Source organism: Alnus glutinosa, chromosome 7, assembly GCF_958979055.1.
Source record: "Alnus glutinosa chromosome 7, dhAlnGlut1.1, whole genome shotgun sequence".
NCBI classification, from domain to species: Eukaryota; Viridiplantae; Streptophyta; class Magnoliopsida; order Fagales; family Betulaceae; genus Alnus; species Alnus glutinosa.
The window spans coordinates 9,621,957-9,682,582 of record NC_084892.1 but is presented as its reverse complement, the minus strand read 5'-3'; the positions used below and the strand labels follow the sequence as shown (position 1 = coordinate 9,682,582).

General features: G+C 37.7%; 5 protein-coding genes and 1 long non-coding RNA gene across 6 annotated transcripts; all 6 read left to right on the top strand.

The window, feature by feature from the left end:
• The first annotated feature begins 6,145 nt into the window (after nt 1–6,145).
• On the top strand, nt 6,146–30,692 carry LOC133872719 (uncharacterized). The gene is made up of 28 exons (XM_062310296.1): nt 6,146–6,505; nt 6,662–6,756; nt 7,309–7,402; nt 7,734–7,838; nt 8,035–8,197; nt 9,062–9,182; nt 9,314–9,376; nt 9,498–9,578; nt 9,697–9,791; nt 9,887–10,037; nt 11,318–11,404; nt 19,265–19,384; nt 19,472–19,600; nt 19,690–19,787; nt 19,870–19,993; nt 20,709–20,816; nt 22,313–22,454; nt 23,294–23,404; nt 23,581–23,644; nt 23,732–23,807; nt 26,044–26,229; nt 26,342–26,452; nt 26,738–26,902; nt 27,015–27,173; nt 27,998–28,228; nt 28,707–28,880; nt 29,662–29,774; nt 29,903–30,692. The coding sequence occupies exons 1-28, from the start codon at nt 6,346–6,348 to the stop codon at nt 30,453–30,455; spliced, it is 3,879 nt and encodes a 1,292-aa protein (XP_062166280.1). The 5' UTR covers nt 6,146–6,345; the 3' UTR covers nt 30,456–30,692.
• An 821-nt stretch (nt 30,693–31,513) lies between these two features.
• On the top strand, nt 31,514–33,564 carry LOC133872917 (syntaxin-121-like). The gene is made up of 2 exons (XM_062310571.1): nt 31,514–32,323; nt 32,711–33,564. Exons 1-2 carry the CDS (start codon nt 31,768–31,770, stop codon nt 33,148–33,150), a joined length of 996 nt encoding a protein of 331 aa, XP_062166555.1. The 5' UTR covers nt 31,514–31,767; the 3' UTR covers nt 33,151–33,564.
• A 3,549-nt stretch (nt 33,565–37,113) lies between these two features.
• LOC133873892 (syntaxin-121-like) lies at nt 37,114–38,509 on the top strand. The gene is made up of 2 exons (XM_062311685.1): nt 37,114–37,902; nt 38,022–38,509. Exons 1-2 carry the CDS (start codon nt 37,359–37,361, stop codon nt 38,384–38,386), a joined length of 909 nt encoding a protein of 302 aa, XP_062167669.1. The 5' UTR covers nt 37,114–37,358; the 3' UTR covers nt 38,387–38,509.
• A 1,376-nt stretch (nt 38,510–39,885) lies between these two features.
• LOC133874257 (uncharacterized) lies at nt 39,886–40,837 on the top strand. Its single transcript, XR_009901230.1, has 2 exons — nt 39,886–40,194; nt 40,345–40,837. It is a non-coding gene; the product is annotated as an uncharacterized LOC133874257 (long non-coding RNA).
• A 7,657-nt stretch (nt 40,838–48,494) lies between these two features.
• Nucleotides 48,495–49,935, top strand: LOC133872429 (syntaxin-121-like). Its single transcript, XM_062309933.1, has 2 exons — nt 48,495–49,245; nt 49,378–49,935. Exons 1-2 carry the CDS (start codon nt 48,693–48,695, stop codon nt 49,728–49,730), a joined length of 906 nt encoding a protein of 301 aa, XP_062165917.1. The 5' UTR covers nt 48,495–48,692; the 3' UTR covers nt 49,731–49,935.
• A 7,665-nt stretch (nt 49,936–57,600) lies between these two features.
• LOC133872430 (uncharacterized) lies at nt 57,601–60,237 on the top strand. The gene is made up of 7 exons (XM_062309934.1): nt 57,601–57,641; nt 57,738–57,826; nt 58,006–58,098; nt 58,185–58,286; nt 58,406–58,781; nt 58,916–58,984; nt 60,142–60,237. The coding sequence occupies exons 3-6, from the start codon at nt 58,096–58,098 to the stop codon at nt 58,942–58,944; spliced, it is 510 nt and encodes a 169-aa protein (XP_062165918.1). The 5' UTR covers nt 57,601–57,641; nt 57,738–57,826; nt 58,006–58,095; the 3' UTR covers nt 58,945–58,984; nt 60,142–60,237.
• Nucleotides 60,238–60,626: the final 389 nt, after the last annotated feature.

Below are 60,626 nucleotides of genomic sequence, written 5' to 3'. Positions count from 1 at the left end.
AATTAGTTATTGATCTAGACCTACTTATAGGGCTTTTCTTTCCAAATGCTTGTATGCTGGTTGTATATAATCTATCATTGGGACCATTAAGGATTACTTTTTTGGAACTAATTAAGTTATATCTTTTTGTATTTGGTGTTTGCCCTCACTTATAGACTTTGATGTGTAATATTTTGGAGGCCTATATTTGATATCTGATCTATAACTAAGACTTTTGTGTTGAATTACACTAAAGTTATGTTATGATGCTTTAAGTTATCTTATTGTTGGCAGAGCTCTTGTTATTTAAAATGTGACTTAGTTTTGTGGTTATCTTGTTGATTGAAGAAGAAAAAAAATAGTTGTACCTTCAGCTATATAAATTTCTCATTAAGGGATCAATGTAATTCTTCGATTTATTTACTTATTAAATAAGTTCAGATGTGTTATAGTGACACTATGCGGGTTCATTATCCTTAACAAACCATGCGAGCATTACATTAACTACTAGACTTTCTTCATAGAAGCCAATCAAGTGGTATGCATTAAATCTTTAATTATGCACATTCATCACTTATACACTATTAAAATAACATTGGAGTTTGGACAAATGGGTGGAAGATATTGAATGTGATCGGATTACTATTCTACTTATGATCCACTGATGGGATTGTTTTATATATCATGCTTATAAAAAATCTACGAGGCCTTTTTTTTTTGTTGCAATTTTTTGTTTGACCCCTAACGCGTTGACTTCGAGTCATAATATAAATGACATGCATGTCATTGGACATTTCATTGATCCTACTTAGAAATATCATAAAAGAATACTGGCATTTCGTCAAGTGTCGAATCATAGGAGGCAAACGATTGCTAGAGAATTAGAGCAATGTTTGGTGGAATAGGGGATTGCAAGGGTGCTGACAATATCAGTTGACATTGCAACTGTTAATGATAGTGCAGTTGAGTGGTTTAAAAAATTAATTGTTACCAATAACAAAGTTGTTTGTTGCCATAAGTTTATTCATGTAAGGTAATGTGTTGTACGCATGTTCTCAATCCAATTTGTGCATGAGGATTTGAAGGATATATATAGATAATTCAATCACGAGGATCCGAAATATGGTGAAATATGCGAAGTGATCAAATTGGCCATCATTAAGTCTTGTGCGGTAATGAATAAAATTGGGTCTAATGATTCATTTACTCTTGATGTTACTACTAGATGAAACTCTACTTATGCCATTTGGAGGTAGCATAGAGGTATCAAAGGGCCTTTGAAATAATGTTAGATGAATATATGAATTTTGAAAACTATTTGTGTGAGGATGGTGCGTGGAGAAAGGGGTTGAGGCTTCCGATTGAAGATGATTGGTATAATGTTCGACACTTTACTAAATTTATGCAAATGTTTTATGATGTGACAATTCATATATCAGGTTCCTTGTATTCAATTTCCAACTTGTATTTTAATGTACTCCCAAAGGTTTATAATTGTTTGACAGAGCATTGTGAAAATGATGATATTTTGTTGAGTATCATGGCAATCGAAATAAAAATGAAATATGATAAGTATTGGCCAGGGAGATTTTGAGAAAATTAGCCGTTTGTTGTTTGTCGCTTCTTTGCTTGATCCACATTACAAAATGGATGTATTAAAAATTTGGTTAATGAGTAATGTAAAGGTAGAGAAAGCAAAAAAGATTGTTTCCAAATTAAATAATGTTTTGGATCAATTATATAATCACTATGCTAAGAATGTGTGAGGAAGTGGGGCCAGGCTTAGGGCTTCCGATTGAATATGATTAGTATAATGTTCAACACTTTACTAAATTTCTGCAAATGTTTTATGATGTGACAATTCATATATCAGGTTCATTGTATTCTATTTCCAACTTGTATTTTAATGTACTCTAAAAAGTTTATAATTGTTTAACAAAGCATTGTGAAAATGATAATATTTTGTTGAATATCATAGCAATCAAAATAAAAATGAAATATGATAAGTATTGGCCAGGGAGATTTTGAGAAAATTAGCCGTTTGTTGTTTGTCGTTTCTTTGCTTGATCCACGTTACAAAATGGATGTATTAAAATTTTGGTTAATGAGTAATGTAAAGGTAGAGAAAGCAAAAAATATTGTTTCCAAATTAAATAATGTTTTGGATCGATTATATAATCACTATGCTAAGAATGTGTGAGGAAGTGGGGCCAGGCTGTCAAATGAATAGCAGAATTGCACAAGTTCAACCTTAATGGGTGTGGGTACTGCTAATCAAAATATGAAATATGCTTTAAGGGACTTCCATTCATTTAAGGGGCCCACAAATTTGATGCAATGTCAGACAGAGATATAACAGTATTTTGTGAAGGATGTTGAGACACAAAGTAAAACCTTTTTATATTTTAATGCGGTGAAAGGTAAATTCGGCAAAGTTTTCGGTTATTTATGAGGTAGCGCTAGATGTCTTGGCGATTCCAATTACCATCGTTGCTTTATGAGTAAGCATTTAGCACTGAATGTCGCATCTAGCACTGAATGTCGCATCATAGATCATTTTTGAAGTTTGTTGGCTTCGAAAACAATTAAGGCTCTTTTATGTACTCAAAAGTGGTTGAGATCTTCTCCTATTAGGGAGCATAAAGAGAGCTACGTGCTTGACTCATGTAATATCTATTAATTTCATATTTCTTCATTGTTCCAATTATTTTGTTGAATTGATTTTTACTAATTCTGTAAAAATGTTGTTGTGGTAGAAATTATGTATAATTTCATCATATTTGACACGGGTTAAGGCTTGAGGGATGAACTTTGTTGAGTGGTGTCTCATTGAAAGTATCTGGTAAGTTTTTTGCATCTTATTGCTTTCTTACTTGGTATTTACTTGTTTGTGGTATTTTATTTTTTATTTTTTATTAATATCTATGTTTATGTTTTGATTTGTTTTATTATTGAATAAAGCAAATCGAAGGAATTGAAGGTGATCCCATGTTGGAGGTGACTCGTGAAAATTTGAAATAGTTGTTGCCTACTTGTTGTGTTTTGATTTTGTTTCAGATAGAGGTGTTGTAATGAATAAGTGATGTGTTAGGTGAAATATACTGAAAGTGCATTTTATCTTGCCCTAAGATGAATTGGTTGTAACTATTAAACACTTGAAATGATATTTCTTTCTCTGAAGAAGGTGATCCACCTACTCTATGTGTTATTCGCGGGGTTAGCTTCCTGAAACGTTATTGCTACATTTATTGTCCAAGATTTTATCTTTATATATGTTTTGTCTTATTGGTTAATAAAGTTGAGCCCATTTCCTCTATTTTCATGTGTACTGGTGCATTAATGTTTGCTTGTAGTGCACCATGGGAGTCCATGGAGAGGTTGCTTGTACACGCGCAGATATCTCCATCTTGCTTTTTATTGCATGTTCTCCCTCCATATTCTTATGTATTTCATGCATTATGAAATTTTATAATTTACTGCATTTTATATAAAGCTTAAATGTTGCACCATTTAATTTATTGGAATTTGTTATATGTGGAGGGCAACTGAGTAGAACTTTAAGTAATTTACTATCAAATTCAAATTGGGGCCACTAAAACAACTCATTTGGGCTAATTTACTGTCAAATTAAATTTTCATGAATAATAATAAAAAAAGTCATTTGGCCCCCAAAACAACCAATTTTAGCTAATTTATTGTCTAATTCAAACTTTAGCCCCAAAAAAACAATTTGGCCCATTACATTTAATTGTCTAAGCAGTTAACCAATTTAACCGACCGACTAAAAATTAATTGACTAATTTCACGGTTAACTGACCAACAATTAACTACCTTAGCATTTGATCGCAAAATTCAAAAATTATAACGGGTTGTATAAAGCCAGTTAATTAACTGGCTGTAATTAACCTTGTAATTAACTGACTTTATCGGTTTGATGGACACAAATATTTATACTATCACCGATTTAACCAATATCAAGCCCTAAATTGGACTATAAACCGTCATTCTATTTCGAGTTTAGACTACCAAATAAAATATTAAGGGAGAACTTTGTTGGTTCAGTTTCCAGTAAGTCCGTGACAGCTCACTTCTCGTTGATTGTTTTATCGTCATGGCACTTCAATACCTCAAAAGTTTAAGATAATACATCGGGGGTTGACCAGAATTCCTCCCTCCAATACTTAAGTCAGATAGTGGGATTGAGAGTAATTTTCGGTGATCCAGAGAGAGTATATATCGTACCTGGAGTGAGTGGTATTTATAGTCCTTTATTTGAGTCTGTAGTGGGGAGCAAGAAATCCTTTCGGATCTTCGCTCGGGACTGGCTTTGTGTTTCCTGTCTTTCTTCCTCATTAAGAAAGGTACATTTGCCTGCCATCATTCTTCTGCTCCTGTAGGGATATTTTGGCGTTGTCTATTTTCACTCCCTTGCACCAACATGGGTATCCCGGTGGTAGGGATATTTCGGCGCCCCTATACTATAGGGAGCATCTAGGTGCTAGTGTTCGGTGCTAGTATTCCTTTTGCACTGCCACTGTCACTTTGTGCTTTTAGTGCCGCAACTCACACCCAGGCCCAGGATGGGTCGCCTGTTGTTGTGTGTTCTTGGGCTTGGGCCTATTTGGAAGTTTCCAGCTTGTGGCCTATGATTCTTCTACTGGCCGGTTCGAGCCTTGGGGCCAAAAACCTTTAGGAATGGGTCTTTAAGGGATGATTCACATTTAGATGACCCATGGACTAAGGTGGGTTTGTAGCCCCCGGTGTGGGTCGGGCCGACCTAAGTCGGATTATTCCCAACAAACTTAACTTACAACCCAAGATTTTTTTATCACTTTTACAATTAGGAAAAAATTACAATTTAGTTCCTCAACTGCCAGTCGTTTTGGAAATAGCCTCACGAACTACCAACGCTTGGACTTTGGCCCCCCAAACTACCAAAACGTTTCAAAAAGGCCAATTTTGTCGAAATATGCCTATAATACCACTGACACGTGTCATTTTTCAATTACAAAATAAAAATTAAATTTAAAAATAAAAACAAAAAAAAATCAAAAATACTAAAAAAAACCCCACATTATTATTATTATTATTATTTTGAAAAAAAAGTAAAAAAAAAAAAACTCAAATTATATAAAAAAAAAATATGAAAAACTACCAAAAAAGCCGGGGGTGGCTGCAACCACCCTTGGAGTGGTTGACTACCCTAGCCATTTGGTGGGTGGCCGCACCCCCGAGGAACTTTGGGGGTGGCACAGGCCACCTCCAAATGCTCCGGGGGTGGTCACACCACCATCGGCTTCATACAGTATTGGGTGGTCGACCAGCCACGGTAAATGTGGATTTTTTTTTTGTTTTTTCCTTTTTCCTTTTTTTTTTGTTTTTATTCTTTTTTCCTTTTTAAAAAGAAATTGAGAGAAAATATAAAATAATGAGTGATTTTATTTTTTTTTTTCCTGAAAAATGTAATATGTTATTTTAGGAAGAGCTATTCCTCTAATTTTGTAGAGCAACATGTATTCATCTTTGCATGGAAATAGTTATTCCAATGGAAATAACTATTAAAAGGAATAGACTCATATCAAACAAAGCAATGACTATTCCTATTTCATTTCAGGGGTCTATTCCGCAAACCAAACAAGGCCTTAGAGTATCCATATTTAAAAAATGTTAATCTAGGATATCTATCTTTCAATTGTTTTCAATTTCAACTATTTGTAAGAATTTTTCATTAAATTCTATCAAAATTCTAAAATATCCCTGTGTTTTTTTTTTTTTGAAAGAATTATAAAATTTTCAAATATTTAGGCATGTGTATTTTTGTAAATTCTATTAAATTTTGACCCATAACTAAATCCTTGAAATTTTTTTTCCCTAAAAAATGAGGGGTATTTTAAAAATTTTGACAGAATTTAACGAAAAATTGTAACATAGTGTTGAAACTGAAAAATAGATACTTTAAATTGACATTTTTTAAAGATGAATACCCTAATTATAAACATGATGAAAGCTCAAGAATTATAAATGAAGATTTTTTAAAGATTAATAAATAGTTGTGGGTTTGAAAAGAGAATCCAACTGGGCCTGTGGATAGTCCGATTCTTCAACAGCCCAACATAACGGGTCCCGTTCACCGCTGGTCTGCCATACAAAACTTCCAAAGAGAAAAAGAAAAAAAAAGAGGGAATTTTTTACATTTACGACGAGCTTTGGCTCTTGAATCTAATCCTCCATTGTCTCAAGAGATCTGAGCAAGCCAGAATCCTCAGCGAATCGTTCCAACGAGCCGAGTCATAAATCCAGCAAGCGACTTAGTGCGGCCTTTGGAGTCTAGCGCAGAAGCTCACTGGGCAACCGGAGAAGAAGACAATGGATCCCGCGAAGACGCCGCTTGGCAAAATGCTAGTGGAGGAGATCACTCCGGTTGTCATGGTGCTCTGCACCCCTCTCGTCGAAGAATCTTGCCTCAAGAACAGCCTCTCCTTCGTCGAGATGCTCAGCCCCTTCTGCTCCTTCAACAACATCGACGGTAACCCCTACCCCTCTCACTCTCTCATTTTCTCTCTCTCTATGCATATTTATGTGCGTATGTATGTCTGTGTGTATGTTAGGGTTTTTTGAGGGTGAGATTTGAGAAGAATTTTGATGGTTGCCTGTGTGTTTGGATCGTTTCCATTTGTTGCAGTACCTGTACGGACAGCGAGTGATCAACCCTACAGGCTTCAGAAGTTCAAGTTGCGGTTGTTTTATGAATCGGATATTCGGCAACCGAACTTGGAGGTAATTGTTAAAAGTACCGTTTGGTTTCTGAAAATATGTAGGAAATGTAAGAGAATTGTAAATCCGAAAATCCTTAAACCTCCGCAGAACTGAGCTTCACAGAGCTGTTTAGCTTAGTCAGAGACTAGCATAATGTACAATGAGAGACTCATCATTATGGTTTAGTTGCTTTAAATTTTCTTGGCAACCAAACATTTTGGAATTTAGTAGTTGATAGCTCGTAAAGCGTTGATTTTGGAGTTATGAGCATATTATTGTGAAATAGGAGGTGCCGGGAGGAGAAACATGAAGAATTTGGATATCCGCTTGAAAAAAAAATCCTGGATTGAGACGTGTAATATGCTAGTTGTTGGTTACTGTGTCGCAAAATTTCTATGTGCAACCATGAAACAAATGCAGGAAGATAATGGAAGTATCATGTTTTAGTTCAGGCGGACATTGGTCTTCCAGATGTAGCAACATTTTGCATATTTAATTGCAAAAACATGATAATATTCTCTTTATCAGTATATTGAGTTGTCCCTGTCTGAAATTGTGTATTTGTACAACTAGGTAGCAAAAGAGCGATTGAAAGAGGTTATTACTCAGGCTGGGGAGAAAGATGACTTGTGTTCGGATCCCCCTCACATTAGTAATCTACTCGCCAGTAAGTATACTCATATTAGAGAATCCCAGTAGCAGCTTCCGATTAGAAGAATCATGTGAATGGACATAGTCAATTTGTAAGCTCCTGCATGGCAATTTTACTGTGGCTGATTTCTTTTGGGCCTTTTGCTTTTAGCAGCTGTCTTGTGGCTCGTTTCTTTCTATTGTTGTTGAAAATTATTCAGTACAGGTTATGGTGTCTTTAGTCAATACTTAGATTATAGTACTTCTAATTAGTATATGGATGAACTGAAGTAGTTTTTCAGGATAGCAGTTTTGGTGAACATCCGTTGTTGTGTTAGATTTTTATAAATGATGGCTTCCCTTTGCAGGCTCTGAATCTGAGATTCAACCCTCATGGTTTGAATATTTCAATAAAGAGCTCGGAAGGACCATGTCTTTTTCGGACCATGAAGCTTTTGACCATCCTGTGGCATGTAAGTGCTTTAAATGTGTTATAACATTTTGTTCCTTTTCTCCTATCTACTTCTAAGGCTTAACAGTCTTATTCCTTTCTATGAATCGGATGACAGTACTTATAGAAAAAAAAAAATGGAACAGTTTTTCAAAACTTTCTATATTCCTTATGTTTTATTATTTGGTACATATAAAACTTCATTGTCCAAATTGCAGGCCTTTTAGTTGTTTCTTCGAAGGATGAACAGCCTATTAACAGATTTGTTGACCTCTTTAACACCAACAAATTGCCTTCTCTTCTTAATGATGGTGCAATGGACCCTAAGATCTTGAAGCATTATTTATTGGTGCACGATAATCAAGATAGCACTCAAGAGAAGTATAGTGGTTCTCTCCTTTATTTTATGTTAGAAAGTATTAGGCAATGATTTTGTGAGATTATACTAGTGATTTGTACTAGCTAAAATATGGAAATCACATAACTTATGTATGCCTATGCAGAACTTAGTAATTCAGGTGAAAAAAAATACCTAATTGACTAGTATTGTGTTCTGTATAACACGATTTCGAAATGTTTATCAAATAAAAAAAAAGGATTCGAAATGAGGTGAACTTCCAACCAAAGCCTGAATTTAGTTAAGCTAGTAATTTATGTTTTGCCCCTCTGCACTTTTTATAAGATTGAATTACTTATATATATATATATATATATTTGTTTTTTTGGGCATACAAGTATTACAATGTTGAAATAGAGCTCATTTAGGAAATTGGATCATTTGAAATAGTTTTTTCTAAGGTGTCTTTGAGTTTATCTATTGTATCACTGTATGAAGACGTTTGACTCTTGACTTGAGACACACAGTCACCTATTTTGTTATGCATCTTGATAGGAAGTTAAATTTCTCACTTTCACACTCAGACTTGACTCAATGTCTTAATAAGACCAGTTTATTACTTATAAAAAAAAATGTCTTAATGAGAAGACCTAATTTAGGTGGTTTTAGTATAGATTTTTCTACTATTGCAAGTTGTGGCTGCTTTTCAAACTGTTGATAATGCTGTTGTGTCTACTACATCCCATATACCCATTGGTTTAGCTATTAATTACAGTATATAATATTGGAAGTATAACTCCCTTTTTGAGATAAACCTATGCTGCTTATCTGTATTACGCCACTTATTTGAGCTTTATTATTCCTCTCCCCCCCCCCCCCCCCCCCCCCCCCCCCCCCCACACCAACAGAGCAGCTAAGATTTTAACAGAAATGAGGAGTACATTTGGTCCAAATGACTGTCAATTACTTTGCATTAATTCTTCTCCCCATGGGCTGGTTGAACGTCCAGAGAACCCTTGGGCTCCTTATGTAAGTTAATTTACTGAAGTAATTTGTTTTGTCTTCACCTCCTCTTATTTAGGAGATGATATTCTGTGGTTTTTCATTCTTGTATGAAGTCAGTAATGTTAAGGCCATAGTCTCATGTACTTCTGTGACAGAAATCTGATCCTTCACCTAGTCAGTGTCTTGGTTGCTTCCTTAACATTGATGACTTTAATGAGGTAAACCACTTCTCATCATCATAGCAGATTTTTCAAAAAAGTTATTTAAGTTGATTATTCAAATATTTGCTTACGTCAGAAAGATTGACTGTGGAACCTATTTGAACAAACTTGGGAACAGATAAAAGATCTTATGCAAGATTTATCATCTAAACACATCATTCCTTATATGGAGCAAAAAATACGTGTGCTGAATCAACAGGTATTGTATATTGAGTTCTTGAGTTCATACGTGATGGAAATCTTGTACTTTCCCATGCATGATTGCTCTAAAGTTTGTTATTGTTCTTCTTCTTTGCTTCATATTCTATTGTGATTAGGTTTCTGCTACGAGAAAAGGTCTTAGAAACCAAATAAAAAACTTATGGTGGAGAAAAGGGAAAGACGATGTAGCAGATTCCCCTGATGGCCCTATGTATGCTGTACAAATATTCTAATCACCTGCCTTTGCTTGCTTCTCATTTCTCCTGCTGTGTTTTTCTAATTTTGTTTTTACATTTACTGTTTAAGGTATACGTTTAGCTCCATTGAGTCTCAAATTAGGGTTTTGGGTGACTATGCCTTCATGTTACGGGATTATGAGCTTGCGTTGTCGAATTATCGTCTAATTTCCACAGATTACAAGCTTGACAAAGCCTGGAAGCGCTATGCTGGTGTGCAGGTAGTTTTAAATCTTTGATTTATCATTGCTGTGTATTTTAGTCATTTCAATGATCGTTTTGTAGGGTTCCATAAGTGACTTTCTGGGTGTTGTCATTCTTGGGGGCTAGCCTGGGGGCAGGTTTGGTGTGTTCTTTCAAAAGCCTTGATTTTATAAACAGAAATGGTTCTGTTTGCGTAAGGTGATTGTTTGCATACCACTTACGTGGCCTTTTGTGTAAAAAGATGCAAGGGTTATCACATTGGATTGTATTTATCTTGAAATGGTTTTCCGTATTGAGCTTTACAAAGAAGATTTGAGTAATGGTTTACTTTTATATCAATCAGCAATTTTTGCATTTCTTCCGTGTTATGTTGGGTTCCTTTCCTCACACTTTAAACCCTTGCAATCATCTCCTTGGCTTGTAAACTTAGGTCCGGATCTTGTGGGCACCAATGATCATTCATTTTTTTTTATAATCCTTCACTTCCACGTGGAAGATGGGTCCATCAAATTGGGCTGAGGAAGAGGGAAAAAAAAATTTGAAGCAAAACTAGTTTCTCTATTTTGCTTAACAAAGTTGACTACATACTAATCCTAAGAGAACCTTGCCAACTAAAACCCATAAAAAAATTGAAAAATCTATTACTCTATAATTTTTGAAATTTGGATAGACTCATCAAATCCTTTCTTGTAGCATTTGACGCTCCACATGTAGGAGAAATAAAATCCTTTCTTATTTTTGTTGTTTTTTTTTTTACAAATCCAAGTATTGTGGATTAGAGCACACAATATCTCTTTATTTGTTTCTCCCTTTTCTAATTTGATTAAGTTAACCTAACCATAATGATTGTCTTCATGGCTGCACCAATGAGTGTGCAACTACATTTACAAGATTTTTGGCTAGCTTCATGTGGTGTTGGTTTGGATATGGGCATTGGCAACTTGAGGATATGTTAGTTGTGTTACTCTAGATTGATTTATATTTCACGAAGATTTCTCTTATTTTGTTCTTCTCCCAAAAAAAACTCTGTATGAGAAGCCTAATGATCAAATATACTTAAAATATATCAGATTAGCCATATTTTTGAACCTCTTTTGGTGTTTTGATTGGAAAAGATGGGTTTTCATATCCTCGGGGCATGCTTTTGCAGCCTGTGCGGTTATTTTACTTATTTTCTGGTTTTGCCTATCTGCCAGAAGTTCTGTTTGATTGTTTCTTTGATTCTGTCACTGATTGTATAATCTCGTTTTAAAGATATCCCCATTTAACATTCTTGATTTCTATAATGTTCTTGCAGGAAATGATGGGTCTTACATTCTTCATGTTGGATCAGTCAAGAAAGGAAGCAGAGTATTGCATGGAAAATGCATTTAGTTCCTATTTAGTATGTTTAGTTTGTTATTGCTTTATCCTACTTGGAATTGGAGTGCATCAATAATTGTATGTTTGTTTGTTTGTTTTGTTTTTGTTTTTTTGCTTATCCCTCCTCCATCACAACAATTCTTTTTGTCGCAAGCATGCTCTAAAGAATATCGATTAGAGGATGCTTTTTACCTTCACCGTGAATTTAAAAATTGAAGGTCATTAGGTCAAAAGTCTTTTGTTTCCTACCACTAAGTCCAGAATTCGTTCTACCCATATGTCCTTCAGATCAAAAGTTTTTGTTTGTTTCCTTTTACCGTAGGATTGGTTGGGATTATGAGCTGGTGGGAAATGCCATGGTGTATTAGGGGTGATTTTAATGTTATCCAATATCCGTGTGAGAGATCAGGCGATGTTCAACAGTCACCGGCTATGTTGGAATTTTTAGAATTCATTTTTGATCAAGGTCTCATGGACATCCCTCGTTGGCGGGAATTTCACGTGGTCCAATAATCGAGATTCTTAGTCTTGGTCCAGAATTGATATGTTTCTCTCTCCTGATTGGGGAGAGCAGTTTCACGATGTCTCTTTGAGGGGACTGCCTAGACTCTTGTCAGATCATTTTCCTTTGTTGCTTGATTGCAATGTTGCTGTTAAGAGTAGTCTGTATTTTAAGTTTGAGAATATATGTCTGAAGATAGAGAGCTTTGTGGAATAAGTGAAAACGTGGTGGATGTCCTATAATTTTTTAGGGCTCTCCTAATTTTATTATGGTGCGCAAGTTGAGAGCATTTGAAATGGATCTGAAAAAAATAGAATGACGAGGTTTTTGGCAATGTTGGGAATTAGAAATAAGGATCGATTGGATGGAATATGTGAGCTTGATACCATTCCAGAGGGAAGGCCTTTACCTTTACCTGATGATGAAAGGTTGAGAAATGAAGAAATCTAAGGAATTAGAGAGGTTTATTCTTCTAGAAGAAGTGAGCTGGAGGAAGAAGTCAAGGGCTCTTTGGTTGAGAGAGGGAGATAAGAACATTAACTTTTTTCACAGAATGGCAAATTCGTATAGTAGAACAATACTGTGGATTATTTAGTTGTAAATGGTTCAATGTCTTCAGATTCTCCGGGGAAATCAGTGTGCATATTGTGCAATTTTATAATCAACTTTATTTAGAACAATTTAGTTTGCGTCCAAAATTGGATGGCCTTTCTTTCAATTCCATTGGGGTTGACATGGCTTCTTGGTTGGAAAGAGCGTTTAAGGAAAGTGAGGTGTTTGAGGTGGTGAGAACTCTGAATAGTGATAAGGCTCCGGGCCCTGATGGTTTCTCCATGGCATTTTTCTAGTTGGGATGTCATTAAAGAGGGTTTTTTTTTTTTTTGGGATGTATAATAACAATTTTATTAAAAAAGTAAATTCCTTGTACACGAAGAGTATACAAGAGAATCAATAGTACCAAAGAACTAGCTGCTATTACAATCTAGAAAACAAATCAGATCTACCAAATTCCCTGAAGGAAAGTTGGGAACATGAGCAATGGCCCAATCCAGAAGAGATCTCAGGAAAGAGGATTTAAGAAAAAGCACATTGGTCTCACTATCCTTAAAGAGCTGACGATTCCTCTCTCCAAATGCTCCACATTAAGAGGGCGGGAATAACTTTCCAGATAGCTTCTCTAGGATGTCTGTGCCTAAGAAATTTCCAACAATGGAGAAGCTGAAGAGCATTACCAGGCGTGACCCAAGAGACCCCAAAGTTGTTAAGAACTAAGTGCCAGATGTCAATGGTAAACTCACAATGAAGGAGAAGATTATTAATAGTTTCCTCATCCTTCTTACAAATGCAACATTGGTTAATTAGTTGAAACCCCCACCTTCTAAAATTGTCCACTGGCCGTAGCCTATAAGAAGAAAGCAATGCCTGGAGGGGCCTTCACCTTCCAAATGCTTTTCCAGGGGAATGGATCAAGCTCTTCACTACCAGTGGAAGTTAACATGGTATAGTAGCTCTTCATTGCAAAACCATGGCGACTCGAAGGAGTCCACACCATGCTATCCATAACTCCTGGAAGTGGGTTCATAGAGTATAAAAGAGTGAGAAAAGAATCTAGAGATGCAATTTCCCAATCATGAACATCTCGAAATGTCATTAAAGAGGATATCATGGATGTGTTCAAGAGTTTCATCTTTGAGGGAAGTGAGAGGAGTATCAATGCAACCTTTATTTTTCTTATCCCCAAAAAAAGCTGATGCTGTGGAAGTTAAGGACTTTTGTCATAGTAGTCTTGTTTGTGGTGTTTATAAAATCATCTCTAAGGTCTTAAGCGAATCGGCTGAAAATGGTGTTGGAGAAGGTTATTTCTAGTTCTTAGAATGCATTCATCAGGGGGAGACAGATTTTGGATTAAGTTCTAATAGCTAATGAATGTCTTGATAGTCGAATTAGATATGGGAAACCTGGTGTGATGTGTAAACTGGACTTTGAGAAGGTCATACACCATGTAAATTATGATTTTTTTGCTATATTTGTTGAAGAGATGTGGCCTTTCTTATTAATGGTTCTCCTTTTGGATTTTTTAGTAGTTCTTGTGACTTGAGACAAAGGGATCCATTATTACCTCTATTATTTGTGGTTGTTATGGAGGCTTTGAATAGGATGGTGTTTGTGACATTGGCTAGGGGCTCTTATCTGGTTTCTTTGAAATCCCGTTCTTCCAACCAACGGTCTGATGTAGTGAGATGGAGAAGAGTTTTACTGTGGAGGCGAAGTCTTTTGCTTTCGCGGTTTTGGATGGGGCGTCGGTGCTGAGGGTGGTGGAGAAAAGAAAAAGCTTTTTGGGCGAAGTTGTCTTGAGTAATCAGTGCTCAAAATGGCTAGCGGCGACGTTGGAGATGCTGTTGGGTATACCGGAAGAACAAGATTTTATCAAGTCATTCCGAGAAGGCTCGAAAGTTCTGATTGCTCGGACGGGTGGGAACAGAGCTGGGTGCTTCTTAGAGGCAACAACCTTTGGGCTGGGCGGTCGGAAAGGGTTCATCTTCATCCCTGAGGGTCGTGGAAGGAGGGGATGGCAGAAATTCTCCGGAGAGTTGAGTAAGGCTGTCGATTTCCTCTCTGCTACGGTGGGTACAGGGCTAGGTTCCTCGTCTTCGTTGACCAAGAAAGATGCGAAGGTTTTAGGGTCGAGTTTGGGTTTGGTTTCAAAGTGGACGGGACCATCCTTTGCGGAGGTGTTGTGCTCGGTTCCGTCCACTGCTGTGAAAAAGTTGCCCTCCGTGGGGGATCATCGTTCCGAGTTGAGGGCTTCGTCGGAGGAGCCAGATGCTCTTGTTCCCCTCCCGGCGACGAGTCATGCTGAGCAAGTCCTGAGCTCGGCGGTGGGTTGTTTCGCCTTGGAGTCTCGTCCTTCTGACCCGTTGGTTAAAGACCGCTCGTTTGAATCGCTGGGTAAAAAGCCGTCTCCAAGTTCAAATTCGAATTTTCGATGTTGCGCACGTGGAGCAAGCTGGTCAACGATTTGAAAGTGGTCTTGGGTCGGGCTATTAAGAATTTTTTGGGCCGGTTTGTCGGGTTTGGCCTAGGTCGAAAACGTTCTGGTTTTCGTTTGGCCCGATTCTTGCCGAAACCTAAATCTCGTTCGTCGAGAATCTTGCCGGAGTTGACGCCAGAGTCTTTTTCTGGGTTGTCTCTCATTCGGCCTCCTCCTGGGGGTTTGGTGGTTCCTTCGTCGGGGGAGGGTCTAGTAGCTCCAGGGGCGTCTCCTTTTCCGGCGCCGTCTCTTGCTCTTCTTCGGCCGAAGCCTTCGTCGCTGGCTGTTCCAGGGGCTTCTCCGGTTCGGACGTCTTCTCCTGGGTTCTCTTTGGATCGTCATCCTCCTGGGGGTTTGGAGATTCCTTCTTCGGGGGAGGATTTTGCAGCTCTAGGGGTGTCTCCTGCTCTTCCGGTGCCGGCTGTTCCAGGGGTTTTTCCGGTGCCGTTTTCCTTATTGGGGGGAGGGTCTAGCTGTTTGAAGGTAGTTCCTAGCCGGGTTACTGCCCCTAAGCTTTTCGGGTTTCCCCCCTCGCCGGCTCAGGTGTCCCTTCCTCCGGTGGTCCAAGTTGTTTCTCTGCCGGCTCAGGTGTCCCCTCCTCTGCGGTGCAATCTTGATGGTGCTTCTCGGACGGTCTCTCAACTCACGACCCCTCCTTCCATTGGAGCCACTGAGTTGGGAGAGAAGTTGCGCTCTTCTTTCCCCGTGGTCTCGAAGCCATTTCAAAGTTATATCAAGAAGGCGAGGATACTTAGGGAAGGGGTTTCGTTGAAGTGGAACGATGTGCTTCTATCAGATTCCCTGAAAGCCTCGAAGTTGGTTGCCGACTTAGCTGTTAATAAGGTTGTGGTTGTGGTTGCAGAGCCTCCAACGAAGAAGGTTGCAGACTCTCCAGTGAAGACGGGCATTCTTAGAAAGGGGTTTCTTAACCCTCGCCCAAAGATGCCAGCTACTCCCGCTTCGCCTCGGAAGGTCTTCGATGTTGGGATGGTTGGGCCTTCCTCCCCTCCTAGAGGTTGTTCCATTTCTTCACCTGTTGAGGGTAATAGTTTCTCCCAATCTCGGAATTGGCCGATTGGTTGTGATTATAACGGGGAGATTGTGGTTTGGAAGGAGGACATTGATCTTTGGGATGTATCGCCTTTGGATTGGGCGTTAGAGGGTGCTTTTGGGGACGAGGCGTTGGCCATTCGAGATGCCATGGAAGAAGAATTTCAGCGTGACAAGATGATATCGCGCCAAAAGTCCAAAAGCAAGAGGGAGCTTCTAAACCTGCATAGCTCTATCAACTATGGCGACGCTAAATCTTTCGCTAGGCGTAGGAAAGGAAAGGGCCTTATGTTGTAGAGTTGTGTGCCTTTTTGTGCTTGGGTGGGTTTGTGGCCCATTCATCGGGTTCGGTTTTTGCTTAGATTATTTGGAGGGGTGTTTCTCTTGGGTTTTTCTCAGGTTCTAGGGTTTTTTTTCTTTTGGGTTTAGGGGGTTTTGTTGGGGGGTTTTTGGGGTTGGTTTGGGTGCTTTTAGGGTTTTTTTTTTTTGTATTTGGGTGTTACTATTGGGGGTTCTTTTGTTTTGTGAAGGTTTCTATTATGCTTGTTAGGGGTTTTCTTGTGCGTTCCTTGTGGTTTTATTGGGTTTTTTATGTGGGCTAGCTGAGTTGCTTCTGTGTATACATCCTGTGTACTTAGGGGCGCCTTATGCTTTTTTAATGAAATTCTTACTTATCAAAAAAAAAAAAAAAATGAAGATCTTCTTGTGCCTCATCTTTTGTTTGCAAATGATATCTTAATTTTTTGTGAGGTAAATTGTGAATAGTTACGTCATTTGCGTTGTCTATTTCTATGTTTTGGAGTGGTTTCGGGGTTGAAGATTAACTTATCTAAATCAGAGATAGTTCCTGTTGGAGATGTGGGTGATGTAGAAGGTTTGGCTTGTATTTTTGGATGTAAGGTAGTCTCTTTGCTGATGAAGTATTTGGGTCTTCCTTTGGGAGCTTCGTATAAGACTAAGTCTATATGGAACAGTATTTTTGAAAAAATGGAACATCGTTTGGCTGGTTGAAAGAGGCTTTATTTGTCTAAGGGAGGGAGGTTGACTCTGATTAAAAGCACTCTTTCCAATTTGCCCATTTATTATTTGTCCATTTTCCCCATTCTAGTAGGTGTGGCTAAAAGGATTAAAAAACTTCAGAGGGATTTTTGTGGCTGGAATTGGTGACAAGTTTAAGTTCCATTTAGTCAATCGGTTGGAGATTTGTTCTCCGTTGTGTTTGGGTGGTTTGGGGGTAAGAAATTTGATTCAGTTTAACTAAGCTATCTTGGAAAAATGGTTATGACGCTATGCTATGGAGAGGGAGACTTTGTGGAGATTGGTGGTGGAAACCAAATTTGATAACATGAGGGGTGATTGGTGTTCCAAGGAGATAGTGGGGCCTTTTGGAGTGGGAGTGTGGAAACATATTAAGTGGGGGTGGGGAGTTTTCTTGAGTTTTATGAGATATGAGGTAGGAGATGGGTCTAAGATTAGGTTTTGATACAATTTGTGGTGTGGAGACTAGCCCCTGAAGGAAACTTTTCCGGAATTGTTTAGTATTACGCGATGCAAGGAGGCGTGGGTGGTGGATCATATGTAGTTTTTAATGGAAATCTTTAGTGAAATATATCATTCCCTAGACCAATGCATGATTCAGAGGTGGATTTGGTTACTTCTTTCTTTGATCTTTTGTACTCTATTAGATTGAGACAAGATGGTGAGGATAAAATATGTTGGATCCCTTCTAAGAGGGGGAAGTTTGTAGTAAGGTCCTTTTATAGTGTGTTGTCTTTTCTTGCTAGTTCCCTATTTCTTTGGAAGAGCATTGGAGAGTTAAGGCTCCTTCGAGAGGCACTTTTTTTTTTTTGTGTGTGGATGGCGGCACTAGGTAAGGTCTTGAATTTGGATAATCTGAGGAAGAGGAACGTTATTGTGGTGGATTGGTGTTGTATATGCAAGAGGAGTGAGGGTCCATAGATCATCCTTTGCTTTCACTGTGAAGTGGCGAGAGATTTATGGGTTTCGATTTTTTGTCTTTTTGGTGTATACTGGGTCATGCCTTGAAAGGTGATAGAGTTGTTGGCTAGTTGGAGAGGTCAGGCGGGACGCCGAAACATTTTACAAGTCTGGAGGATGGTACCTTTGTGTTTATTGTGGAGCATTTGGATAGAGAGCGAAACATAAGGGAGCTTTGAAGATTGTGAGATTTTGGTAGTAGAGCTTAAGACTGCTTTGTTCAAATCCCTATATACTTGGATAGCGGAATATAATAGTACGCACTTTTCTAGTTTTTTTTTTTTTTTTTTTGAATTTTTGTTCTTTTTTCTCCCTAGTAGGGGGTCTCTCTTGTATACTTTTTGCATATTTGAGTTGCACCTCTTTGCGCTTTTTTTTTTTTTTTTTGGATAAGTAATCAAAATATCATTGAAAAGCGAAAGACAATCCAAGTACACAAGAATTATACAAGAGAAACACCCAAGTAAAAGAAGAAAAGAGAACAAAGAAATCATGAAAGCTAAGTACAAAGGGAGCTAAAAATGCAGCTGTCCAAGTATACATAGTATTAAAAAATAAGGACATAAGCTCCTAATGAGATTGAATTGCTTATTAAAAAAAAGGGATCTCAAGTGTTGCATTGCTCAACTTGCTTCTTAATTTGGAAGATGGTGCCGACATGCCTTCTTTGGTGTGTTTGGAAGGAAAGAAATAATTGGTGTTTCGAGGATTTGGAGGATATTTTAGCTTCTTCTTCTTCTTTCTTCCTTCTCTCTCTCTCTCCTTTTTTTTTTTTTTTTTTTTTTTTTTCATACTTTGTATTTTTGAACGGTGGCTTTTGTGTCCCCTTTGTCGCTTAGTTTTTGCAATTTTCTTGTTTGTTTTTCGCTTTTTAGTTAGGTGCTTTTTCTTGTATACTTCCGGTGTACTTAGGAGCGCTTTACGCTTTTAATAAGACAAGTTTATTACTTATCAAAAAAACTTGCTTCTTAATTCCTTTGTTTCCTACCAAGTTAGATGAGGCACAAGTTAATGGAAATGATAATGTTGTGTTCAATCAGACTATCCTGAAAGTAGGCAACCAGTGAACTTGTACGTTTGGTTACCACCTGGTCTGTTGTAACTTAGGTTGATCCTTTGTCAAGCCACTCTATTTTCTAGTAGTGTGGATGGTTATGTTGCAAACTTGGCATCACCCCGGTAGAGTTTTTGTTTGACTACCATTCTATGAGGCTGCTTTTGTATATTCATGTTGCAAGTTTTTCTCTTCTTGTTTGGGCCTTGATGGATGTTCAATGACGTTAAATTGATATTCATTGCAGAAAGTTGGACCATCTGGTCAGCAAAATGCAACAAGGTGTGGTCTTTGGTGGGTAGAAATGTTAAAGACAAGAGATCAGTATACAGATGCCGCCAGTGTCTACTTTCGTATTTGTGGTGAGGTAATAATGTGCAGTCTTATTCAAAATAAAATTGAATGAGAAATTTATTTTCTGCTTGTAATAACTTTCATAACTTTCTTTTCTTAGGAGCCTTTGCATTCAGCCGTAATGCTTGAGCAAGCATCTTATTGCTATTTGTTGTCGAAACCTCCTATGTTACGCAAATTTGGGTTTCATCTTGTTCTTTCTGGTGATCGCTACAAAAAATGTGATCAGGTATCTATCTTACGAAGATATGGGAAACGGTAGCTTAGCTTACTAAATGTTTGATCTCCTTGAAAATGATTTGACCTTGTGTTTTCCAGATTAAACATGCAATTCGCACATACAGAAGTGCTTTTTCTGTTTTTGAAGGAATTACATGGGGCCATATCAAAGATCATGTTCATTTCCATATTGGACAGTAAGCTCCACGGACTTGGTGCATTCATAATCTTCATGAGTTGCGGTATAAGCTCTTTCTTTATAAAACTTGTTTGGTCTAGGTGGTATGCTATTCTTGGGATGTATGATCTGGCTGTCAAACATATGTTGGAAGTCCTAGCCTGTAGTCATCAGTCCAAGATAACACAGGAGTTTTTCTTGAGGGACTTTCTTCAAATTGTTCAGGTGAGTCGTATTCTAGTTATCATTCTTTATGATTATTTATTTATTTATTTATTTTTCCTGGTATGTTATGCGCATCCAGTAGGTGACCAAATAACTTCAGCCGCCAACCCATTCTTATGGGAGAGGAAGTGCTATTTGTGTTAAGCCCATAGGCATATACAGAGTTACAAGGTTCTTGGAGTTGACAAAGTTTCCTGTATTTTGCAAACCTGCCTGGTTCAACTGGATTTGAGCTTGATCCTCGACCCCATTGAAGACGTTTGAGAAGCTTGATAAATAGGAAACTGGAAATGCTTATTGGAAAATGCGTCTATTTAGGAAATAGGAAATAGGAAAAAAATATCCATTAAGATCCTGATCAGAAATAAACAAAAGTCTTCTAGGCTAAAGCATCTACTACTATTTCTGCTTTGTTTTAAAACAAGAAAAAAGAAACCAATGGTGCTTGCACAAAATGGTATTTGCTCCCCTCATTCAATTAAAGTTGGAAGGTTAGGTCACAGGTTCAATCCCAAATGGATATGTGAGTTGTATTTGCTTATCCAAAAAATTGTATAAAAAAATTATTTTATTTATTTAATGAGTTTAAAGTTTAGCACTCTATGCATTTCATTGAACTGACTATCAGCCATTTCAACATTTAACCTTTTCCTTTTCAGATCTTTGTGAGCTTTGCTGAATTTTGACATTTTTTTTCTTTTCTTGGGTAATGTAGAAAACAGGTAAAACGTTTGAGGTATTGAAACTTCAGTTACCCAAGGTCAACATCTCTTCATTGAAGGTTGTTTTTGAAGATCATCGAACTTATGCATCACCTGCAGCTGTAAGTTGAATTATGTTTACTAGTAATGTTGACATGTAGATTTATCATTTATGGTTTTTGGAAAGTGCTCCCCCCCCACCCCTTTCCAATTTGACTATGTAATTCATGTCTCTCTTTTCCCTCCCTCTTGGTGGTGTTAATCATATAGAGAAGTTACAACGGGATTTCTTATAGGGTGGGCTTGGTGAAGAGTTCAAATTTCACCTGTTAAGTTGGTCAAATGTTTGTTCCCTGATCTTTGAGAGAGGGTTAGTGGTCTGAAACTTGCTTTTGTTCATTCGTGCTCTTTTGAAAAAGTGGTTGTGGTGCTATTTAGATGAGCGAGAAGGCCTTGGGGTGAGTGGTGTTCTAATGAGGTCCATGGATTGCATAGTGTGGGATTATGGAAAAATATTAGGAGGGGCCCCGCGCGCGTGCGCCAGGGGAGGGGGGGTGTTCACTAGTCATGCCAGATTTGTAGTGGGTGATGGCTCCAATATTAGATTCTGACATGACATGTGGTGTGAGAATCAGACTTTTAAAGAAGTTTTTCCGGATTTGTTCAATATTGCTTGCATTAAGGATGCTTCCATGGTGGATCACTTGAGTTTTTTAATGATTCTCATCAGAGCGGCTCACGATTGGGAGATGGATGTCTTTATTTTGTTATTCAATTTGTTATACTCTGTCAGATTCGAGACATGGAGGTGAAAATAAACTTTGTTGGGCCCCTTTCAAGAGAGTGTTTGACGTTAGATCATTCTACATTGTCCTTGTTCCCCATGAGAGCAATCATTTCCTTTGGAAGAGTATTTGGCGGAATTAGGTCCCCACGAGAGTTGCGGAAAATTCTCACAATAGATAACCTTAGGAAATGGTGTGTCTTAGTGGTTAGTTTGTGCTGTATGTGTAAGAGGAGTGGGGCGTTTGTGGATCATCTTCTTTTACATTGTGAGATGGCTCTGACTGTATGGAATGCCTTTTTCAGCCGGGTTGGGTTAGCTTGGGTTATGCCAAAAAGAGTAGTAGACCTTTTTGCTTGTTGGAGAGGGATGGGTGGCAGTCTTCAGAGTGTGGCAGTGTGGAAGATGGTTCTGTCTTGCCTAATGTGATGTCTTTAGAGGGAGAAAAATAATAGAAATTTTGATGACCGTGAGAGGACGGTGGCGGAACTAAAGTCTTTTTTCTTCAATACTCTTTGCCACTGAACAACTGCTTTAGACTATATTAATGTGCCTAATTTTCTTGATTTTGTTGTTTTTCTTTCTTGTCCTGGCTAAATGTTACTTTTGTATACTTTCTGTGTACCTGAGTTGCGTCTTTGCGCATTTTTAATAAAATCTCGTTTACTTATCAAAGAAAAGAAAGTTATTAATACTTACATAATGATCTTCTGTATGAGAAGTCTCACTTCTTGGTCCACTGGTTTATTTAAATATAGCATTTTTAAAGTGGTTTTTGACCTTAGTTGATGGGTGGCTAGTAGTTGATGTCATTGTTGATTTTAAACATTCCAGGCTACTGTTGAAGAAAGTTTGTGGCACTCTTTAGAGGAGGACATGATTCCATCGTTGTCTACTGCCAAGACTAACTGGTTGGACTTGCAATCAAAGATTATCCCCAAAAAGTACAGAGAATCAAATGTTTGTATGGCAGGAGGTATGAATGTGATAAAATTTTATATGAAGTTGCATTATCAAATAATGTCACATCATATTACTTAATAAATGAAGTAGCATCATCTTACTTTTTAATTATTGTTGTGCAACGTTTAAGGGCAAACTACCAATTTTGTGCCCCTGGGCTATATAGATCAGATGGTAGAGAGGGACCATAAAACATGGATATGTACTCCCTTTGTCCCATTTTGTTTGTCCATCTTTGTAAATCTAACTTCTTGGGGGAACATCAATTATTACTTCCACTCCAAATAAAAAGTCCATACTTTACTTACACTATGGGTCCTTTATTTATTTTTCATTCTATTCTACTTGAAACAAGGGTAGTTATATAATGGCGTGCATTACTTTTGGAAAATGGCTAACCATTTGGCAACTGTTTTCAAAACGATTTTCTCTTGAAAACAGAAAACACCTTTCAAAATTTATTATCCAAACAAGTTTTAAAATGTAACCTCACAAAAAATAGTTTTCATTTTTTCGTATTCGAAAACACTTTTCAAAACACAAAATGAAAAACATAAAAAGGTTTTTGTTGATTATTTTCTTGAAAACAAATTTGGTAACTAGTATAAAAAATAAATAAATCAGGACCAGTGTCATATATGTGTCGTGTGTGGTCGCTGGAACAGTATGGTGGCGGCCACTGCGTGATCATTGGAACTTTCTAGCGGCAGCCACCATATGGCCGTCAGATCTATCTGATAGTGTGGCTGCCACCCGTAAAGGCCAGCCTCTGGCAGACCCTCTTTTTATTTTATTTTTTATTTTTACATTTTATTTTTGGTTTTTGATACATTGATATTCAACCATTTGCAGAAGCAGTGAAGGTGGATATCGAATTCAAAAACCCACTGCAAATCCCTATTTCCATCTCTGGTGTTTCCCTGATATGTGAACTTTCTGTAAGATCTGATGAAATGGAATCTGGTTAGTACTATCAGTTCTTATTTAGATATATCATTTATGTTTTTTAGTTGTCCGAAGTATCTTCTTTATTTGTTAGAAAAGCTATGGCTTCCTTTGATAGAACTATATATAAAAAAAAAGCACCCTCTAAAAAGCATTAACAAACGGAGCCAATAGTTTTCTCATTGTTGGTGCAGATGCGAGTAGCAAAACTGCAGAGCTTCAAAATGATGACGACTTTACAAATTTGACCACCAATAGGTATGTCACTGCATATTTCTGTGGTGTTTTTCTCATACCTCATTGTGTCTGCAACTACTAAGGTGGATCTCTGGTTGATAATTTCAGGGATATGAGCTCTGAAAATTCTTCATTTACTTCGTCTGAAGTTGACTTTTCCTTAGGAGGGGGAGAAACAACTGTGGTGAGTGGTTAATGGGAACAATTGAATAAATGCATGAAAATCTCTTTTCTGTTCAAATATTTATATTTATTTTAATCTTGCTACTATAGAAAGGCATTGCCCATTTTTGGCCCCACCAAAGTGGTGGCTTGGGATAGGGAGTTATTTGGGTACTATATGAGCACTAGCAGCAGCTTTCCTAAATCTTATTCCCTTCCCTACATGTAGAGAAAATTCTAAAAAAATCACTTGAATCAGATTTTCTTCTTGTTCCCAAAACTAAGGAAACACCAAGGGAATCAAAAGTTGTACCCTACATCTATGGAAACAAAAGTGGTTCACTTGACATTATTTTATTATAAAAAAACTTTGTTTCCTTTCTCATTCTTTTAGCATTTATTTGAAACAATATTTAAATGATTTCTCTTTTATCTCTCTTTCTTTTAGCATTTAATTTAAATAATATTTAAATGATATAGAGAAATGATAAGGAAAGCTATTGTAGAGTGCATTTAAATAGGGAAGCAAAAAGTGGTTTAATTCCCTAAATTGAGGAAAAATTTAAGGGAAGCTGCTGCTAGTGCTCTAAGAGCAATAACAACAGATTCCCAACCTTGATTCCTAATTTAGGGAGAATTTAGGGAATCAAACCATATTTTTTTTTCTCTATACAAGAACACCTCACAACAGTTTCTCTTTATCTTTCCTTATATTATTAAAATAATATTTTTGACCTTTTACTTTTTTCCTTCTTTTTTTTTTTTTTTCCTTTTTTTTTTTTGTTTTTGTTTTTGTTTGTTTTTACTTTATTCTAGAAGCTTCTTTATCTTTTTACCTCTTCCTCTTTGAAGCCATTGACGCCATTTCTTTTCTTTTCCTTTGTCTTTTTTTCTTCCAGCTCTTTCACCTCGTCTTCTTCTCCCTCTCGTCTATCTCTCTCTTTTTTTTTTTCCCATAAAATCTTTTCTTCTCTCTCTCTCTCTCTCTCTCTCTCTCTCTCTCTCTCGTCTCTATCTTCTTTCTATTTCGCCTATCTATTTTTTTTCTTTCTTCCATCAACTCCTCTCTCTCTCTCTCTCCATCTTCTTTCTCTCTATTGTCTGCATCTTCTTTTTTACCCAATCGCTCCCCTATTCTTTGTTCTTCGTTTTTTCTTTTGTTCACTCATCTGTTGATTGAGAATGAGAGAGGACAGAGAACATGAGAGAGACAGAGGCGTGAAGGGAAGAGCGTCGTTGTCCATCTCTGTCCATCTTTGCCGACGGCATCAGAAGTTTCAAGGAGGAAAGGGATGTTGTGGGAGTTGAGGTGGGTGGCGGCGGCAAGGCCCGCAAGTAGAGAGGTTGAGGACGACTGAATGAGAGAGAAGAGAGAGAACTGTTTTTTGAGGTTGAGGATGCGTGAAGGAGAGAGGAGAGAGATAAACTTTTTTTTTATTATTATTAAAATAACCTGTTGGGTACATTGGGTAGCATTGTAGCTTCCCAAGGATGATCCTCTAAAATAGGGTAACTGCTATGGCTTGATTTTTTGTGACTTTTTTCAAATTTTCCCTATTTTAGGGAAGAGAACTACTTATAGGGCATCCGCTACTAGTGTTCTAAGTGCATACCTTCATCACTTTGCTTGAAGAGTCTGCTCTTTTGAATTGAAACCATGCAATTGTGCATGACAGATTGTTTGTATCTTCATCTTAACTTAAATTTGCTCTATTGCCAGATTGACGTGTCACTTCCCTTAAATAAAAAAATACATGCAGATTTGGGATCAGAAGTGATGAATCTTGTAATCGACTGGGTTTTACCATTTGAGCTAGTACAAACAGTGGGAGTGTAACTTCAACACATTCCAAACTAAAACAGACAAATATGAAGAAATTGTGATAACAGGGTGCATCGATCAATCAAGAATTGTACTCTACAGCTGGCTTTACAGCTCTTTGTAAAATAAGTAAAAAATAAGCATGTCCTAGATAAAAATAGTTCTGATTCTTACCGAAAACTTATTTTGAAGGGCTTTAACAATTGCAAAGCTTTAATGATTTACAAAATAAATTTTCAAATTAGTTCTGATTTTTTTTTTTCCCGAAACTTCAATACACTTCTTGAAATATGGAGTTGCTCAAACTCAGCCTTATGGGATTGATCAAGGAATCTTACATTTTTTTTGGGTGGGCAATGAACTACTTAAAACATATTTTGAATTGAAACTAGTTATACTTGTTTGAACAATATGTCAAGTGTCTATTTTTTGTCAGGTACAACTAACAGTAACTCCAAAAGTCGAAGGCATCCTACAAATTGTTGGTGTTAGGTGGAAATTGTCTGGTTCAGTAGTTGGTCTTCACAACTTTGACTCTAACCATATGAAGAAAAAAAATACAAAGGGAAGAAGGAAAGCTAAGCATTCTCCCTGTGACAACCTGAAGTTTATAGTGATCAAGGTGCACGCTCTTCAGTCCTCCCTTTCCCCCCCTCCCCCCAATCCCCCAGTACTTGCAATCTAGACTAAGTAAGAGCAACTTCTTTTTTTTCTCTATTTTCATTAATGTCCAGAGTCTACCCAAGCTTGAGGGCTTCATTCATTCGCTACCTGAAAAGGCTTATGCAGGAGATATACGGCATCTTGTTTTAGAGTTGAGGAACCAATCAGAATTTACTGTGCAGGTATGATCATTGCAATTCAGTGGTCCTTACCATAATATGTATCTTGTATAGCTTACCTTGAGTGTTCAAGGAAATATATCTGTTCATTGTTGTGGCCATTCATATGTGCATTCAATTTTTTATTGTTGTATTACACTTTTCCATAAGCTTAATTTGGCTACAAGGTCATGCATTTCTTTGAACAATAAATGTAGCTATGCTTGCCTATGTCTCAGGCTGGGGCTAACTGATCTGGCGGCATGTTTTCGTTTGTATATTATGCTTACTCATTTTATATTTTGGCAGAATCTGAAAATGAAGATTAGTCATCCTAGATTCCTAAACATTGGGGATCAGGAAAATTTGAAAACAGAGTTTCCTTCTTGCTTAGAAAAGAAGACAGATTCTGAGCAAAGTGGTGTACATGGTAGTTCTAATAATTTGTCTCAGACTGTGTTTTTGTTTCCCAAGGTCAGTGAGGAATGTTTCCGTTATGCGTTGTATTTGGAAATATTTTGAATTGGTAATAGACCACATTTGGAGACAACTTTGGTTTTATGGATCACATTTGTCTGTCTTGCAGGACACTTCAATTCGAGGGAAAACACCCTCATTGTGGCCTCTTTGGCTTAGGGCTGCTGTTCCTGGATACATTTCCTTGTACATAACTGTATATTATGAGGTGGAAGATATATCAAGCATCATTAAATACCGCACTTTGCGCATGCATTATGATTTGCAGGTGTGTGCTCTCTGAAAGATGGAATGCATTGATTTGATTTACTTTCTTGTTTTTTAGAGTAGGGTAGCTTGAATTAGGAAAGTAAGTTTTGGGACTGATAGTTACTGAGGTTGATAATTACCAAGTTCCCTGGATAACATTGAGTTATAGTCTTAAGTTAATTTACTCAGGTTCATTCGTGGATGATTCGGATTATTTTTATTTACTTGTGAAGATCTTAGTGGTATGATGTGTTGGCATTATATGTAATCCTTTGTTAATAAAATCTCTTTGATAAGTACTATTTTCATATTTGCCATGTATAAAGAAATTTTGTTGGTGGATTGGTGCTGTCTATGCTAACAGAGTGGCAAATCAGTTGATCATTTGTCACTTTATTGCTTGTTTATGGGAGCGTTGTGGTTATTGGTTTTCTTCTTTAGTCGGAGTTCATTGGATGATGCCTAAAAAGTTGCTGAATGTTGTTGAGTTGTTAAGGAAAGTTTAGGCTACAGTTATTTGGGATGCCGTGCTGCTGTCTGAAGTGGACTATTTAGAGAGAGGAGTAATGGGAGTATCAGACTTTCAATGGGGTTGAGCTTTCTTCATTGAAATCTATATTTCTGAGATCTTTATATAACTGGGTAGCTGCCTTAAGTGTCCTATTCCTTTTTGGGGGGTCTTAGCGATTTTCTATATTTTAGAGTGTAATTTTTGAGGTGGGCCTATAGCATACAACATGTGTGCTTTAGGTTCTCCTTTTTTTCTAATAAATTTGTTTTTACTTTGAAAAAAAAAAACACACTGCCTGTAAAGCTGAGAATTTCTAACTCAATCCTTAACAGGTATTACCATCATTGGACGTATCATTCCAAATCAGTCCTTGTCCATCAAGATTGCAAGAGTTCCTTGTGCGCATGGATGTTGTCAACTGTACTAGCTCAGAGAGTTTCCAGGTTCATCAGTTATCATCTGTCGGGCACCAGTGGGAAATTTCACTGCTTGAGCATGACACCATCTTCCCTTCACAATCTTTAATGGCTGGTCAAGCGCTGTCTTGTTTCTTCATGCTTAAGGTTGGTACAAGAGAACCTTTCGCTTCACTTTCTTGTGGAATGATTTCTATTTTCTTTTTTCTTTTTGTGTGTGTTGGGGAGGGGATTTGGTTTTACTCATCTAATTATTATCACATAGAACACGGCTAATTATCTCATATGACTTGAGTCTAGCTGAAATTTACCTTGCACTAATCATAATCTAGTTAGCAAGGTCTAAATGAGATATTCTGGGTTTTGTATTTTAAATAGCTCAGTACTCCTATATGAGCTATTGTATGAGACACATGTTAATATTGTAGACCTCATATCATGGGATGCTTAAGCTTCCTGGTTTCAGGCTACATACATTGCCCCTTTCTCCCATTTGGCAGCATTTTTTTTTGTCATGCATAAATTTGTAAGAATTGGTTTTGCCATATCCCATTGCTTTGTTCTTTAACTAAAAATACTGTTTCCACTAATTATTATCGCTGATTAAATTATCTTTTGGCACCAGAGTTGTAGGAAGTCATTAACATCCCAAGACAAGATATCTACCCTTTCCCCACTCCTTGGAAGTGATGTAAGATTGGGTCCTGAGGGTAGTAGTGAACCACTTTTTGACATTTGTAGCTCACCTCTTGCTGATTTCCACCATTGTGAAAGATTGCACCAGGGAATGTCGCATCAGGTTGATTACTTTCTTGCAATATAATGTCTTATTTTGATGTCCAAGTGCACTTGATTACTGTCTTGCTATATACTGCCTTATTTGTTTCAGTGCAACTTGCACTTGTTGAGATTGTTTCGGTATCATTAAGGCCACTACCACTGTAGTTCTCTTGCAATTGGTAGCTGAATCATTTCATGATTAGTAATCAGGGTTATATTATCCGTTAGTTGAAGTATAGACCTGCCATATCTTGGTTGCATTATAGTTGTTCTAGCAACAGTGTTCACATGTGATTCTTGTTGCAAGGATAAAATAATAAAAAATAAAAACTGTAATAAAAGATGACAGAAAAAAAATTACCTGGTTCACTATTGCTTAACTGCCAAATATCTCTTAATAACATTTAAAACTAAAAAAAAAAAAAAAAAAAAAAAACAAAAAATGGACCTGCATGCTTTGAAGTAGAGGGAGATTCATTTCAACCAACCTGGGATTAGCATATTCTATATTTTCAAACACACGTATGCGTGTGTGTGAGAGAGAGAGAATCTTGTGTGGCAAGTTGAGCACCCTTTTTATAACTCTGTAAATTTGCTTCAATAGCCTCAGGGTCTCAGTGCAACTCTTAAGACTCAAAGGTCTTATGTAATCTAGATGACAAAATTGCAGATTGAAAGCTAACCTCAGGTTTCTCTTCATTAGCGATTAAGTGTTTCTGATCCAAGTTTAGAAGCTTGCGCACTTTTGTTTGCCGGTTTGTTTATTTACTATCTAAAAATTTTGTTTTTGCATTGATCAGGGAGACCCAAACACAGTTGACTTCATATTGATCTCTCGGCCCCTGAAGGATAACATCACTCCTGGGGTTTCCAATCCACCGCATCTTTTTTCTCATCATGCATGTTACTGCAGGCAAGTTCCAGACCAAAACTAGGGATTTTAATTAGAAATCTACAATGAATACTAATTCTTATTCTATTTTACTATCATTTCCTTTTTTGAGATTTATTATAGTAACTTTTTTTTTTCCTGATGTATAGTACTTCAAGCAAAAGCCCAATATCGTGGCAAGTGGATGGGCATCATACACTATATCATGACTTCTCTGCTTCCTTTTGCGAAATTAATTTAAGGATGATTATTTACAACTCAGCTGATGCTGTTGCATCGGTACGCATTAACACCTCTGATTCCATCAATTCTAGTGGCCATTTAAGCGAAGGAACTACCGCTCTATCTACCGATCCTTCTGGAGACCAAGCAGGGTGGCGCGACGCTTCAGTTGTGAATGACATTAAAGTTACATCTGATGTCGTTGGATCCCGAGTCCGAAAGTCATTGTCACTGGAGAGTGTCCCCCCATTCATTTGGTCAGGGACGAGCTCTACCAGAATCCAACTTGAGCCTATGTCCACATCTGAAATTCCTCTTCAGATTTGTGTATTCTCTCCCGGGATATATGATCTGTCAAACTATGTTTTGCATTGGAAAGTTGTATCCTCTGATGACCCAGGAAATCAGGAGGGAGCGAGCCAGTCTTCAGGAACATGCCAGGGGTATCCATATTATCTTAGTGTGCTCCAATCAGCTTGAAATTTTAGCGTGTACTGGTATTGTAACTTTTGGCAGTGTATAGTGTTTTAATATATTTTTCACAGCAATAGGAATTGTTATAAGGCTAGTGAAGGTAGGAAAGGAAATTAATTTTTTTTTTTTTTTTTTGTTCTTGGAATAATAAGAGTGGTTAAAAAAATGAATTCAATTTATTGCCGAATGATGTACAAGGACTGACCATTTTTTAATAGAGAAATTTGAATTATTTTTGTTGTATTAATCATTCTTTGTGCAATTTTGATCTTTTTCCTTGGAAATTTATCAAACTTGCTCATGGGTTTCATTGGAATCAGTTTTGTAGCAAAGAACATAAATTTCTTACAAGAAAGAGAATATTAGCTCAGAAAAACGAGAAAGAGGAGACTAATACACGTACTACTATTTTATAAAAATTTTAAAATTTTTGATGTTTCTGCTTTCATGTACGGATTGACACCTGTCAAAAATTGAAATTTTTTTTACATCTCTAACAAACTTCCCAAGCACGCGTACGTATCAAAAGTTGTTAAAAAATAGAAGATTTGGCTAATGGTGAGAAGTAAAATTTCCAACCTCAGCCCACAACTTGATTAGGATACTTTGAAATATCCACTTGGTATAATTGTTCCCTTTTTGTTTGTTTTCTCTGCTTTGAATCTGTGAACTAATCGGTCTATCCTTTTTATTTATTTATTTTTTTTTTTTAATATAGATTAATCTATCCTGTTCAGTATGACGAAGATAGGAGAAATCCACCCAAAAGCAATGCGACCAAGTCTCACCTTTATTTACATCTTTTAAACAAGCTCCGTTTCCCACAAGAATAAGATCAATCATTGAAAAAGAAAGAAAAGTAAAGAACCCGTCGCCTCCCGCGAACGCGTTTTCCAGCTACATTTTACATTTCTTCCCACACAAATCTCTCATCCCAGAACGCAATAAACGAACCTTCCATTCCAATATTCAACCAACCCCACTCGGCCCTGATGTTTCCTCCTCTCCTTCCCTTTCCAAAAACCCCAAAAAAAAAAAAAAAAAAAAAGGGAAAAAAAAAAATCCATAAATCCACGTCCATTCCCACCCCATTTGACTTCTCTCTCTCTCTCTCTCTCTCTTCCTCTCCAATACTGTTTGACCCAGAGTTGTGGTAGTTGAACGGGCAGACGGCAGACCCCATTTGACCAGACCCCCCCGCCAAGTTCCTAACCCACCTAGTCCTAAATCTAAGCTCTAGCTCTTTCTCTTCTAAAATTTGGCTTAATATTCAGAGACTTAATTTTGTCTTTTAACATCTAAGAGGAAGAAGAAGAAGATGAACGATCTTTTTTCCGGCTCCTTCTCTCGCTTCCGAGGCGAGCAACCATCCCCGGACCACCATGTCATCGAGATGTCCTCCACCGCGCCCGGCTCCACCGGCGTCAATCTCAACAAGTTCTTCGAGGACGTGGAGGCCGTCAAGGACGAGCTCAAGGAGCTGGAACGCCTCAACCAGGCCCTCCGGAGCGCCCACGAGCAGAGCCTCACCCTCCACAACGCCAAGGCCGTCAAGGACCACCGCTCCCGCATGGATGCCGACGTCTCCCTCGCCCTCAAGAAGGCCAAGCTCGTCAAGGTCAAGCTCGAGGCCCTCGACCGCTCCAACGCCGCCAACCGGAGCCTCCCCGGATGCGGACCCGGTTCCTCGTCGGACCGGACCCGCACCTCCGTCGTGAACGGGCTCAGGAAGAAGCTCAAGGACTCCATGGACAGCTTCAATAGCCTGAGGCAGCAGATCTCGTCCGAGTACCGGGAGACCGTACAGCGGAGGTACTTCACCGTCACCGGTGAAAATCCCGATGAAAAGACCGTTGACCTTCTCATCTCTACAGGTGAGAGAGCTTTCAGCTTCTGCTTTATCTTTTCGTTTTTTTAATTCAGTATTTTAAGATTATACTTACTAGTTAATTTGGTAATTTGGAAATAAATATTGAATTATGTTTAATATTCATTTTCAGAGGTTTTGAAGACATTTGGGATAATTTTGTGTTTTACATAATTCACGAAAATTAGTTCCTATAATGTTTATATTTCAGGATCGCTCTCTGATACTATATAAATTATCAATTATCCTGAACCTTAAGTATGTAAAAAATATATTAATTTTAATAGTTTAATCAATAAATCAAGTGTTGTCTCCATAGATTTGAGGCATATTAGCAACATTAGATAATATGAAATTAAAGAAAAATATGTGACAAGTTAATATATTCATACAGGTGAGAGTGAGACATTCTTGCAAAGAGCCATTCAAGAGCAAGGCAGGGGTAGAGTTTTGGACACCATACAAGAGATTCAAGAGAGGCACGATGCCGTGAAGGAGATAGAGAAGAATCTGAAAGAGCTACACCAGGTGTTCCTGGACATGGCCGTCTTGGTCGAGGCCCAAGGCGAGCAATTAGACGACATCGAGAGCCATGTGGGCAGAGCTAATTCGTTCGTGAGGGGCGGAACCCAGCAGTTGCAGACTGCCAGGGTACACCAGAAGAACACCCGGAAATGGACCTGTTATGCTATCATACTTTTGCTGGTGATCATATTGTTTGTGGTGCTTTTTACAGTCAAGCCGTGGCAGAACAACAGCAGCGGCGGTGGCGGTGGCGGTGGCAGCAACAATACTACTCCTACTACTCCTCCCCCTCCTCCTGCTGGAGGATAGCGCGCTGCGCTTCAACACATTATAGTTCATGCTTTATTGTAGTATGAGACTTGACCTCCTCGTTTTTTTTTTTTTTTTTTTTAAATTTATTTATAAGATTTTGAATTTGTTGGGGTTGAGGTTCGATAGGCCTAGTTCATTGTATCATTTAGAGCTATTGATATGAAGCTACCTAGGAGAGCATTGTACATTGTCTATTTGATGGTAGGCAGGGCCAATCTTGTTCGTGGCACAAAAGAATGAAATGTGGCTAGGTCTCATTGAGGTTGTCTCACCCCTTTGATGATACATTCATTTTCCTGTAATTAGGTTTTTTCGGTGGCTTAGTTGTATCTTGTTGCTTGGTTGCCATGTGTATTCTTTATGGGATCCTCTCCCTTTCTATATGCATCTATTTTATTTATTTTTTGACAAGGAAGTGTTCCACCCTTCCTTTTTCCCAGTTTCTAACGGTACCCAGTTAGTTGAATATTCTCTACTACTCAAAACTACAAATATTGGTGAGACAAGGTTGAAATTTCTTGCATTACTGGTCTTTGTGAAAGTTAATTAGTATTAGGGCAAAGTTTACTGTGCAGGTATGATAATTGTGTCTAATTCATAGTAATTGCTCGACTGTTCAAGGAAATATATATCTGTTTGTCCTTGTTGCAGCCATTGATTTGTGCATTCAAAGTTCCATTGCTGTCTTATACATTTGCATAGGCTCACTTTGGCTACAAGTGCATGCATTTCTTTGAACAACAGATATACAAGTAAGCTTGCCTATGTCTCAGTCTGGGGCCAACTGATCTGGCTGCACCATGCTTAATCATTTTTTTTTATCTTTTGGCGGAATCTGAAAATGAAGATTAGCCATCCTAGATTCCATAAAACTTTGGGAATCAGGAATATTTGAAAACAGAGTATCATCTTGCTTAGAAAAAAAGAGAATTCTGAGAAAAGTCTTGTACATGCTAGTTCTAAAAATCGTCTCAAAATGACGAATGTTTCCATTCAAATTGTCTTTTGCAGTTTATGATGAATTAGTAGTAGGCTACTTTTGTCTTACAGAACACATTTCTCTCCCTTTTGGCACACTAAGAGTCTGTTTGAAATCACGATGGCAAATAGACACATTTATTGTGGCCTCTTCGACTTGGAGCTTCTGTTCCTGGATACATTTCCTTGGATGTGACTGTATTTTATAGGATGGGTGATGTTTCAAGCGATAAGAATTGCATTTCATTGTGCTTGAATTTTGAGTTCCTTGTGGATCTTGAGTTCCCATAGAAATTTTTAATCCTTTTGGTCTAGGGAACTCTGGATAGCTAAGTGGTTTTGTTGATTAATTTCTCTAGGCCGACTCCTCTGAATTTTCCTTCATATTCCAGAAATCATTCCAAAGTATCTTCCGAGACTTCCTGGGGCAGGTATGTGTCTATTATACAATCAGCTGATCGTTGTTCCAAGATTTTCTTCATTCTGTAGTGTTAAGCTAGGGTACATCCGATGTGGGACATTGTTTGCCATTATAGATCCCTTTTAACAAGCAATATGTTTTCCGATGTGGCATTCAAATTTGATTGGTAAAGAGGGCAAAGTTCGAAAAATAAAACGAGACGTGACTTAAGAAGTTGATGCTTATATCTGTTTTTAATAAAAGCGAGACTGAATTGGAAGGAAAGACTTTTGATTCATATGTTGGGGTAATTAAAATACATTGAACTGGACTACGTGATTTGTTATTCTATAAGCTATTGTCGAATGAATTATTTGAACTCATTTCATTGAGATAAATTTAATGAGAATTGATTATTCTAAATCTTGCGCATGAGTATTTTAGTAAGAAGTCACAAAAAATTAAATGTACTCAATGAAATATGATTTTAAGATTATGAGAATAGTAAAAAAAAATTAAATTGGGAATTCAAGGATTAAGAGAGTGAAATAAAATGGCAATAATTTTTATTTTTTTTTACTTAGTTTCACTATGGATATAAAAAAGTCATAGAAGCTATTGATTAATCAAAATAAATAGAATAAATATTAGAGCTATAAACATTATTTCGAGCAATTAGGGTGAAACCCAAGTCAAGGCGACCAAATTTCATCTTTTTTTTTTTTTTTTTTTTTTTTTTTTTTTTGAAAATAAGAACTACTATAAATGCTCAATCAGATATAGTCACAATTTGCTGCTACAACATGTTAGATAAAAGAGGGGCCCTCTGTTATCCAAGTGTTGTCCAACAGTTGAAAAAGTGCAAACTTAGCCAACACATGAGCCGCCCGATTCGCATCTCTATGAGCATGCAAGACGTCCGCCGAAGAGAAGTGGGGGAAACTAGCTTTGATATCATCCAGCCCTTGACCATAAGGTCGATTGCATGACAGAGCCGAGACCACCACCTATGGAATCACCCTCCAAAATAATCCGAGTACCCCCCATTTCTCTGCCAAGAACTACTGCATACCAGGCTGCGATTGATTCAGCTGCAACAAGATCAGTGATATAGGAGACAACCTTCAACCGTACGTGCTGCCACCACCCTTCCATCTACACAGGGCCGGCTGGAGCCTTAGGCGGATTAGGCGACCGCCTAAGACCCCCAATTTAATAAGGCCCCTAATTTAAAAATATTAATAGAGATTTATTTCTAAAAAAAATAAAAATTAAAGCCTTAAATACGATCAATACACTTAAATAAGGCCACAAATCTTGGTAAAAATAAAATTAAAAAAGGCAATAATATAATGCAGGGCCCAATTTTATAAGGCCCCAATTAATGGAGATTTATTTTAAGAAAAAAAGTGCGTACAAAAAGACGAATCATCAAAGCATTGTTTTCGGTAATGCCCCCAGTCAATGCCTTAAAATATGCTGCCTAGGGGCCTTCTCCCATCAAAAAACTGTAGGTTAAAAAAAATAAAAATAAAAATTCAGGCCTTAATTAATTACCAACGACTTGTGAGATATGAAAAGTCTAAATTAAAGGCCTTTAATTTTTTGTACATCTAATTACCAACGACTTGTGACTTATGAGATATGAAAAATCTCTGCATTAAAGGCATTCAATTTCTATGAACGTTGACGTTCAAAATAGAATTAATGAGATATGAAAGCTTCTAAATTAAAGGTCTTAATTACTCACATTAAAAATTGAAGGCTTTATGTTCAGTGTTCAAAAAATTGAAGGTGTTAAGTCCAACGTTCAAGAATCAAAATAAAATGAAAAAATAAAAAATGAATGCTAAGAAGATGAAAAATCTCTAAGTTTCCATTTTAAATCCTATTCTTTATAAGTTTTTATTTTTTTTATCTCAATTTTCCTATTCAAGTCTTATTTGAATTTGAATTTCTCTCTTCTCAATTTTCATTATTTCCCAATAGCTTATTATTCAAGTCCGTAAAATTAATCCATATCTGATTAGTGATTAAAATAAAATTAATTACCAAAACTAAATTAATCAATTGCATTAATTTTTTTTATTCGGTTTTAGGAAACATTCTAACACTAATTTGTCTTTCCTTTGACAAATCAAGTTTTACCATTCTATTTTTTAAATTAATTAATATTCAAATTTTTTTTTTTTAAAAATGTCTCATTTAAACTTTTCGCCTAAGGCCCCAAAATGTATTGAGCCGGCCCTGCATCTACATCCTGGATCAACACACCGACCCCAATTTTCTCCAACTCCTTTGAAATGGCAGCATCCCAATTAATTTTCCAAATTTCATCTTTATTTACAGTTTTACACTTGTTATTTTCAAATTCTTTTAATAAACATATTTCCATTTCTTCTGCAAACGACAATTGAATATCAAAAGAAAAGAAAAAGTACCAATTCCCCCTTCCCCAGTCCCCCACCCCACCACGATTTTATTATATTATTACCATTCCTACCCACGAATGACGAATCTCACCCCAGAACGCAAAAACGAGTTTCGAACCTTCCCCCATTTCAAACCCGACTCGGCCGACTCGGCCGAGACCGTTTCCCTGCCCTCTCTCTCTCTCTGACGTTTCTTCCTCTTCTCCAAGAAGTGAAACATTCCAAAACTCCATTTCTCTGTCTCTGAAAACTCCTTCAAAGCTTCAACCAAAGTAGTCGTCGTTGACCCGGCCCAGACCCCCTCTACTCCCCACTTCTTAAATAAATACTCCATTTTCTCAAATTTCGCTTATATTCCGAGGCTTATTTCCTCTTTGTACCAGCGAAGAAGAAAGATGAACGATTCCTTCTCTGCCGGCTCCTTCCCTGGCTTCTCTCGCTTCCGAGGCGAGCAAGCCTCCCCGGACTACCACCTCGTCGGGATGTCCTCCACCGCGTCCGGTTCCACCGGCGACAACCTCGACAAGTTCTTTGACGACGTGGAGGCCGTCAAAGACGAGCTCAAGGAGCTGGACCGCCTCAACGAGGCCCTCCGGAGCTACAACGGGCAGAGCGTAACCCTCCACAACGCCAAGGCCGTCAAGGACCTCCGCTCCCGCGTGGATGCCGACTTCGCCCTCGCCCTCAAGAAAGCCAACCTTGTCAAGGCCAAGCTCGAGGCCCTCGACAGCTCCGGCTGCGGACCCGGCTCGTCGTCGGACCGGGCCCGGACCTCCGTCGTGAACGGGCTGAGTAAGAAGCTCAAGGACTCCATGGACAACTTCAATGGCCTGAGGCAGCATATCTTGTCCGAGTACCGGGAGACCGTACAATGGAGGTGCTTCACCGTCACCGGTGAAAATCCCGATGACAAGACCGTTGACCTTCTTATCTCTACAGGTCAGAGAGCTTGGGATTAATCTTTTCGATTTTATATTTTTTTTAATTAAATGGGTCTAGCAAAATTCAAGAATATATATAACATTAAAGAAAAAAATGTGACAAATTAAAAGATGCAGGTGAGAGTGAGACATTCTTGCAAAGAGACATTCAAGAGCAAGGCAGGAGTAGAGTTTTGGACAGCATACATGAGATTCAAGAGAGGCACGATGGTGCGAAGGAGATGGAGAAGAATCTGGAAGAGCTACACCAGGTGTTCCTGGACATGGCCGTCTTGGTCCAGGCCCAAAGGGAGCGAATAATAATGGACAGCCTCGCCAGAGGTAAATGTTGCACACTGAGCTCTACTTCGCCAGAGCTATTTCCGACTGCCAGGGTATACGTCCGGAAGAACACCCGGAAACGGACGTGTTATGGCATTTTACTTTTTCTGGCGATCATCGTCTTTCTGGTGGTGCTTCTTAATCTCATATTGAGTGATTGAAAATTGGGCTTTTTGTGTAAATAAAATAAAATAAAATAAAAGAGGGAGTGAAATAGATAGATGCATTACGTAAATAGATATATTCTTGTAACATTTTGACAACAGAAGAATAATATATTAAAAATTGACCATTGAGGCTCCAATGTTTCTCTTCCACTCAGCCACCCCCCTTCTTCTTCCTTTTTTTTTTTTTTTTTTTTTTTTTTTTTTTTTTTTAATATTTTAATTAATCACACATGATCGTACCACGATCGATCACACAAATCGTACCACAATCCATCACACATGATCGTACCATAATCGATCACACATGATCGTACCACAATCCATCACACATATCGTACCACGATCCATCACATATGATCGTACCACGATCCATCACACAGATTGTACCACGTAGATCATACCATGATCGAACACACATGATCGTCTCAAGATCAATTACACAGATTGTACCACGATTGATTACACATGATCGTACCATAATCGATCACACATTATCGTACCACGATCTATCACATTGATTGTACCACGATCAATCACACTTAGATCATACCACGATCAATCACATTTAGATCGTACCACAATTTATCGCACTTAGATCGTATTACGATCTATCACATTGATCGTACCACGATCGATCACACTTAGATTGTACCAAGATCGATCACATTAATCGTACCACAATCGATCACATAGAGAGTAGCACAATCGATCACACATGATCGTATCATGATCCATCACATAAATCGTACCACGATCCATTACATAGATCATACCACGATTGATCACACATGATCATGTGATGGATCGTGGTACAATCAATGTGATCGATCGTGGTGCGATCTATATATCCCCCCAATCTACCAATTGTGTCAATGTCCCCCATCAAGCTATCAAAAAATGTCAATGTTTCCCCTTATGACAAAAATACCATTCATAAAATTATTAAAAAAATATATATAAAATAACAAAAAATTATAGAAAAATAAATAAATAAAAACTAGTTTTAATTTTTGTATGTTTGTTTATTTTTTTTATATATAATTTTCAGTTCTTTTTTAAACAAAAATTTGTTTTTGTTTTTGTTTTTTTTTTAAAAATTTTTTTTAATTTTTTTTAAAAAAATATTTTTTATGTATACTTTTCCCTATAATTAATATGTAATACTATTTTAATTAGCTAGTATACTATATGTTTAGTTAACAAAAAAATTAATTAAACATAAAAATAAGTGATTGAAAAATAAAAAGGCTCCTGTTACTTACAAAAAAAAAATGATAAAAAAACTCCGGTTGTAGCCGTTTTTGGAAGAAAAGGACTCTAATTTTGGAGTCGTTTTCTTCCAAAAACGACCCTAAATTTTGGAGTGTCCCATGCGCGCATGGCCAAAAAAACACATTCAAGTTTTTAATTTTTTTTTTTCCTCCCTTTCAGACTCACATAAAATATCTAATTCACTCTCATTTCTCTTTGTCTCTCTTCCTTTCTCCATTTCTTTCTTCTTTCTTGTTCAGAGTTCTTCTCCCTTCCTCCTCTCTCTCTCTCTCGATGACCACCGTCATGGGTCTCAAGAGACCCACGACCACCGTCTCTTGAGACCCCGGCCGTGGGTCTCTTGGTAGGGCTCGAGAGAAGATCCACCAATCCGCCAGGTTTGCCCAGCCCAAGTCCATCTTCTTCGGCGTGTTCATCAATTCCGCTCATGGACGGGACCGGCTTCAGCTCCATGAAGGTGCATCCGGGTCTTTTGAGACTCAGCCGTGGGTCTCTTGGCAGAGCTTGAGAGCCCTCGTTCATCTGCCCAGGTGAAGAGCAGGGTTTTTTTTTTTCCTGCTTCCTATGCTTCCAAAAAATCATATTATTTCTGACTATGGGTTTCTATGTTTTTGAAAATCACGTTTTTCAAGGTCCATGATTTCCATGTTGTCGCGTTTTTGTTTGTGAAAATGTCACAGTGAGAATCAAGGTCCATGAGTTGTGTCAGAAATCGAAGGCCAAGCTGCTGAACCAGCTCAAGGATCTCAAGGCGGATCTGCCCTCCTCCGCGTCACCAAGGTCACCGGTGGTGCACCCAACAAGCTCTTCAAGATGTATTCTCTTTCTCTCTCTGGTTTTATTTTCGAAAAGCAAAGTCTTTGTTTATGATATTGCTGTTGGTATTTTTTGGGGGATTTCCTGGGTAATACAGAAAGGTGGTGAGGCTGTCGATTGCGTAAGTGTTGACAGTGATATCATAGAAGCAGGAGGTTCTGAGGGAAGTTTACAAGAATACTTCGAGTTTAATTCATGTATTTTTTTTATGCTTTGTAACTTTAAGCTTTACTGGTTTCATTTCTTCTTCTTCTTCTTTCCATATTTTTTTTCTTCCCTTTGGTTGTGGTAACTCTAAATGGAACTGGCATTGAGGCTTTTGGATCAAAGTTTTGAAGGATTGCTCAAGATATTGAATTGGGTTGTTTGTGGACTTCTTCATCAAGAACTATTGTGGATTAGTTCTTCTAATTTTTTTTTTTTATTTTTTTTTCAATTTAGAGTCATTTTAGGGGTTTCAAAAACGACTATATATATATATATATATATATTTTAATTTAGAGTCTTTTTAGGGACCATAAAACGAATCTAATTTTTGTTTTTTGTTTTTAATTTTTAATTTATTTATTTAAAGCCGTTTTGGATCCTTAAAACGACTCCAACTAGTTGGAGTCGTTTTAGTCTAAAATAGCTCCAAACATTTTGAGTCGTTTTGGTTAAAACGGCTCCAAACGTTTTGAGCCGTTTTAATTAAAATGGCTCAAATTAGAGCCGTTTTTGTCCAAAACGACTCAAATTGAGATTTTAATACTTGATATGTAGAGCCGTTTTGAAAATGGTTTAAAAAAAAAGGGCTAAAAAAAAACGGCCCAAAACATTTGTTTTTTTTGTAGTAAACACTTCTGATTTTTAATGTAAGGGATATAACCACACAAAGCGTGAGTAATCATCCACCAATATCACATAGAATTTATAGCCAGTGACAGGTAGTACTGGTGAAGTCCAAATATCACTGTGAATTAATTGCAAAGGTGCAGTAGACATACAACTAGAAGAAGAGAACATAAGTTTTTTGCCTTTGCCTAATTGACATGAAACACAAACCACACTTTTATTAAAACCATTGGAGGATACATGCAACTGAAATTTATTTAAGACACGAGAAACAACATCTCAAAGAGGAGGTTTTTATTCCTAGAAAAACAGGAAAGAGATATGGTTGTTTGAGAAAATTTCATTGTAGCCAAAGGAGATAAAGCCTATTCTCACTTTTTTCCTCCAAGAGTATTGCACGAGTCCAGATGTCCAAAAAAAAAAGAAAAAAAGATGAAGTCAAAATAAAATAACATGAGTTATCTTGACAAAAACGTTGAATGGACAAAAGGTTAGCATAAGCATTAGGACAATTCAAAATCTATTTAAGATGGAATTTAGACAAAGAAGAGTGAAGAGTGCTTGAACCAGTATTCTCAATTGTTAGCCCAGCACCATTGCCCATTGCTATTATGTCCTCTTGATGGAAGGGTTGCTGAATGGACAAATTCTCAAGATCATTGGTAATATGGGTGTTGGCTCCACCATTAGCATACCATTGATCATCAAGCAAATACATTGGATTAAGTCACCATGGCTGCAAGTTGTGGTGGAGGATGTCGGCCTTGGTAGGAATAGTTCATACGATGAAAACAATCCAAGGCTTGGTGACTAGACTTCCCACATATTTGACATGTTGGTCGGAGATTATTGTTAAAATTTGCTAGTGAAGCAAGAGGACGGTTGGCAGGTGATGTGCCAAGTCCAATCTTAAGTTGATTAGGTACTGAATTGAAGGGATACCCTGGTGCAAGACGAAATTGTTTTTGAAGTCACTTGGAATTGGTTATCTAACTTATCTTTAACGTGACAAAAAAAAAAAAAAAAGAGTCATCTTTAATGTATAGGCTGTATAAAAGCTTACCAAAACGCATGCTTCCAAAACATTAAACGCACATTTCTTTTATAATGGATGACGGCTGCATCCAGCTTGCATTTCACCATTTTATCTGGCCTTTCATTGTCTTACACGTGGCCTTGGACAACGCGCTTAGTCTTCTCATGCACGCCTAATTCTTCAATTTCCCAATTCAATAACTTTCTTCAATGCTTCTCATCTTCTCTTTTTCTTCCGATCTGTTGGCCATTTTCTTATTCTTCTTCACTTCATTTTTATTTTCTCACCTAAGGCATTTTTATTTTTAATTTTCTTTTCTTAGTCATTCAAAGGTGCCGTTTCTAAATAATTTTCTTCTTCTTCATATGATGCACGGTCTCAGTTGTTCTGTGGGCCGTTGTCTTCTGCTTTGGGATGTTCCAGCATCGGGTGTAACATGATGGAGAGAGATTTCAAGCGTTGAAGGGGCAATGCTCAGCCTTTTTCATCTTACTCAAACCAATCTTGAGTCGTGTACTCGAGCTCGAGCTTAGCCAACATGATCGAACTCGAGCTCGAGCTCGCACATGGTTCACCTTTGGGCAAGTCGAGCTTAAGCATAGAAATAGGGCTCATCACGAGCTTGAGCTCGAGCCAAACAAAAAGAAAATCAAGCCAAGCTCGAATAGGGGATACCCGCTCAAGATTGGCTCGATTACACCCCTACCCTTGAAGTTGACACCAATTCGCAATTCTGACACTAATATTTCAATTGCGTCAATTGCAGCACATAAAGTTCAAGAAATTTACAATTCACCCCCTTCCGTTCAATTGCTCCCTCTAATGAAATGAAAATGAACCTACATGCGCGGCACATGAGTTTTTTGGGCCAAAATGGAAATGCCCTCATCAAAATATTGCGTTTTGATGAGTCTCCTTCTTAGCAAATTTTCTCGAAATTGAAAAATAGAAAAAAAAAAAAAAGAAAAAAGAAAAAAAAAAAGAAAGGCCTTGGTTGCCGGTGGGGAAGAGGCGTTGTTCGCCGTTTGGGGGGAAAGAGGTAGAGCTAGGTTCTGCCATCGTCGACCCACCATGAACTGTCGGAGAACCAGCTCATTTGGTTTTGTCAGCGTTGTCCAGCACCACCCACCGGCCGATCAATTGAAGGATTAGGCCTCTCTTACAGTTTCTACTTGTTTGAGTTCGTCGGGTTTTCGGGTTGTAGGGAGATCCTACCAGAACTCACCTTAGGTCTCTCTCTTGGGTCACTCCCTTTCCATCTCAGATTCTCTCTCTCAATCTGACTCTCCCTCTCTCTCAATTTCTCTCGGTCTTTTTGTTCTCTGTGAAAGGAGAATATGAAGAGCAAAGAAAAGGAAAGAAGAATCGGGGAAGAGAATGGGAGAAGAATCGGAGAAGAGAAGGTCTCTCTCTCTCTTGTCCCAACCTAGCTCTGCCTCTTCCCCCCAAACGGCGACCAACGCCTTTTCCCCACCAGTGACCAACGCTTTTTTTGTTCTTGTCAATTTTGAGAAAATTTGCTGAGAAGGAGACTCATAAAAACGCAGCGTTTTGACGAGGGCATTTCCATCTTTTTGGCGTAAAAAACTCACGTGATGCGCATGTGGGTGCAGCAATTGGACGGAAGGAAGTGGATTGCAAATTTCTTGAACTTTATGGGCTGCAATTGACGCAATTAAAACATTGGTACCAGAATTGCGAATTGGTGTCAACTTCAGGGGGTAAAGTGTAATTTCTCATTCTTTATTTAATATAATCTCATGATTCAACAATTCTTCTTTAAAATCATCAAAAGAAATACCATGCTCGCTAGTAGTAAAAGAAAAATTGGTAACGAAATTATTGAAAGTGGGGTTTAAGCCACTGACATTAATGAAGGAGATAAGATCTTCATGCTCCATAGCTTTACCTACTACCGCTAGTTAATTAGCCAAAATTTTTGCACTTTGTAGATATTCGGTGCATGTTTTGGATCCCTGTGTGATATTCTACAACTGGCTTTTCAGATTGGGAATTTGGGAACGAGAGTGAGATGTCAATCGACTGGCTAAAGCAGACCAGACTTGTCTTGATGTGTGTAGACCATACAAAGTGGAGAGGACCTTCTCATTGAGAGACAAATTGATCCATCGAAATAACTACTGATATTTCATAGTCCAGGTTACATAAGTTGGATTAAGAGTTTTCTCATCTTTATCATTGATAAGAAATTGCTGTGAGCTCGGGTCAGTACTGTCAATGATACCCAATAGCTCATGATTGTGCAAAAATGGCAGAAATTGGGACAATCATGTAAGGTAGTTGTTCCCACCCTCAAGCTTGTAAATAGTAGCTAGGATGAGGAAAAGCTGGTAGAGACCAAGTGGTAGCTGAAGCACTTGAAGATGCCACGGAACGAAATTAAGTTGAGGCTTCTAGAAGAGCTAGCTTTGATACCATGAAAGAAAGGAGAATGAATATATTGTATGGAAGTAAAAATGTTTCACTTGCTTTTACAAAGAGTACATACAGTATTATATACAACTACGTACGTGTGTGTGTAAGTCAAGAAGGAAGTAAAAAGAAATACAAGGTGATAGGTGTCAAAACTAGTTAGACTTTTGCTATACAAGGTGTGGTAACTGGTAACTTTCCTTTTTTGATGTGAGTGTATATACTGCAAGGTGTGGTAACTTTCCCAATGTAGTTTGCAATCATATCTGTGAGGGCTTGATTGGAGGAGATATGTAAGGAAATATCTTTTGAGGAGGTGGCATGATCTGAGGAGGAGATTTACCATCATGAATAGCAACGGATCTTGCTATGTTAACAATATTTAATATTTGCCTTAGAGAATAGACTGAGCAAAAATTAAATGGCTAGTGGTGGATTTGGCCAATGAGGTGGGGCTCAGCCACCCAAAATTTGTTCAAAGGGGGTGGTTAAACCACCTCATGATCATTTTGGGTGATTTGGCCACCTAAAATAGGTAGCACAATAACAAATTCAATCAATTTTTCTAACGGAAGATGCATCAAGTAATCTATAGGGGTGAGCATGGGGCGCGGGGGGGGGGGTGCGGATTTCTGCCTTTTTCGCCCCCGCCCCCGCCCCGCACCCCTGTGGGTTGGCAATTTCCAACCCGCAATCCGCATAATTTTAGGGGAACCCGTATGGGGCGGGTTCGTGCGGGGAGGGGGTGACGTGGGGCGGGGGTGCGGTTCAGCGGGGCGGGGGTGCGGGTTTGAAGTTCAGCCGGTTGTCGTCGGTAGAAGGAGAGCTCTTCATGGCTGGGAGAGACGGAGTGAAGAGAACCAATGAGATTCAACACCATACTCTGTTTTGCCTCTATTTCTTTTTGCTCTTTCCTCTGTTTCTTCACATCCTCTTATCTCTTACTGACACTAGCTTCAAAAGAATCAAAACTATGGGTACCCAATTCACAGAAATGACGAATCCAGAAAAAAAAAAATATGAAAACACATACATCATTCATGAACCTTCTCTCCACCATAAAAAAATCTATGAAAAAGGCTTGCTAAGATTGATGAGTGGGGGAGCCAAATATCGCAAATCTACCCAAATATGCATATCCTCCTCTGCTTGAGTCTGCACAGTTGGCGATGATTTTGGGGAAGAAGAGCTGAAGAGGCGTGCGGCGCTGAAGAGTAAAGAAAAAAAATGAAGAGGTGTGCGGCGTGTACCTAGGGTTACAGGGTTAGGGGTTTTTTTTTTTTTTTTTTTTTTTTTTTTTTTTTTTTTTTTCTTTTAGCGGGGAGGGGCGGGTCTCCGGGGTTTTTTAAAACCCCAAGCTGTAACCCGCCCCGCCCCGCACGGGTTGGACAAAATCCAACCCGTACCCGCATAAAAACCCTCCAAAACCGCTATATTTGGGGCGGGGCGGGGAGTGCGGATTGGGGCGGGTTTGCGGGTTTTTGCTCACTCCTAATAATCTATATGTGTTTTTGCTTATCCTAGGGAGTTTTCAATTACAAAGTGATCAGTCACAGGATCTAATTAATTGCAAATTGGTGAAAGCACGTTGACAAACATTGCATTTTTCCTAATTTTTAATCACTTTCGGTTTTCAATCACGAAGTGAACCGAACTAATTATATAATGCTCTGTTAAACTTCAATTCCAAAGATTAAAAACGGGAATTATGTCATTTAGTTTATATACTCTTGATACAAACGCCAAGAAAATTGGCTGCCATTGAAGGTGCATGGTTTTGAGAAAGTGAACCAGAGACGGAATGGTCAAGAGAAAGTGAACCAGTGACCCTACGACCCCATTGCGTTTCATCTATTTACACAATAACGAGAGGCAACATCTTTCTCTCTTGTCATTATTTTATTCTAAATTTTTACTTTTCTTTTCTTATTTTCTCACGTGGGGTATTACAAATAGTCAAGAATATTACAAATGTTTCCTCCAATGTCACCCCTTCTAAGTTCTTACCATCATCAATTCTCTATAATTAATCTGGGTCTCAAATCTTCAATTACAACACGTTCCTTGGTACTTGGTAGTCCCACATTGCAGAGCCTTCCACAACTTTACAAAAAATGGTTCTCAGTTATTTATATATATGCACCCAAAAGACCTCCTTGCTTGACGGTAACTGAGAAGTAATCCTCTTTAGTTTAAATAAACTTAATGCATTTTGAGGGGTAAATTTGTCCATTCACATTTTTATGAATAAGTTTGTTCCTTAAAATATATATATATATATATTTATTTAAATGCACTCTACAATAGCTTCCTTTATATTTCTCTATACCATTTAAATATTCTTTAAATAAAATGATAGGAAAAATAGAGAGAAAACAAAAATTATTTAAATATTGTTTCAAGTAAATGCTAGAAAATGAAAAATAAGAGAGGAAATAATTTTTTTTTATATTAAGAAAAATTGCATCATTGGTCTTTGTAGATGGCTTAAATTACAAATCGTTCCATCTAGTATCAAAATAAATTTAGAGATTCTTATAGTTAACTTAATTTACAAATCACTCATTGGAGTAAAATTCCGTTAAAATTTTTGACAACTTCTGTTATGCGCCACGTCAGTGTTAATAAGATGACGACACATGTCGATTATAATAAAAAAAATATAAATAAAAAATTGAAAATAGAAAAGTTGGGGGTGGCTTGGCCAGCCTCAGCCAATGGGCAAGGGGTGGCACGCGGCCACCCTGAAATGCATCTAGGGGTGGCCTTCGGGCCACTCACAGCCCTTGGGGGAGGCCACGCGCTACCCCCATTGGCTGGGGGTGGTTGCCCAACTGGCAGCCACCAATTTTTTTCTTTTTAATATTTTTTTTTTAAAAAAATTAAGCTTTATTTATTTGTATTTTTTTTTTTATTATGATCGACATGTATTATTATTTTATTGGTGCTGACGTGATACTTAACGAAATTTGTCAAATTTTTTTTAATGAAATTTGACTATAAGGAGCGATCTGTAAATTAAGCCAACCATAGAGATTTTTGAATTTATTTTGATACCAGAGGGAGTGCGCGATTTGTAATTTAAGTCAACCACATAAACTAATGGTGCAATTTTTCCTTTATATTAAAACAAGGGATAATTGCACCACTGGTCCCTAAAGTTGGCCAAAATTACGAATCACTCCCTATGATTCAAAAAGTTCATGGAGGGTCCTTGTGGTAAACTGTAATTACGAATTACTCCATAAACCTGTTTTTCGTCTACCAAGTTAACATAATTCGTTAGTATGCCACGTCATATAAATAGTGAAACAACTTCTAAATATCATTTGTATTTTTTTTTTAGGGGAATATCATTTGTATTGTAATCTATTAACGGACTTTGTTTACTTGGAGGATTGAAAACGTGTTTAGAGAGTGATTTGTAATTATGGTATCACAATCAGTGATTCGTAATTTAGGCTAACTCCAGAGACTAGTGGTGCAATTATTCCTATTAAATGTTAAGAGATTTTTGCTTTCTTAGATATAAAGTACAACTTTTAGTTTTTTTTTTTTTTTTTTTTGTTTCCTTAATTTAAGGTAGAAAAAAAAATTGATTTAAAAGAGTTTTTTAAGAGTTTAATTAAAGGAAGCTGAATAAGACTCGTGGCCCAGAATGTTTCATATTGAAGTTTTGTCCTGGAATTTCAGGCGCCGTAAATTGACTCTCCTCCGGCCTATTTCCTTTCCCCTTTCCTCTTGTGTATTATGCGTTGAAATGTCGACAGAGAGAATATTAACGCGATGACTTGAGTGCAAGGCCATCGATGAAGACGACGACTCCACGATTATAAGAGGTGTTCCAGTACTCATCCCATTACCAACACTTTTTCCAGGTACCAGCGAAGAAGAAGAAGAAGAAGAAAGATGAACGACCTCTTCTCTGCCGGCTCCTACCCTGGCTTCTCTCGCTTCCGAGGCGAGCAAGACTACCGGGACCACCATGTCATCGAGATGTCCTCCACCGGCGTCAACCTCGACAAGTTCTTCGAGGACGTGGAGGCCGTCAAGGACAAGCTCAAGGAGCTGGAGAGCCTCTACGAGGCCCTCCGGAGCGCCCACGGGCAGAGCCTCACCCAACACAACGCCAAGGCCGTCAAGGACCTCCGCTCCCGCATGGACGCCGACGTCGCCCTCGCCCTCAAGAAGGCCAAGCTCGTCAAGGTCAAGCTCGAGGCCCTTGACCGCTCCAACGCCGCCAACCGGAGCCTCCCCGGCTGCGGACCCGGTTCTTCTTCGGACCGGACCCGGACCTCCATTGTGAACGGGCTCCGGAAGAAGCTCAAGGACTCCATGGACAGCTTCAATGGCCTGAGGCAGCAGATTTCCTCAGAGTACCGGGAGACCGTACAACGGAGGTACTTCACAGTCACCGGTGAAAATCCTGATGACAAGACCGTTGACCTTCTCATGTCCACAGGTGAGAGATTGAGAGCTTCATGAATCATGATCGAGCTTCAGCTTAATGCATGATCTTTTCGATTTCTCTCTTGTATTTTTATTTTTATACATGAAAAATGTGACAAATTAATTAATATATATACATACACAGGTGAGAGTGAGACATTCTTGCGAAAGGCCATTCAGGAGCAAGGAAGGGGTAGAGTTTTGGAGACCATACATGAGATTCAAGAGAGGCACGACGCTGTGAAGGAGATGGAGAAGAATCTGAAAGAGCTACACCAGGTGTTCCTTGACATGGCCGTCCTGGTCCAGGCTCAAGGCGAGCAATTAGACGACATCGCCCTCCACGTGGAGAGGGCTCATTCGTTCGTGAGGGGCGGAACCCAGCAGTTGCAGACTGCCAGGGTACTCCAGAAGAACAGCCGGAAATGGCTCTGTTTTGCTACCATAGTTTTGCTGGCGATCGTATTGTTTGTGGTGCTTTTTACAATCAGGCCGTGAGTGAATTAATGACAAACAAAAATAACAACAACAATACTACTACTCCTCCCTACTCCGGCAGCAAGCATATTGGCCGGGGAGCCAAGGTAGAAATTTCTTGAATTAATGGTGTTTGTGAATGTTAATTAGTATTAGAGCGAAATGTAGGTGAATTGAAATTGTGTATGCAGAATTTAATTTAATGATAATTCATAGTAATTCTACATTGACTGTTCAAGGATATATATATATACATTGACTGAAAAAGTCCAAACTACCCTTTTTTTTTTTTTTTTTTTTTTTTTTTTTTTTAAAAAAAAACCTAACTAAATTTATATTGGCTTTCAATCTTTCTTTCTTCATGATACCTTGCTGTCTCTCTCTGAAAACATGTTTGGTATTGTATAATGATTCAATCTACAAGGATAAAAGGGTAGTATGGACAGTGGGGAAGTGAAATTACGATTATAAAAGGGTAGTTTGGACTTTTTCATTCCCGCTCTTTTGCTAAACAAACATTTTCTACACATACGCCTTTCTTATCAGCACTTATTCAAGAGTAATTTTAAATATTTTTAACTCTTATTTTATTGGGTTGATATCACTGTTTTATTCGAAAGTAATTTTAAATATTTAACTTTTATTTTATTAGATTGATGTGATAGTGCCTATCAGATATTAATATTAGTCTTTGAATTTTTTTTTAATAGTAAAAATTAATCTAATAATTAATAAGCATTGTCACATCTCATTTGACATTGTCACATCCACTACAAAAAATTCGCTAATTATAGATGGGTTTTTTCTAGACGATTTTAGAAATCGTCTAAAATTAAACTTTTACAAATAGTTTTTAAAAAATCATTCATAAAAAGATAATTATGGACAGTTTTAGTAAACCATCTATAAATATGTAGATGGTTTTAAACAAACTGTTTGAAAATTACTATTTCCGGACAGCTTGTTTAAAATCATCTAGAACCTTATTTCTAAAAAGGTATCGACATATATCCAGAACATTCATGCTCTCTCTCTCACCCGGCCAGCCCTCTTCCTCCCCATCTCCAGCGCTCTCTCTCACTCAGTTTGGCACTCTCTCTCTCTCTCTCTCTCTCTCTCAGATCGATCTCGGCCCTTCCTCACCTTCTCCGGCGACTCCCCGACTCCTCTCAGCCCAAGAGCCCCCTCCCCCCCGACTCCCCAACGTATGCCTGCCGACGCCCAGTAAAGGTAATTTTTTCTCACTTTTTTTTTTTTTTTTTGATGATGATTTGCATATTATGGACTTTAATTTCTTCTTCTTACTTCTAGTTTCTATGATGTGGGTATTTGTGTGTATATTTTTTCCTTTTTTTAATTTTTTTTGGCAAATAGTTGGTATTTAGACCACGGTTGATGAAAGTCATGAGGAAAATTTTGTTAATATATATAAATAGGGACATCTATGCAATGCTTGGGATCCAGCCTTTCAACAATAGGGTTTACAGACTAAACATACCAATAAATAACAGCCCTTGCACCTTCTGCAAACAGAATATGGGTAATTATAAAGACAGATCAAGCAAACAAAATTTCCAATAAGACCAACTTTAAAGCCAACAACAAAGGAGGAACCAAAAGAAATATCATACACCAGATATACAAAGTCAATTACCACAAGCAAAAAGCAAGAAATTTATCTAGACACAAGATGGGTCTATTAGAAAACAAAGAAAAACAACAAAATTCATAAAAAAAAAAATGATTAAAAGAGGAAAAACACCTGCATATATATCATACTTAGATACGTACTGAATTAAGTTTAATTTGAGTGCACATCTATGTAAAGGACTAAATATGATTTTTCCCTTAAATTTTTATGCACTAATCATAAAAGCAATTTGTTACAACACTAAAACCTACTTACCTTAACTGATGATGACTAATGAATTAATACCAGTGAAATGTAAGAATAAATTAATTAACACCACTGTTCTATAGCTTTGGTTGCTCCGCTCCCACAACACACATTGATCAACTAAGAGCAAGGCAATGGCTTTGAGAAGCCTCTCTTTGCTAACCCTTATCATCCACTTCTCATTGGCATCAATGGCTTTAGCATCAAGCTCATCCCAAGATACTCTGTGACCCCAAACACTCACATGATTTTAATATCACTCCCTCTCTTCTATTTTCTAACCTAAAACAGAGCTCATGATTAACAAGACCAAATGAAAACAGAGCTTTGTTAAAATCGTTAAAACAGAGCACATGATTTTAATATCACCTCTACAACCTCCAAAAAATATCCCTATTTTTTTTTTAATATATATAAATTCTAAGATTCAGGTATGAGTATTTTGTAATTGGTCAAGTGAAGCATAAAACAGAGAAAACTAGCATACAATTTGACTCATTAAAAAAAATATATAGCAAGTGTAGCATGCATGAAGCTGGACCTATCTTTAGAATACATACATACATACATGCATACATGCATGCATACATACATACATGCATGCATACATACATACATACATACATATATGTATATATGTATGTATATGTATGTATATATGTATGTATATATGTATATATATGTATATATATATATACATATATATATATATATATAAAAGCTTTCTTTAATAATTTCTCATAAGATGGATATATATATATATATATATATATAAAAGCTTTCTTTAATAATTTCTCACAAGCCATCTTATAGGCCCTTGCTTGTGTTTTTAAGGGTTTGATTATGATTTTTTTCCTTATGGATTTTTTTCCTTTCTTTTTGTTGAGTTTCTTCAATAAATTAATTCTTCAAAAAAAAAAAAAAAAAAAAAACTCAAGCAAAATATCTAAGAGATATTTTTAGCGATACTTTTAGGCTTGGCTTCGAAAGCCATAACCCACCAACAAACAAACAAGTCTAAAAATAAAGGTGACCTAACGAGAGGAGGGATAGTCATGTAGACTAACTTTTTTTAAAAAAATGTTAAGTTTTAATTTTTTTACAAATAGGGCTCTATGTTTATTATTAGGAGTTAATAAGTACTCTTGAAATATTTTATCTTGAAATATTTGCACTATTTTGTGATGTAGTGAAAAAGATGAACAAGAGTTGGATGAGAAAGCCGAAAAGTTCGCGAGAGTATATTCGCAGGGTTATGGCGTTTGTGAAATTTGCACGTGAACATTCGAAGAGAAATGGGTCATTGTGTGCCCCTGTAAGAAGTGTTCGTTGGACAAATTATGGTTTAGTGAAGTTGTATTTGGCCATTTAACGTCAGGTGCCGGGATTATTGAGGGTTACACCGAGTAGATAATGCACGGGGAACCACTTGTCCCTTCCACAGATAACGAGGCAATATCTAAAGCTCTCGGGACGGTTCAAGTGGATAGCATTCCACTACATGGGGGTCCAGTGGGATGCAAGACATACTTAATGACGTTTTTGCGATGCACAATGTTTGTGTAGAAGCTAGTGGGTCTCAAGTGGGAGTTGAAGCCGAAGCCGAAGCCGAAGCCGAATTTGTGGATGCTGAAATTGAAAACTCTAACAAGGGGACGAAGAAGTTAGATGATTTGCTAAAGGAAGCCGATACACCACTCCATGAAAATATAAAACATAGCAAATTGGGAGCTATTGTGTGTCTATATAGTATTAAGTGTATGGGCGGTTGGAGCAATACATCATTCTCCATGTTGCTCGAATTCATCAACGAGCTGATGCATTCAGATGTAAGTTTGCCTAAAGACACATACGAGGCGAAAAAGTACATGAGGGATTTGGGACTTAAGTACGAGAAGATATCGACTTGTCGTAAAGGTTGTATGCTATTTTGGAGGAAAATGAAAAGTTGGACAAATGTACATCGTGCAATAAGTCTAGGTGGAAAGATGACGTAACTAATGAAGATGGGTTGACAAAAAGTTCGAAAAAAAAGTTGGTCAAAGTGTTGCATTGGTTTCCTCTGATACCAAGGCTGCAAAAGTTGTTTATGTCACATCATACATCGTCACATATGAAGTGGCACGCTCAAGGCCGTACAAAAGACGGTGTGTTGAGACATCCGGCTGATGGAGAAGCATGGAAGGCATTCGATTCACTTTACCTAGACCTCGCATCAGACCTGTGAAATGTGAGGCTAGGTTTAGTGTCAGATGACTTCAATCATTTTGGGAACATGTCTTCGAGTCACATTACTTGGCCAGTAATGTTAATACCTTACAATTTGCCTCCCTAGATGTGTATGAAACAACCATATTTTATGTTAAACTTGATTATCCTTGGTCCGAGTGCACCAAGACTGAATATAGATGTGTACCTAGCGCTCTTTGTAAGCGAGTTGAAGGAACTATGGGAAGTAGGGATACAAACTTTTGATGTAACCTTGAAAAAATATTTCACAATGCATTCTGCCTTAATGTGGACGATAAATGACTTCCCGGCTTTTGGTAATTTCTTAGGCTAGAGTACACATGCATGAAAAGCATGTCCTTGTTGTAGGCATGAAATGTAATCAATGTCTAACTTATGGTAAAAAATGGTGCTTTATGGGGCATAGGCGATGGTTGCCTCTAGATCATCCATGGAGAAGAAACAAGAGACGATTAAACGGTGCACAGGAAATGGATAGTCCTCCCGAAGTGCCGGATGGTGATGAGATCATGAGACAATTAGAATGTGTTGTCAGTTAAGCAAGGACCAGACAGAAGCTGCCCATTAGGAAAGTTGATTGGAAGAGGCGAAGTGTATTATACGATTTGCCTTATTGGAAAGATAAGTTGCTACGCCATAACATTTATGTGATGCACACAGAAAAAAATGTCATTGATAACATACTTGGCATGCTATTGAACATGGGAAAACCAAAGACAACCTCGAAGCAGGTCAAGACTTGCGTAAGATGAATTTGAGACCACAACTTCATCCATTTACAGCGGCAAACGGCAAAACACTTTTGCCTGCAGCTTGTTTCACAATGACAACAAAAGAGAAGATTGACTTCTTCCAGGTGTTACATGATGTTAGAGTGCCAGATGGATATTCCTCAAATGTGTCACGTTGTGTCAAGCTCAAGGAATGTACTGTTGGGGGTTTGAGAAGTCATGACAATCACATAATCATGCAACAACTCCTACCAATTGCACCTCGAGGGACCTTATCGAATTATGTTGTGAGGCTTTTAATCAAACAATATGGGTTTTTAAAGACATTTGTTAAAAAACATTGCGGGTGGAAGATCTGGATCGTCTAGAGAATCAGATACCCATAATCTTGTGCAAATTGGAACGAATATTTCCTCCGGATTTTTTTACATCTATGGTGCACGTAATCATACATGTAGTACGTGAATGTAAACTGGGTGGATCGGTACACTATAGGGGGATGTATCCAGTTGAGAGGTAATATTAAAATTATGTTCACTTATTGTTCAAGTGAATGACCTATTACTATATATCTTTTTTATGTTACGGTCTCATGGTATAGCTTTAATGTTGGTGCCTTGGTAGATATAAATGTATTGTTTGTAATAAGGTTGCACCGGAAGGGTCTATTGCAGAGGGTTACATTATGGACGAATGGTTGAAGTTTTGCTCGCGCTATTTAGTCAACGTGCCAACGGTCCACAATAAGGCCCCAAGACACCAAGCTGAGTCGAGAGGGGTGAGCAAGTTGACAAAACTTGATATGATCGTGTTTGAGCAAGCACACCGATATATTTTATTCAACTCTGACGGTTTCCTCCAATTTCGCAAGTGAGTTGCATTATTAATTACGTATTGTACGCCTCTAAATACAATGGAAAATAACCGAATACATATTTTGTTGACATATAGGATGCACATGGAGTCGCTAATGAAACCAAACAATAGGGAATGTACATCGCATCAACAGTTGATGAAGCAACACAGGGACCAATTTTGTAGCTGGTACAAGTCACACGTAAGAATAATGTTGGTTTGAATAATTAAGTGCCTATAAAAGTATCATGAAATCATTTTTTGAATAAGGTATCCAAATCACAGGTTGATAAGTTTGCCAAGGCAGGCAGAATGAAATTGGAAGAGAAACTTGTAAGTCATGCCAAATGCCCAATGCTCAATGCTATATAATATAAGTGGTATGTGGTTAATGGCGTGTTGTACCGCACCCTGGATGTCGACGAAGAAAAAAAAAAAGTCAAAACAGTGGGGTGTGTGTCACCACTGAAGATGGTCCCACCTATTACGGTAAGCTAACTCGAATAATCGAGGTTACATACTACAACTTGATGTGGTATGTGCTCTTCAAGTGCGATTGAGCCGAAATTCAACCGAATAAAGGATACAAAAAGGACGAATATGGATTCGATCTTCTAAATTTCAAGAACCTAATATACATGGGTGTGCAAATCACCGATGATCCATTTGTATTACCAAATCAAGTATCGCAGGTGTATTATGTCCAGGATTCCAAAAATCCAAATTGAGCTGTTGTTGTAAGGACAAAACCAAGAAACGTGTATGATGTTGGCAGTGGTGAAAGTGAGGATTATGCCAAGGCTGATAGTTATCATGAGCACGAGCCTTTCAACGTCAACATTACGAGAGACGTTTGTTTTGATGACATTGATTGTACATGTACTAATGTACTAGCCACCGAAGCAACATAATAATTGTATGTGGAAATATGGTTAAACTATTAAAGATAATCCAAATATATGGTGTTTAAAATGATTTACTTATAGTCGTCCCACTTTTATTTTTTAAGCATGTTGTTTATGTTGCTGTATATTGTATATTGTATATTTTATTTACAATTAGATCTGACTCATTTTAATGTGTTTCTAGGTAGACATGGCCCCTAAACAAAGGACGCCGCAACCGAGAACAAATTTTTGGACACTTATAGACCGCACACCAGTTGAGATACCGGTTGTAGGGTTAGACGATACGACACAGGACCCTAACGAGACACAAGAGGGCATAGATTCTTAATATGTAATACATGGGTGACCGGTTGTAGGGTCAGACGATATTGCACAGGACCCTAACGAGACACAAGGGGGTGTAGATTCTCAGCAATGTGTAGGCCCTGATATGGAGTTTGGATCATCAACACAATCAGGATTTACCCGGGTGCCGCATATATTACGAAATGGGAAAGTTCACACAATAGGTATGAATTATTTTATATTTGATGATAGTCAGTTACTTTGATAATCTTCTACTAATTTAGTAACAATCAAGTATCACGTAATTTTTTTTAGGGGTAATTACCTTTTCCTTCATCAACTACCAGTCATTGTTAACATGCCCCTATAAAATGACACATTGACCAAAAGAAAGTATCCAACTACCAACTTTACACACTTTGCCCCATTCCGTCAGTTTAATTCGCGAAAAGACTTAAATATCCTAACTCAAATTCAAAAATGACATAAATGCTCTCAACTTTTTTAAATATATTAATTTTTTTATTAATTACTGTTGGAGGGCATTTTGGTCTTTAAACCAAAATTAACGCCCAAAAATGACATATTCCGTCCAAGTTAACGGGATTCCTTGACGGAATGGAGCAAAGTATGTAAAGTTGGTAGTTGTATACTCTCTTTTGGTCTAGGTGTCAGTTCATGGGGGCATGTTGACAATGATTGGTAGTTGATAGAGGGAAAATGTAAATACCCATTTTTTTTTTTTTTTTTTTTTTTATGAGTTGTAGATGATTAAGGTAGAAGGAATGTTAGGGCTGTTGGTAGTCCTAAGGACATATGGTACATACCTGAAGGGGAAAGGGTAGTGATCCAATTCAACCCCTCCTACCAGCTAATCGGCCCGGGTAGCGAGAAATTCAGAAGGATTTGTGGGAAGATCGTAAGAAATGGTCAATTTGAACAGTTGCTTGGTAATTGGCGGAAGTTACCAACGAAAAGGAAGGAAGATATGTGGCACACTCTAATGGTATGAAACTTTTTCTTGGCATGTCAATCACTTCTTATTTATTGTTTTGTAGCCTTACATTTCCAATTAAGCTATGAGATTTCATTTTGGGTTTAGAAAAAATTCTATGTGGAGCTTGTTCACGACCTCGCGAACATAAAAAGGCTAATGTTGATGGACCTCACAAAGAAAAGAAGGCAGTTAAGGTACGAGGTCAAGAAGGGTTTAAATTTGAAAGAAGATGATACTATAGAATCTGTGGTCAGTAGGTTAGAGACAACGCCAACTTCGAAATGCAAGTTGATAGGTAGTTGTCTTCGGTTGATAATGTATTTTTATTTATTTTGTTGAAGAAATTTCCGTATTAACATTACGAAGTTTATAGGAGATAGCATTGAAGGCCAAGACAAGCTATGGCTTCAACGCATTTCTTCACACTCTGGGATCGAAGAGCATTGCACCGGTTGCACGAGAAATGGTATGTATAATAGAAAAACGTTCACGACTCGTATGTACTATAGTAAGATAATAAACTTATAATTGATAATGTTAATGATATTGCAGGTGGAAGACACAGGAGAAACCCCGAACCGAGACGATATGTTCATTGTCTTGCATACCAAGAAAGATGGGAACCTAGTAAATGCAACGGCTGGGGAAGCTATGGTAAATGCTAAATACGTAATATTATTTGTAGGTTCAAGTTTTCATTTGTATGTTTTGTGCAGGCGAAGATGAGAAAAATTATTGATAATCAATCACATGCAAAATGAGTGTGTTCATAGGGTTTGATCTATTGGTCACATAACGATGCGTGCGCACAAGTGCTAGGACGAGAGCATTCCAATCGGGTACGCAAGGTGGGGCTAGGGCAGACTCCTGGTAAATCCACCTCTTATACCTCCAGACAAGGATTGATCTTTAGTGCGCCTACTCCCAGGGAACTGGAGATGGCTGTTGAGATGGAACATTTGAAGACTTTGTACAAAGCGCAAAACGTCCAACTTCAAAGGCAAATCGTCCAACTTAAAGAGCAAAACGCCCAACTTCAAGAGCAAATCAACAAGTATGCAGTGCAACAGGAAGAACTGGCAACTGTCAAACGTATGGTATCCATGATTATGGCTGGGAAACAACCAAAAATGGGAAACAATCAAGAAGGTGATGTTTTGGTTTAGTCTTAGTTTTTCATTAATTAGTCATTAAGTGACAAAGAAGCATAAAATTTCATTGTTCTACTCTTTTAAGAGATTTGAAGGGAAACCTAAAACTTTGTGTATGTACAAATATTGTAGAGGAAGCCGATGATAATGATGAGACATGACAAAGTGATGAATAAAAGGGATAGTGCTTGTTGGCTACGAGTATGTTCTATAAAACAATCCCATCTATGCTCATTATGTTCCATTGTTTTGGATTTGTAATGTTTTGGATTTATATTTGGATTTGTAATGTTTGGGTTTTGAATTTGTTTGTATTTGGATTCTTGAGTTTAATCCGTGCCTCAGCTTTTAGCAAAACCCACTTGTGCTATTCATAAAAAAAAAAAAAACAAATACTTGTGATTTTGCTTATATATGTGCCTATAAGATGTGAGTGAAAGTTGGTCATGATTATGGATTTTTTCCATTGACATCAGTTAGAACTTGTTTGCTAAGTATCTCCAAGAGTTAAGAGTTAGATTTATCCATTATATATTTTCTAATGGATGAGGATATATCTCTTATCAAGACCCACCTGGATAAGAATACTAGCTTATTTTGGTTTTGGAAGAATATCAATTTTAATGAAACAATAAAAGCCTAATGAAACAACAACATTTTATTTTTAAGCTTACAAGTGTCAAGGGACATATGAGGTTTATCACTAATTCAAGGACGTGTTAACATTGGATGCTAGATTTTTTTTTTTTAATTTTTTTTTCTTCCTGCGTTTGGGTATTCGTGTTGAAGAATACCGATAGGGAAGGAATTTGCAATGTTGGTGGAAAAGTGTGTGAACCTATGTCTAATGTCGCTTTGGTGTGGATTGTGTCAGGAAACAAAACATATTGACAAAATGTATAAAAAGATTGTGTCAGGAAAATTCCAACCTTACAACAGAGCAGAATAAACAATCTTTCCCTACGCAAAATGAACACACCAAATGGTATAATTAACCTCTTGGAACCCCTTCAATTGAACCACATTAAAAGGAATTTCCATGTGATCACTTCCGGTTGTCAAAGTAATCGCCTTGCCTTTTCTTTATTGTATATATTTTCCTTCTTCAAGTACGAGTTCTACATATATCCCCCTACATTTGAGCTCATGACTGTCTTGATGCCTCAATATTTAAAATAAGTGTCTAACTAGAAGATGGAGATTAGCAACCTTGTTTTTGCTAATTCTATCTTGAAGCCAAAAACAAAAAATGTCTAGTTTCCTAGCTTCCACCAAAAGGCCTCAATTCTACAATTAATTCGAACCCATTTCAAATGATGCAAATTGTCTCATGGGAAAACTTAGTTGTGTTTTCATAGGTAATTTGATGTAGCTGAGCACATTAAGGCTGAAGAAAGCAATGCACACAAGGCTGTAAATCATATTCTCTTTGGGCTTGCATTGATGATTATGGGGCATGGATTATAGGTTTCAAATTTTTTGAGTCTTAATTATGTATTTGGATTTGAATTCTGTAATACACGCATTTGAATTTTGTAATTATGCATTTGAATTTGGATTTGCAAATGGATTTGGATTTGGATTTTTGCAGGTTAAAATAAATGAATTTTGTATTAAGGATTTTTGGGTGCCAATGAGGTTAATATATTAAAAAAAAAAATCCATTTTTCTGGACGGTTTGGGCCCCTCCACAACCAATTCCGGATTGTTTAAAAAAACAGTCTAGAATTGGTATTGGACGGTTTGTACCAAACCTTCTGGAGTTGTAGATGGTTTGCCCCAAATCATCTAGAACTCGAATTAGTGACGCATTTTTTTGGACGGTTTCAAACCGTACAGAAAC

Bases quoted from the DNA above. Each gene is read 5' to 3' on its own strand.
- LOC133872719 (XM_062310296.1), top strand. From the start codon at position 6,346: ATGGATCCCGCGAAGACGCCGCTTGGCAAAATGCTAGTGGAGGAGATC. The intron at 19,788-19,869 runs GTAAGCTCCACG...TGTTTGGTCTAG, and splicing joins GTTCATTTCCATATTGGACA to GTGGTATGCTATTCTTGGGA. The intron at 19,994-20,708 runs GTGAGTCGTATT...TGGGTAATGTAG, and splicing joins ACTTTCTTCAAATTGTTCAG to AAAACAGGTAAAACGTTTGA.
- LOC133872430 (XM_062309934.1), top strand. The intron at 58,287-58,405 runs GTAAATGCTAAA...GTGTGTTCATAG, and splicing joins CAACGGCTGGGGAAGCTATG to GGTTTGATCTATTGGTCACA. The intron at 58,782-58,915 runs GTGATGTTTTGG...CAAATATTGTAG, and splicing joins AATGGGAAACAATCAAGAAG to AGGAAGCCGATGATAATGAT.
- LOC133872429 (XM_062309933.1), top strand. From the start codon at position 48,693: ATGAACGACCTCTTCTCTGCCGGCTCCTACCCTGGCTTCTCTCGCTTC. The intron at 49,246-49,377 runs GTGAGAGATTGA...ATACATACACAG, and splicing joins TGACCTTCTCATGTCCACAG to GTGAGAGTGAGACATTCTTG.
- LOC133873892 (XM_062311685.1), top strand. From the start codon at position 37,359: ATGAACGATTCCTTCTCTGCCGGCTCCTTCCCTGGCTTCTCTCGCTTC. The intron at 37,903-38,021 runs GTCAGAGAGCTT...TAAAAGATGCAG, and splicing joins TGACCTTCTTATCTCTACAG to GTGAGAGTGAGACATTCTTG.
- LOC133872917 (XM_062310571.1), top strand. From the start codon at position 31,768: ATGAACGATCTTTTTTCCGGCTCCTTCTCTCGCTTCCGAGGCGAGCAA. The intron at 32,324-32,710 runs GTGAGAGAGCTT...ATATTCATACAG, and splicing joins TGACCTTCTCATCTCTACAG to GTGAGAGTGAGACATTCTTG.